The 72,089-nt window shown below is 34.7% G+C and overlaps 6 protein-coding genes across 7 annotated transcripts in view; 3 read left to right on the plus strand and 3 right to left on the minus strand.

Moving 5' to 3' along the window:
- Nucleotides 1-542: 542 nt before the first annotated feature.
- On the minus strand, nucleotides 543-2,034 carry LOC106125867 (SOX domain-containing protein dichaete). The gene has a single exon (XM_013323278.1). The coding sequence runs from the start codon at nucleotides 1,925-1,927 to the stop codon at nucleotides 1,193-1,195; it is 735 nt and encodes a 244-aa protein (XP_013178732.1). The 5' UTR covers nucleotides 1,928-2,034; the 3' UTR covers nucleotides 543-1,192.
- Nucleotides 2,035-9,684: 7,650 nt separating this feature from the next.
- Nucleotides 9,685-12,345, plus strand: LOC106125857 (uncharacterized). The gene is made up of 3 exons (XM_013323266.1): nucleotides 9,685-11,307; nucleotides 11,416-11,589; nucleotides 12,338-12,345. Exons 1-3 carry the CDS (start codon nucleotides 9,819-9,821, stop codon nucleotides 12,343-12,345), a joined length of 1,671 nt encoding a protein of 556 aa, XP_013178720.1. The 5' UTR covers nucleotides 9,685-9,818.
- Nucleotides 12,346-27,359: 15,014 nt separating this feature from the next.
- SoxB3 (sex-determining region Y protein-like) lies at nucleotides 27,360-28,383 on the minus strand. The gene has a single exon (XM_013323286.1). The coding sequence runs from the start codon at nucleotides 28,129-28,131 to the stop codon at nucleotides 27,463-27,465; it is 669 nt and encodes a 222-aa protein (XP_013178740.1). The 5' UTR covers nucleotides 28,132-28,383; the 3' UTR covers nucleotides 27,360-27,462.
- An 8,612-nt stretch (nucleotides 28,384-36,995) lies between these two features.
- On the plus strand, nucleotides 36,996-44,970 carry LOC106125872 (transcription factor Sox-14). Its single transcript, XM_013323282.1, has 3 exons — nucleotides 36,996-37,492; nucleotides 43,235-43,535; nucleotides 43,754-44,970. The coding sequence occupies exons 1-3, from the start codon at nucleotides 37,290-37,292 to the stop codon at nucleotides 43,916-43,918; spliced, it is 669 nt and encodes a 222-aa protein (XP_013178736.1). The 5' UTR covers nucleotides 36,996-37,289; the 3' UTR covers nucleotides 43,919-44,970.
- A 15,785-nt stretch (nucleotides 44,971-60,755) lies between these two features.
- On the minus strand, nucleotides 60,756-69,020 carry Pex1 (peroxisomal biogenesis factor 1). Of its 2 annotated transcripts, XM_013323294.1 has the most exons (13): nucleotides 68,715-69,020; nucleotides 68,412-68,630; nucleotides 67,073-68,177; nucleotides 66,412-66,652; nucleotides 65,969-66,122; nucleotides 65,420-65,588; nucleotides 64,966-65,114; nucleotides 64,385-64,584; nucleotides 63,856-63,915; nucleotides 63,352-63,538; nucleotides 62,668-62,826; nucleotides 62,239-62,357; nucleotides 60,756-61,547 (listed from the first exon to the last, which is right to left on the minus strand). In XM_013323294.1, the coding sequence occupies exons 1-13, from the start codon at nucleotides 68,805-68,807 to the stop codon at nucleotides 61,460-61,462; spliced, it is 2,943 nt and encodes a 980-aa protein (XP_013178748.1). In that variant the 5' UTR covers nucleotides 68,808-69,020; the 3' UTR covers nucleotides 60,756-61,459. The 2 variants fall into 2 exon arrangements, with proteins under 2 accessions (XP_013178748.1, XP_013178749.1); XM_013323295.1 differs by lacking the exons at nucleotides 60,756-61,547; nucleotides 62,239-62,357; nucleotides 62,668-62,826 and having other exon boundaries at nucleotides 63,451-63,538; nucleotides 63,842-63,915; nucleotides 68,715-69,019.
- A 302-nt stretch (nucleotides 69,021-69,322) lies between these two features.
- CycB3 (cyclin B3) overlaps nucleotides 69,323-72,089 on the plus strand; it is a 5,081-nt gene continuing 2,314 nt past the window's right edge. The window contains exons 1-4 of the mRNA XM_013323296.1: nucleotides 69,323-69,494; nucleotides 69,689-69,989; nucleotides 70,843-71,123; nucleotides 71,959-72,089. The exon at nucleotides 71,959-72,089 is cut by the window's right edge and continues 89 nt beyond it. Of these exons, the coding sequence (XP_013178750.1) occupies nucleotides 69,696-69,989; nucleotides 70,843-71,123; nucleotides 71,959-72,089 (706 nt within the window). The 5' untranslated portion in view covers nucleotides 69,323-69,494; nucleotides 69,689-69,695. The remainder of the gene's footprint in view (nucleotides 69,495-69,688; nucleotides 69,990-70,842; nucleotides 71,124-71,958) is intronic.

Below are 72,089 nucleotides of genomic sequence, written 5' to 3' on the forward strand. Positions count from 1 at the left end.
GCGGGCAACTTTGTTAAGTAAATTGTAAGAAAAGAAATAAAATCAAATAAATTGTATAGTTTTTTTATATAAAGTCGATTTTTCATGAAAAAATGTATTTACTTATGTACTTACTGTAACAAAGTAAATTTTAGAAATTCGAACTATGAATAAACTCTCAAAATAACATAATAATTATTAATATGATAATAGAGTTAGCTCATTCTATTTAATTTAATAATTCAAAAACTTTCTAACAGTTTAAATTATTATTGCTCATAAAAATCGTTTACAAATTAAACTTGATTTGATTATTATGCGTTGTTCCCATTTTAAAGTTGATGTTAAAGTTTCAATATCAAAGTATTCTGTAAAAAAAAATTAAATGTGCCTTCAACTTTTTTATAAATCAAGGAATCCATGTGATAAGTAAAATTAAAATTGTTGATAAAAATCATAAAGAACTATGAAATGTAGATAATTACAAACGCTGACTTACCTGTTGAAAGGAAATTGCCGTTAAAGAAAACAAAGTCGTAAAATAAAAACAATTTAGTGTTTATTTGTATGGCGTTAACAAAGTATTATTTTAATCTCAAATTCTATAATACATCGTTGGTAATGACATCGATTCCGAATTAAAAACTAATATTTACAATTGTGACGAGCTAGAGAACTTACAAGTAACAGATAATTTACATTTGAACTGCGCGTCGACACCAATAAATAAAGTTGGGCAGAGTGATCGCAAGAGAGACTCGGCTCCGGCGAACTAACAATCAAACTTAACAAAACATACGATACATAGGACGCGAACAAAACAATCAGAAATACACATCGACACGACTTAACTACTCGGCTAAATATACTGACAACTAGCGGAACATAATCTCTTTTTGGTAGCAATCTCACTTCACATAGCTGATCGAACGGACCTACGACTAACACTAATTCAAGAAACGCATCGAATATTCGAAGGAAAATCACAGTTTGCAAACGAATCGATTCACCCACCTAGCGGGCCTATCAATACCTAGTCTATACCGATATATTTACAAGCCGCTCGCCTCGCGGCCGCACTCTGTACCATTCTCGATTAACGATAAATCTAAAAATCAATAAATAAGGTTCGCAAAACGTTCATCACCGTCCATGAGCACTTAGTCTTTGCCGCACCTCAAGGCGGGGTACCTCAAGGCAGGCAGGTTGGCCTTCAATATATGACGGAGACAGGCCGCCGCAGCTGATCGTCGTGCGGGCTGTGCTGAGCGCCGGCGGGCGACACGGGCGACGCGGGCGCCGCGCCGTACTGGTGGAACAGCGGCGACGGGAAGGGCTTGGGCGGTGCCGCCGGCGACGTGTACAGCGAGGAGTAGAAGGACGACACCACGGCCGCCGCGGACGATGCCGTCGGCAACTTTTCCGCCGTCGGAGACATCAGCTTGGAGAACTGCAGGTGGTCTAACTGGTGCGGGAAGTAGGGCGGCACGGCGGGATAGGACAGCGCGTCTAGATGACCCACGCCTGGCGCCGGGCCCGCGAAGTACGGCAGCGGAAAGCTCGGGAAGGCGCCGGCGCCCGGAGCGCCGCCCGCCGTCGGCGGCTTGGGCTTGCGTCGTGGCCGGTACTTGTAGTCAGGGTGCTCCTTCATGTGCAGCGCGCGCAGCCGCTTGGCCTCATCTATGAAGGGCCGCTTTTGCATCTCCGTGAGCAGCTTCCACTCGGCGCCAAGTCGCTTCGATATCTCCGAGTTGTGCATCTTGGGGTTGTCTTTGGCGATTTGACGGCGCTGCAGGCGCGACCACACCATGAACGCGTTCATGGGCCGCTTGATGTGACCCTCGGCTTGCGGGCTGGAGGCGGGCAGCGGCTGCGGCGCGCTCGGGTACTCCGGCAACATGCCCGGGTGCATCGAGAACGCGTACGGGTGATGACTCAGGGTCGACATATTTATCGTATGGAACAGAATTGTGAAGTTTCGCTAGGGCATTAGCTAAGTAAGGCAGTGAATGAGCGCGGGGGGAGCGATCGTGTCGCTGCGAGGTCGGTCGGTGGACTGACGGGTGTCGGTAGCGCGAACGTGGACCTCGGGCGGCCGGGGCACAGCGGGGCGCGGCCGGGGCGGCGAGGCGCGGGCCAATAGGGGGCGCGTCAGTGAAGCCTTCGCCCCTCCTCGCGGCAGCGACCGTCCTTTTCGCTCACGGGCGGTGTCCCGCTCGCTCGCCGGCCAGCTGTCGGGCCTCGCCGCGAACTCGGAGCCTGACAACGAGCTATATTTCTTGTAATATTTTGCTTAACTTGATAAATTGTGTTTAGATTTCTCACTGTTATTGTTCCTTATATTAGAATATACAATATTTATTCAGTCGCACAAAACTTTTGAACAACATATATTTTTATTGAAATTCTACCAAAATATATTACCTACAAGAAATATCTAATTCCAAGTAAAATAAACTGGATATAATTGCTTGAAAGATCAAAATTATTTGTTGCGTGAATGGATATTATATTTTAGTGAACATCTTATTAATACGTGAGACGCAATCTCAGCGTATCTTTTACAACTAATAAGATTGTTATAAGTTGGTTACGGTTAACAAAATACACTAAAATTCAGTCAGACTAGATTTTTTTTTGTTTGTAGAAAATAAAAATACGCAGAATGCGTTGATAAAATATAAATCTAATAAAAATATAATATGAAAGATTACTAAAAAGTAGCTCTCCTATTTAGAATACTTAGTCCGGACTTGTGTCTTTTACAACTATCTATTCAAACTGACTAGTGGCGCCATCTACAATCAAATATTGACAACCTACAATACAGTTGCTTACAATTTTTTTTTTTTTTAAATTTAGAAAAATGATCCCTTTGATTACAAAGTTATGACGAATATCTTAAAAAAAAAAACAAAACCTTTTTGTTATTATTACCATAAAGTTTTTTTTTTATATTTTTCTTATAATTCGACACGCGTCATAGTCCAGTATTCTAACAGAACAAACGGGGCGTCATAAACATAACTACAATACTGGTTATAAGAGATTAATTAACAAACAATGCTTTTACAAAGCTTTTACAGCGGTCATTGACACCATTGTGTTTATTTTACGAAATAGTTTGCGGCCAGTCACAATGCGCTTTGCTAACGGGATGACCGCCATAAAAATATTAGAAACAATCATAAAGTGACTTATTCCATTATGCTATTACTTACCAACCTTCAAATGTCTTAGGAAATATATATCTATTTGCGAAATACAACTCTATAAACTAAATAATAAAGTTTAAATTTGTTTAGTGACAATAATCCGCAGCGTCCCGTCTCTTTGTCCTATTGTCTCCGAGAACATCGTTTCTCAGAAACGAAACAGCATTTAAACAGTATAATAAAATAATTATTCCTCTTTCCAGAGTGCTATATTTCTCGTTAATGTTTTATTGCGAGTTTGTTTGCTGTTATGGACGCTATTGTTTATGGATTTTATTGCACTTTGATAGTTTAAAAATAATTTCATTTGCGCGCGTTCTATTGTCATGTCCGCACGCCTATTCAACATTTAAAAATGGAACGTGTCAGCAAACAATGCTTGTAAAAAGTGCTAAAAATATCGTTATTCTTAAAAACTAAAGTTTCTTATTTGTATAAAAAATATTCTACCAAAAGTAATGAGATCCATAACGTTGATACTAAAATAAAAAGTTGATCTTGTTATCGAAGGATAAGAGACTCTGTACAACCAGGTAAGTACAGGTCAAAGCATTGGATCAATAATAAATAGTCCACTGCATCACAGCAGACAAGGAAACGATTTTTACTTCGCTTCTTCAACCGCAACGAATTTGTGTTTAAATATGAAAAGTTCGGTCCTAATCAACTTGTGATCTAAAAATTTATATCATAACGACATCTAACGCCATCTATTAACGCGTAACTATAACTAAAGATTAAAATTTTAGTGAATAACAATTTTTTTTCAAAAAAAATTGTCGAAACTGTTTTAAAAATCACAATTTTTATTTTCGTATAAAATGTCCGTTTACTAATCCCTACAACGACATCGTGGCTGATATACCTATTTACTTTTCAAACGGTAAAGTGAACCGGCTTCTATTGTTTAAAAATAATAATAATACGCTTATTAATTTTAGGAACATTTACAATGTTCTTAGAATCAACATCAGTTTTTGTTAAATGCTGATAAAATTTTTTCAAATATTTTTTTTTTTTATTTTATTTAATTTTTTTCACCGTCCAATACAATCTTTAATATAATTGTAATAACTATTAATTAAAATAAAAATATGTATAAAAATTTATAGTTAATTTTTGTTATTTTCTTATCAAAATAAAAAAATACGCTAATTAAAAAGATATCTAAAAAGAAATTAAAAAAAAAACTCTCATAGAAAAATAGAAATGCACACGAAAGGTCTGCCATCATTTTGTTTTCTTCGCATCGAGACAAAAGAAATAATAACTATGAGGCCTAACTAGTATATAAAATGCAGTATTTTTAAATGCTATGAAAAGAAAGTCGCACCTAATTACTTACTTCGCGACCCCAACAATGCAGGCAGGGTCTCTCGCCGCAACAATATGACCCGCCACTAATGTGCAACCGTCCCGCTCACTCCGCGTACCGTGAGAGCGGGATAGAATAATGAAAAGCTAGTTAGTTTTTCATCCAGCTCGCAATGAGTACAATACCGCGCGCAGCCTTATTCGCCCTATCTTCCTATTTTAATTTACTCAAATTTCCCTTGACACCTCACCCGACATACCATTAAGGAATTCTGTGTGGCCAGTTACAAAAATTATAAAAACTTAACGTTCGTTAAAAATGCAAGTAATTGCATTGACTTTTTAATTTTAAATAAGGCAAAAGTTTTGGTATCATTCTGCCAGATTTTATATCATTTGCTTTCATAATCGTAAGTAAATCAGTATAAATCCAATGAATTTATACTTACATAATTTGTTTTCTGGTTAAAGGTTTGACGAGAAATTAATTAAAAATGAATAGAAGAGAAAATAGTTTTGTAAATATTGGTGTTAGAAAAAGTATGTATATTTATTTGAAAAACTACGTTTTCTTATATCGTAGTTTACCAATTTTAAACTAATAATAATTATATTATACACTTAACCTTTAGTTTAATCTATGATTAAGCGTGTGTTCTGCGTGGTGCGGCCGGGCCCGCCGTCGCGCGAGTCGGGCGTTTCCATTATTTTTCATGAGAATGCACCACGTTAATGGTCTCCAATGATAATTCGCATTGTGCCGGGAGCAGTCGGGTAGGGCAATCTCCATAATGTACACATTGTGCCCGACCAGATTCATACTTATGGATTTTTTTAATTATATTATCCAATTAATTCAATTACAGCACGTCGCCCACGTATCGTATATTTTTCGCGTATTTTTTTTACAATTTTCCACATCGATGTGTTTACAAAATGATCGGAAATTTTGCTTATTTACATATTCATGTAATTAAAATTTATCTCAATGTAGCACTCGACGATATCTTGATATACATACATATATCTATACTGTATTAGTCTGATTTCCACTTAGTTGTTAGGTTCGCTTTTTTCCATATTTTATTCATTTTGGAATGATCTTATCATATCACTTAGAATAGATTTCTGTGAATGGGGCTGAGAATCTTTTCGTATTTGTCATTCTTTTGATATTACGCTGTATATATTGGTTAATACTCTACAATGCCATACTATGATAAGCAACGCTGTTTGAAGATAAACTAAATTAGTAATGTAGACCAATAGTTTGAAGCGTCAATACCCGAATGTTTAAGGGTATGGATTTCCAATTACGTGGTCAGTGGTTTCGTAATCAACCATTCGACTATTGTCGTAAACCATATCCTAGCAAGCGTAAAGCTTAGTTAGAAAAGTACAAAATAATTAGTGAATTAAAAAAAATATACTAACTTTAAAAAAAAAATTGTCTGCGACAAAAAAGTCTGTGTATATATATGGAATATTTTAGTTATTTCTAACTTCAAATACAGAATAACAGTAAGATTAAAACAACGTAAAAACGCGTGGCAAATTCATAAACCATTGCAATGAAACAGTGGTTGTAAACTACCTCATCTTTTACACGAAATGTCTCCTTCATCGACACATTGTAGCATCTCTATTGTAAAACAAAAGAGAACAAATAGAACAATACATTGAACAGAATTATCTTTGTCTGTGTGCATCGGTAAACAAAAACAAAAAAAACTAAAAATAAAAGACGCTCGAAACCGCAATAAATATATTAAACACAAAGCAAACGGTCCGTCTGTTAAGTGTTACCGTTCACAAAACTGACAAAAACAATGATAGTGCTTTGTTTTTTTATAACCGCCTTAGATCATTGAATTGTGTACTAAAGACCGTTATTTTCTTAGAAGATTGTAATAATTATAATTAATATTTAAATTTCAAAATATTTATCATCACAATTCAGTTACATTTTGTGACGGTATTTCAATATTAATCATGTTTTAATTGAAGCAATTTCAATGTGCAATTTTAAATACATGGATCCAACTTCCATCTCCATTAAACTAAGAGTACTTCAAAGCATTTACTGTCTAGAAATCTGGAGAAAACGGTCATAAAGAAATTATAAATTCACTTAAATTTTGTATAATGCATATCTTAATAATATTATAAACGCGAATGTTTGTATGGATAGATGTTTGTTAGAAGGTATCACCAGTATAACTCAATCGATCTCGATGGAATTAGGAAATGTGTAGAACATAGTCTGGAATAACACATAGGGTACTAATTAAGTTTTTAACTCCGCTCAGATGGAGTCCCAGGCGATAGCTAGTTAATTAAAAATGTTGTAGATGCACGCAATGATTCTGCAAACAATGTCATTAATCTGCAGTATTGGGTAAAATAGAGAGAGAAGAAAGTATAACGTTTTTCTAATATACAATCTTATATAAAACTATTCATGATTTATTTTGTTGAATTCCACACATGATTATAAAGTTGTTTCTCTTTAAATTAACTTCTGTGCGATATTTGCGCGACCGAACTTTCTAATTAACCCGAGAAACAAAGGCGAGTGTGCGCCGCAGACAACACCGAGGGCGACAACAACCTACTATTGCTTCCTATTTAACTTACATTATTTAAAACTCAACAATCAAAATTCAACTTAAAATCAAATAAAATAAAACTTAAATTCAAACTACTAGTTTACCGAAAGGGTGTGTTAATGCAACATCTAATCATTTCAAAATTAAATTCTAAAATTTATTTCATAAAGTCAATTTTGCAAACGAGGCTCGTCTCAAAGTTCCGTAGGGTTGTCACAAACAAGTTCATTATGCACTTAGACAATTAGTGTACGCCCGCGGCCGGCTGCGTCATTGTCAGCCCTGGGCCCTTCCGCTGTCGCGCCTTCCTCTTTCCCGGTAGCTATTTGATTATGCTCATTAGGGGTTGAGACTTCGCCGTATGAATGACTGTTTTTCTCGGGCGTTGAAAAGATTTTCACACTACTACTCATTATTTTATTCAGCTAGTTTGAAATATGTGCGTTGATATGCCTTTTTAAATACGACGCTCGTCGTTGGCTTATATTTCTAATTAAATCATACATATTGCGCCCCAGATGACACCAACTTGCCGCCTATCATGACACTTTTCACACTTATTTTCTTTCATGTTACATAAATATTAAAACTCGAATAGTTTTTACTGAAACAATATTATTTTTTTAATAAGTTTTTAACAGTTATCCCTTGGAGATTATGCTATTAACTTTAAACTAATAGGATCATAGAAGCCTTTTTCCAAACTCTCAGTAAACATCCAACGGTTGTTTATTGGATGTCAGTTAGTCATCCAATAAACAAGTCAAGTAAAAGGAAATATTCAACGCTATCCAGAAACCAAATACACGGTGGCTGCACATCCGTACAGCGCCTCGCTCACTCGCTGTAAAATCCGGATTCGACCGGCTCGCATTCCGGCCGCAACCGGTGAAAACCGGACAAATCCGGTTCACGGATTAGAACCGCGGAGCCAATAAGCGTGGCACGACAGTGAGCTGTCTCGTCAATCATTTCATACTCTGATATATACATTGGAAGTCTATTAATTTAAATAACATATACATACTATTTTTTATTATTATGTTAATTAAGCTTTGTTAGGTGACATCATAAGTATTAGAAACGTACTAGATAGGTGGAAATAAGAAAACTAGTCAAATAAGTAAATCCAGCGGAAATCACTTACTGATGTTTATGAATATTACATTATTTAGTCACACGAAAGCTTTAAAAGGTTTTGCTACCTGATAATAAAAAAATAAAAATAAAACCACTTCATCATAATCATTTACAAATCAAAGTAACATTGACCACAAACATTGCGATTAAAATAAACCTGAATAACTATTCACCACACCCAATTGTATTCGTAACTTTTTCAAGCAAGTAATTGGACACTTAATAGTTACGATTAGCAAAACAAACAATCGCACTCGTGTTTCCCAAACCGCCCACAACCGGTACGAACCGCCCTGAATCCGCTAATCTAGCTCGTAATTGACGTCGACAAATCAAACGCCACGCCGCGGCACAAAGCTAGCGAAATTACCAGTTTTCACACGACTCCCGGTTAATCATTACGTGTTAGTTACAACGCGTGCTGAAGCGCATTCGCATTGTAGTACGTCAAGAGATTTATAACAACGTAGTTTACATAACAAAGTTTTAACTGCATTTTTTTTAGTTAATCTATATGTCAATTTAGTTTTGGAACCGTTACGATATTTTAGAAATGTCGAGTAAAAATCAAGTGTTAAGTTCAACTATTTTATTAAACCTCAGGTTTCTCTCATGGGCTTGTTGTTGAATAAAAAAACTGTAATTATTTTTAATACTAAAGTTGATCCACTTCAATACATGTTTTCAAGAATTTGGTATTCGCACACAGGGTAAAAACCACACGTGTCACCTTGCTTAAATTGCTTCTTTCTAGTTTCTTTCCAGTTTCACATCATTACCATAACGTGACGGACGTAATCAATGGGCACGCGCGCCGCGGGCGGGCGTTAAAGCAAATTGCCAGTCGTTGCAGACTCAAGCGCCAAGTGTCGGCGACGAATTAGCCGCTTTGTCAACACACCTCTGTTAGTGCTGTACAGGCTAATATAAATCAGACGCTAATTGCACAGACTAATTAAAAAAATAAATTCACTTTATAAAAATTACCGCTACAAAGGCTATATATTTAAGCTACTCTTTCACTGGCTGAGTAAACCGAGTCCATTATAATTAAAGGTATAAAGTCCATATGAGACGTCGAAGTCTGGATTACCGTATGAAAATGTCATAACATAAATCATTTTAACTTGTACGTAAATTTAAATTTCGTTAAAATACATGTAAATAACTAAGGCACTCCTACAGATAGGTACCTTAAGTGCGTTCGTAGACGTAGGTAATTTTTGTGTACATTTGGCAAGTTTGATTCTATCTACCTGTTACGGATTTAAAAAAAAAACACAATGTCTATGATTATTATAACTCTCTCTCATTACATTTGTCACATTAGATTGAGCGGGTAATTTTATAACCTAAAAAATTATATTTAAAGATTTCTAATTAATCTTTTATTTTAACCCAAAATTAGTAACAAAACTTTCTGGTCCAAACGATACGGATTACACTGGTGTTACAGTGATTAATTATTTTACAAAATAAACGGCATCGGAGTACAGCGGCACCACGCCCGCAACGCCTGCCGCGCAACAGCGCATCTACAGCTCTTCAGCAAAACTTAAATATGTCAACAGACACTTTAGAAAGGTTAATAAACCGCAGAAGTAATTATAAAGGCCGTCTAAAAAGAATTTACAACTTTGTCGACGAGCAAAAGAACCATGAGAAAATATTCGAGCTTCAGACCAGACAAACAGAAATGGCGGGATTATATGAAAAGTACAATACCACACAAGAAGACATCGAAATGATAGATGATCAAGCAACAAAATCGCACGAACAAGAGCGAGCTTCCACTGAAGAAAAGTATTTCTCGTATGCAGCTAAGATCGCAGAAATCCTGAAAGAACACGAACTCAACCGCTCTGCATCTTCGTGTCAATCGGTGCTTCAACCCAACTTAAAGCCATCTGTTACTAAAATCCCGAATTTACAGATTCCAAGCTTCGATGGAAACCTAACAGAATGGTCCAGCTTTAAATCCCTATTCGATGGAGTTATCGACTCGCATGAGCAACTGACACACCTCCAGAAGTTTCAATACCTGAAGTCGTTACTACGCGGGGAAGCTGCCGGTCTCATCGACTCCCTCACAGTTACTGAAGAAAATTATCAACATGCGTTAAGTATACTTACTAAAAGGTACGACAACAAACTAATTACTGTTAACTTTCATTTAAAAAACATATTATCAGTTACATCTATTAGTAAGATTAATCTTAAAAACTTCCTTACAAGATTACAACAAAGCCTAGATTCACTCAAAGCTTTAAATGTACCAGTAGATACCTGGGATTTAATACTTATTTACATTATTATTCAAAAGTTAGATCAGAGTCTCAGATCTGCCTGGGAACTTGATTATAAATGTGAAGAACTACCAAAGCTCTCACAATTATTAGACTTTCTAAATCATCGTGCAAGAGCATTTGAACTTATGTATGATCAGAATCAAAATGTCATGAAACCTAATACTCAGATATATAATAAGCCTAAACTGACTCGAGTATCCACCCATGTAGGAACGGTTACTTCTAGCTGCAGTCTATGTAACATGTCTCATGAACTTTACAAGTGTCCATCATTCCTTGAAATGAGTGCAGTCAAACGCAATGATTATGTAAAATCTAATAAGTTATGCTTTAACTGTTTAAAACCTTACAGATTTCAACATACATGTTCAAAGAACAGCTGCTCTATCTGTTCTAAAAAGCATCATACAGCTATTCATATTGACAATTACTCTTTGTCTACAAGGTCTGGTAATACTGCTGCAATTGTAGGCAATACACAAAACAAATTAACTAAAGAAAAGGTACCTGATTCCCAATCAAAGGTAAGTACCAATAATTTTAGTGACAACAAACAAGCTTCAGTTATGCATTTACACTCAGACCAAGTTCAAGTTTACCTATCTACAGCTGTTATTAAAGTTCAGCAAGATAATGGTGAATGGACTACATGTCTTGCCTTACTGGATAGCGGAAGCCAAGTATGTCTAATCACAAAACAGCTAGCTAACAAGCTCAGCTTACCACTTTCTAACAAGAAAGGTTACATTATACATGGTGTAGGTAGCGATCCCACACACTCATCTCAATCTACAATAGTTAATATTGCATCTTGTAACAGCAATTATGCCACAACATTAACCTGTGTAGTTACTGAACAAATTTCAACAAAGCTACCACAGAATTATATACCACTCGCTAACTTCAAGTTACCTAAAGAATATGAATTAGCAGACCCCACATTTAATGTCCCAAAGGCCATTGACCTGCTCATTGGTGGACATTTATTCTACTCGCTTCTTCTACAGGGCAGTATACAATTAGGTAAAAACCGTCCCACACTCATTAATACAGTCTTTGGATGGGTAGTGACAGGAGAAATTGAATTAACAATGCAATCTTTATATCATAATACAGTCCACACATTGAATAATTTCCACACATTAACTCATACAGACACCCACTTTAACAAAAACTCAGTTATATCAGCTCATATAACTTGTGAACAATCTTGTGATGAATTATTAAAACGGTTTTGGGAGCAAGAGGAACTAAAATCTTCCCCAATACTTACACCAGAACACATATTTTGCGAAGAACTTTACAAAAGCACAACTACTAGAGACCCAACAGGTCGCTTTACAGTAAAACTTCCAATTATACAAGACAAGCTAGATCAGCTAGGTGACTCCTACAGCATCGCTCAAAAGTGCTTTATGTCATTAGAGAAAAGATTCACTAACAATCCAGAACTTCATAAACAATATTCTGAATTCATTGATGAATACATAAACTTAGGTCATGCATCTTACATACCTACTTCTTCATCTCCATCAGACACACAAAAGGAAATAAAAAGATTCTTTCTGCCTCATCATGCAGTTATAAAACCAAGTAGTGTTTCAACTAAATTACGTGTAGTTTTTAATGGAAGTAGTCAGTCATCAACATCAGTGTCTCTCAATGAAGTCTTACATGAGGGTCCTAACATTTACACAGATCTAATAGACATTATATTAAGGTATAGAACCTATAAATATGTACTGTCATGTGATTTAATTAAAATGTTCAGAAATATAAACATAGATCCTTCACATTGCAACCTGCAATGTATACTATGGAGAGCATCTCCTAACGATGATCTTAAAGTTATTAGACTGAATACAGTCACATATGGGACTAGAAGTGCTCCTTATCTAGCATTTAGGACATTATTAGAGCTTGCCCATCAGGACGGTCACATCTATCCATTAGCTGCAAAATGCATTTTATATCAAACATTTATGGATGATGTCCATTGTGGAACAAACTCACTCTCTGAAGCTAGAGATCTTTGCAATCAATTAATTTCTCTATTTAAAAGAGGTGGTTTCCAATTACATAAATGGTCATCTAACAATCCTCAGATATTACAAGATGTTGAAAGTAACAAAAGTGAACATTCGCCAACCAGCCTTATTATTGGTAATGAAACTAGTACATTAGGTCTCAAGTATGAACCTGCAACAGATACATTTAAAGTTAACATTCCCTCTCAGCAATGTAATTTACATTTTACTAAAAGAATTGTTCTCTCAATAATTGCCAAGATTTATGACCCACTCGGTTACCTTTCACCTGTTACAATCACTGCAAAACTTTTCATGCAACAGCTATGGAAAGAATCCAGTATCATACAATGGGATACACCATTACCTAAACATTTACTACAACAATGGCTGTCCTTCTATGATAATATTCAAATATTAAAAGATATTACTATTCCTAGATATTGTTTCTCAGATATACCAAATGAAATTTATTTAGTAGGATATTGTGATGCCTCACTAGTTGCTTATGGCGCATGTATCTACCTTGTAGCACATTATCCTAATCATAAACCAACTTCTAATTTAGTTATTAGCAAAAGCAAAGTTGCCCCTGTACGCACAGTCAGCTTACCAAAATTAGAACTTTCTAGCGCTACGCTACTCTCAAAATTAATGAAAAAGGTGAAACTTGCCTTAGAAGTAGCTATTAAAATACATTCTGTATACTATTTTACAGATTCAAGTATAGTTTTAAATTGGATAAACTCACCCTACAAGAAATGGGAAGTTTATGTATCAAATAGAGTATCACAAATATTACAAAATTCAGATTCTAATTTGTGGATTCATACTAGAACTCATGACAATGCTGCAGACTTACTTACTCATGGCGTACATGCTAAAGATTTAAATAGTTTATCACTATGGTGGCACGGTCCTACATACTTGCTCTCACCACCTAGTGACTGGCCCTACAGCATTGCTCAAACAGTTACAGATGTAGAAAACTATCTTATTAAAGTAGTAAGTCCTCATACAAATCAAACTGTCTCAGAATACTATAATGATGATGACTTAGAATACTTTATGACCATATTTGAAAGATTCTCAAGTTTTCAAAGATTATTAAACACAATTGCTCAGTGCCACAGATTTTGTCATAATCTCAAACACAAACATAAAATCACAGGTCCTCTCACACCTGAAGAATTAAAAGTTAGCCATAACTTTATAATAAAAGTTGTACAAGCATCTCACTTTAAAAGAGAAATATTAGAATTGAAGTCAGGTAAAACTAATTATACCTATTCAAACAGTCCACTCAAAAGACTATCCCCATTTATTGACAGTGAAGACTCCCTATTAAGAGTAGGCGGTAGAATTAAACATGCAAACATCCAATACAATCAGAAGTATCCTATAATATTACCCAAGTGCCATGTCACATCTCTCATCATACAAAAATATCACATACAACTCTTTCACTCAGGCATTCAGAACACACTCTCAAACCTAAGACTTACTTACTGGCCTATCCATGCTAGAGTTGAAGTTAAGAAAATTGTCTACAAGTGCACAGTATGTACCAGATATCGCGGTCAGACCTGTAGACAAAAGATGGCTAACCTACCATCTCATAGAGTTAATTTAGAACGACCATTCCTACACATAGCAGTAGACTATGGAGGTCCAATATACATTAAAAGTTCAAACTTACGCAATGCTAAATTTATAAAGAGCTATATCTTAATACTAGTGTGTCTATCAACTAGATGCATACATATTGAATTATCAACTGATCTTACAACACCATCATTTATTTCATGCCTAAAAAGATTTATTGCTCGTAGAGGTATCTGCAGCAGCATTTTATCAGACAATGCTTTATATTTCAAAGGTGCAGCTCATGAACTACATGACCTGTATAATATGTTCAAAAATGAGACATCTTACAGTCAGATTATGGACTATACTAACAATCTAAATATAAAGTGGACTTTCACCACACCTCTCGCTAGTCATATGGGAGGAATCTATGAGTCATGCATTAAACAAACTAAATATTTACTTAAAAGAAAATTAGGTAACTGTAGAATGACCTATGAACAATTGTCTACCATACTTTGTCAAATTGAAGCAATATTAAATTCAAGACCATTATTTGCAACTACTGATAACATAGATTCAATTAATTATATAAGCCCAAGTCATTTTCTTATTGGCACAACAATGTTAGATGTACCAGAGCCCAGTCTAGCTCAAAGTTCAGCCAATAGATTTAATATTTGGCAAAGGATTACATCAATTAAACAGCAATTCTGGAAGGAATTTTACAAAACATATTTGTCTGAACTTCAAACTAAGCAAAAGTGGTTTACAGATTCTCCTAATTTACAAGTAGGAAATATAGTTCTTATCAAAGATGAAAATACTCCGCCAATGTGTTGGCCAATAGGGAGAATTATCGAGATTTATATTTCAAAAGATGACCACCTAACCCGGTCAGTCTTAGTTAAAACTGCCAAGGGACAGTACAAGCGCCCTATACATAAACTTGTCTTATTACCATCTCAGTAATTCTGCTTATATTTTCTTTAATTTCAAAATGTTAATGTTATTCAAAATGCTAATGTAATTTAAAATTTTACTTAGAATTAAACTATGTAATTTAGCTCCTAGATATAATATTCTTTACCCTAGACTTATACCTAAGATAGATCTAAGATTGTAATAGAAATAATACTACAATTGATTGTAATTTAACTTTAATTTCAATTTACAAACAGAGAATTACTTAATATAATTACTGCACTACACTTAAACTTGTAAATTCACATCACTGTAAAGTTATTTTTGTTTGAATTATTACTTAATTTAACATTAATTTAGCTATTGTAATTAACTCATTATTTTATTTTGTTCAATTTATTATCTTAACAGTTGTCAATCATTCATGTCACTTAATTGTTATTTGTAATGTCAAATCTTTATACTTGTCAAGATCAAATTAACTTTAATTTTATACTTCACCTCACATTAGCTTTATATTCAGACTTCGTCAGCAAGGGGGTGAATGTTACGGATTTAAAAAAAAAACACAATGTCTATGATTATTATAACTCTCTCTCATTACATTTGTCACATTAGATTGAGCGGGTAATTTTATAACCTAAAAAATTATATTTAAAGATTTCTAATTAATCTTTTATTTTAACCCAAAATTAGTAACACTACCCAAAAAGTTTGCTTAGAATCATAGTTATTGTACATCGCATTATGTTTACGTATATAAGGTTGTTATATGTTGTTTACAATAAAATATAACAGTGGTTTATCAAGTACTCAACCGCCATCTTTGTTAAGCAAGTTTTTAATTTAATAAATCAATACACTCAATTAAAAACAGTTAACAATCGCAATCAACTAATACAAAATAGCACACATATTTAAATACGTCAAAGCAACAAAAACTCGTTCGAAAACAAAACCTTTTAAAACTAATACGAACCGTATCAGCCGTCGGAATCTTAAAAATTAATACAAAGTTTACAAACCTGGCAACCCAGTCGTACTCGCGTTATCAAGATCGCTCCTTATAAATAAGAATTATACACAAAAGGCGGGAAAACAAAGCGCAAGTCGAGTACAGCTCGGTTCTCATGTGGGGCAGCAATCGAATGCCCACTCGATACAAGTGGCCCAGCGCTCGTATTCCTGTAATCGATATTTTTTGTTAACATATCGATTTTAATCGATTAATTCAAATTTTATTAAATTCCATCACGCAAGTTAGAAGATTTGAGTTAATGACCACTTTTCCAGAAATAATGTAGAAAGCTAAAGTTATAGAATATTTTTTTTTTGTAATGGAAATATATATTTACTAATTGCTGCCGGCGACTCTACGCGCGGTATTAAAAAACCTAATTAGTTTTATATGTGTTGTTTTACATGTGCTTCTTATGTATTGTTGACAATAGTTCAATAATTAGACTTAGTTTAGAACAAGACACAAAGTTACACAAGTGAAGGTCTTTGTTTGATTAAAATAAATTAGGAAATACAAATTGCATGGACGACTAATTTTCAATGCTTTTTCTCAAGACGTCGCCGTCGTTTTCCCGCGCACAGGGCAGGGCTCAAAAGGCGGACTCGGGCGCGGGCGCAGTGGCCGCAGCAAATCGAATCAGCCGCCTAATTGAGCGCTAATTCGCGCCAACACCCGTGGGAGCCGATCGCCGCGGGCTACCGGACATATTACTAGGGTGTCCATGATATTTTATAATTTCACCGGGAATTATTTGCAGTTATTAGAATATTCTAGTTTGGTTTAGATTTGTCATCAGAAAAAATCTTTTTATTTTTTTTTCAGAATGAGCTTTTGTTTGCATGTTTCATATTTAAATTTAAATTATCCATTATCCACCAATAAAATAATAATCAATTACAGTTTTGACCCCCTTATTAACCTTCTTGATTTTTTATATAAAATCAGGTCAAAATTTTACATTACATTTAGACAAAATTAAAATTTTTGGGACTGTCTCAGTAAATTTATAATCCTGTTGACCGCAGCTTCGCTGGCTCCCTCTAGCGTCGCTGCCAAAACATCACCCCATGAGAAACCGCGCCACTCTACACTCGAAGATATAATCGCGCTGTTTTTGTTATTTGCTCTTTGAATTCGGAACGCCGATTGTTTTCTCTATGGCCAGTAATGTTTTTGTAAAAAAAGTTTTTTTTCGAATGCATCTGAAGTGTTTCGCGAGTGGCCAGGATATTGAGAACCACTCGGTATTTAATATTAGTTCTGTAGGGCGTTAATAAAAGATTGTGAGAGCGGTACATTTTTTGACTTTTACAGATTTTTTTTCTTTGATTCGAGTATGAAATAATGTTAAATAATAGAAGTTAATCAGAGTAAATTATAAAACGAGATTTTTTTATTATTAAAATCAAATGTTTCGTCTTAGTGTTTAAATTCGGTTAATTAAAATAAATACAAACTAAAATTAAGCTACACAACATATACACTAAGTTTATCTTAAATAAGGTGAAACGGAAACGAAAACGAGAATCGAAATAACATGAACGGAGATTTAATTTCAACACAGAGTGATACCGAGTCTCGATAAGTTATTTGAGTTTACACAAAATCACTCTATGAAACATAATATAGATAAAGTTCATAATATTTATGCTATCACCATAGCAAAATGATTTCATATTTAACACGTTGACGGACAGTAGGAACAAGCGAAGTTCGAAAATTGACACTATATGTTTTTGTGATTTTTAGAATGTTAGAAGTATAGTTTTACTCTTTCTGCTTAAATAAACTTAATTTTGATTAATTTAGTACCTTTAATTAGGTTGCGGCTATAACCGTCATGGCGCCAGCGGACTCTATACACTAAGTGATAGGACGATATATAACAGGTGAAATATGAACTTCAACCTAAAAAGGTGTTTTCAAAACACGACACTATGCTTCTACGTATACGCCAGTAAGTGCACATTTGTGCTGCTATAGCCGTAGTGTCTAAAAACGACCGTTTCGTTTTGGACGGCTATAGCAGTCATGCCACATTGTGAACTTCGCTTTGACGGCTATAGCCGCAATTGTCCGTCAACGTGTTAAAATAGATCTTTTATCGAAACTATAAAAACAGCGCCTATTATTATTTAATAGCAAATCATCAAGATTGAAAAATTCGATGTAATTACAATAGATTTCAAAACTATGTATGTTGATATATAGAAATTAATATCTTTTTTGACCAGAATCCATCATAACACTTGTTATAATTAAAAATCTTACGTCAAAGGATTCCTTTTGAATGTAGAAAGAGCGAACGACCCCGCAGTACATTGTTGAGAGATATCACAAAGAAAATTCGCTTGCACAATCTACAAGACGCGGACTGAAAACTTCGTAAAATGGAGGGAAACTACAAGACTGGCTGCATCTCAAGAGAGAGAAATGCATTATCTAATCGCCTTTGAGAACTGTCTTGCATTCCCATTTGCCTTTGTTTTGGTTTTCTTAAGACAGGCTACGCTGTTTAAAATGAAACCAACGCTAAAAGATTTTACATAAATATAAACCATTTTTGCGACTCTTATACATAAAAATAAAACATCATAATTAATCTTAACATTTAAATCTTTGATTAATTAACTGACTAAGTGTAAAAATCTTCGTGCTATAATCACTTATACAAAAATTGCTAAGAATAGACTACGTTTGAATGTTTTATTATTTAAAGCATTTTGTCTTTTCAAAATAATTTTTAAAAACATTTATTTAAAAAATTAAAGATAAATCCGAGATTTATATAAAAAGATTAAAGAACTAAAACTTTACGTATTCACTGTAAAGCTAAATTCAAAATTTTAACCCTAAAATGATTGTGCTAAGAAAAATCGTATGTTCATTTAATATGTTTGTGTTGACAATGGCCGCTTTCAGCGGGCGGATGCAGGTTTTTTGACAAATGGCCGGCCACGATTTGTCTCGCGTAGGGCGACTTTGTCATAGACTACATACAAAGGATGTTAGAAAGAAAAATGTAATTAAAATTACTATTGAACTCAGAAAATTTTGGTTTACGTTCTGCAGATCAGTAAAAGGTGATATTTCTTTCTTGGTCAGAGTCTAGAACATTCTATAATATTATATTAATCCAAAACATGAAACTTATTGTTATAATTTTATTAATAAAATACGTGCGTCATGTAGACAATTCACATTATCAGAAAAAAAAAACAATTAAGTACCTATATTAAAATAAAGATGCTGTCTCATATCTGTTCGATACATAATCTTTGTCAGGGCATAGTAATGGTCATGAAAAGGATGTTATGATATTACGTCATTTTTCCCGCGCACAATACGTCCCTGTGCTTCCCGCCATTTCCTTCGCCTAATGCCGTCGTCCGCGACATAATGCCATAATACCGCACCGCTATAATGGACCAAGACTATTCACTTTGTAGCTTTTCCTATATTTAGGAGAATGAATTGAAAAACGTTCGAAATGGAAGTTAAAATTGAGGCAACTGGTGATAAAGAAATGGCGCGAAAACTATGACTCGTATCTGTCAGATAAAATGTTTAATTTTTCGTGTCGAAACTCCCGTAATTTGTATAACCATGGTTTCAATCTTTATCTTATATATACTTATCTTATTAATTTTATAAAGGCTAATGTTTGGATGGATGGATGGATGGATTGGATGTTTGTTAGCAGGTATCTCCAGAACAGCTGCATGGACATCACTGAAATTTGTCATAGATGTAGAACATAGACTGAAAGAAATTAGGTTTTGTTATAATACCAGCTGGCGGAGTCACGGGCGACAGCTAGTATGTCTAATAAATGTAAAAACTAACATTTACTTAGATACTAAGTTACATTTGTATTTTATTAAGGTTGTAAAAACTTCATCAAGACACAATCAACTTGAAAGCCAATCTCATTCACTCTATCACTTAGACCGAATGGATCGAGACAATGTTGTTCATTCAATCCCTTTTATTGATCACAATCACATCACTTTCTTGTTATAATGCGAACGACAAGTATTGGCCAGTGTAGAAATTAAATATTGAACAGTAATACAGTTGCCAAATCGTATTTTAATTTAATTACTATATTAATATAATAAATGCGAATGTTTAGATGTATATATAACATCAATACAGTTTGTGTTATAATAGTTTTCAAATATCTTGGCGGCTCTTAACTTCGCGCAATTCGTTGCGAACACAATGCTAGGTATAGTGGTGCGAGTGCTAGACACTAAGCAGCGCGTCGATGACCTTGGACCATTATTATTTGAAAATAAAATAATAAAAGTTTTTTCATGACTTTAGTCTAATAAAATAACATCTAACCTAAGCCATTAGTCTGATAGTTATAACTTTCTATAAGTAATAACCTCAAAATATGATATCTCTAGTTTTACCAACTACTTTGACATGATACAACTTTAGCGTTAAATGAGGATTTATTAAATCATATAATACCAGCACTCTACACCCTACCCTACCCCCCCCCCTCATGACAAAAAGCCATGAAAAAAACATAATCACATCGATTAGCATAAAATAAATATAAACGGCAATTTGTCTCAACCGCCCGCCTTATGAAGTTAACAGATAAACATTGTGGATATGTCACTGTGATATTGTTAACTTAGACAGTTTTATATCGTACCAGGCGAGTTATAAACGGTCAGTTGAATTGACAACGGAATAAATTCGACGAAATCAAATTATTTTTATTAAATATTTTTTTTATATTATGCAAGTGACAAATCTAACCTATAATAATTTTTTGTCCATTCACAGTTAAAGTTTAGTACCGTTAACTCATCAATAATTATGTTAAAAAACTCAAGGTAAGTAATATGTAATTTCATGTGAACTTTTTAAAACTGTTTAATAACGATATCTCAAGTCATAAATCATTTGTGCAGATAAATGTACATGTGTAGTCATTTCCTAACTGACGAACTTCACAATGTGTCAGTAACATATAAATATCCCTTCATAATGTCCCTAAATGCGTCGCACAATGGCTGCGCTCGCGAAACGGACAAAATGAATTGTGTACGGAAACATATTAGTGAGGTGAAATGATACGGAACTTATGTCTCTGAGTGGGTGCATTCGTTTTGTTTATGTGTTTACCCCGGTCTGTCCAGTCCCCCGCACTCACTCTGTGGGGTGGTTTAACGCGCATTAATGGGGGACTCACTAGCGGAACGACTTACACTTATCTTAGTTAAGTTAGTATTAGTTATGTTGGAAAAAACAACAACACTAGTTGGCGAGTTCATTTTCTTATCATTTAGACTTTGGTTCAACCTATAATATCATTCGTCTTTCCATTTAATGCATACAAAAGGTTGAATTCTTTGGACATTCTTATATCTGGATATTGGAAATAGATATTTGAGGTTAAAAACTATAAACGTTTAACCTTGCTTTGTATAATCATTGCAACGAATGATAATAACAAAAAGATTTTGAAATTTCAGCTTCAAAATACTTATCATACGATGTCACATGTTTATGGAGTTAGGACTTTTTTTTCCAGAGAGGAATGCTTTATGCATACTCCGCACCCCGGGGGGGACGCGGTAGTGATGTGGGATTCTCCTCCATATCGGAGGCATACCCACTAAACCACTCTGTTCCTCCAACGCATCGGGACAGGGCCACGGGCACGCTTTCGTCCATTCTCGTCCGTTCTCTCGTCCGCGGTCCATGGAGTTAGGACTAGACTTTACAGTAACACTGGTATCTTTTCCTAGCATTTTTTCGAATACAATACGATTTTGTAATGTAAGTAAACCCCGTTATTCTTATAAATCTTCAGTAATTAATAACAAGAAAATCAATCCGGTGAACGAACCCCCACAACTCATTATCGAACCAACAAACAATTTAAACACGCCCCTACCCCTTACAGCAGATGTTCAAACAGACAAAATCAACACTAATTCTATCAATCACAAAACCATTAAGGAATATATTTCAATTAGCCCATCAAATTATTTTATTATCACAACAAAACGCGTTTGTCGTAAATTCTGATATCACAATGTTGGTGTCAATTGGATATTGCATTTTTACAAATCATTGCGCATTTACGAGTCATTGGGTTTATATGATCATAACATTAAATGTAACATTTGTTAAATTGTTTGGTTTACACATTACATTTATCTTATATATAAAATTCTCGCGTCACAATTTTCGTTTCCATACTCCTTCGAAACGGCTAGACCCATTCTCATTAAATTTTGTTAGCATATTGAGTAGGTCTGAAAATCGGCCAACATCTATTTTTAATACCGCACGGACGGAGTTGCGGGCGACAGCTAGTAAATTATAAGTATTTTAAAGTAAATAGGTACTCTTAAAATAATTTCGTCTAAGCGCCTCTTTGTCCATACCCAGGTACAGTTTACCTCTTTAAAGCAAATAATTCCTGTCACCGACTTTTAAAAGTAATGGTGACCAGCACGCTGGACACAAGGCACTGGTCTGCAAATTACACAGTCTTACGTAAACGTTACCTCCCTCCGACTTGGTTAAAAAAAACGGGTCGCCCTAGAAATTACACCCAGGGCGATGCTAGTGCTAAATCCGACATTACTTGTTCTTTTTCCTTAGTCCATTTTATGTATCGTTTTCATGTTAGTTCGTAGCCGTGATGTTTTTGCTTTTAAATTCCACGTCCTTCAAAAGTATTTAAACTTTAAAACACACATGAAAAATTAAAAGATAAAATGGCGCGTGTAGAATACACATCCGCGTATTGTGATCAAAAATGGCTTTGCAAATAAATCCACCATACGTTTGGCACGTCCTTTCAGACGTCGGAAAGCGAGGAGGGAAGTTGTTAGGCGCTCGACAAACGCGCAAAAATACCCTGTAACGGGCAAAGTTGGATTTACTTGTACGTCCAAATGTCATAGTGACGTAACGAGGGACAATGATGTACGAGATTGATGGTCCTACTAGAAGTGAAAAACCAAATATTCTACGAGTATGTCATTAAAAAACCAAAATTTAATTCAGAATAAGTTAAATAATTCCGAGGATAAATATAGCCTCTTTATAATCTAAATATGAATTATTTATTTTTACGTTAACTTGGTTATTTAGCCGTCGTCTCGAATATCGTGTGTTAATGTTTGCGAAAAAGGACGATTACATTCAATTAAGTAGCACTTAATCCAATTCAGGAGAAAATTGTAACGAATATGAACAATTCTACATCTATGTCCGTCCTATTTTCCGCATACAACTTTTGGCCCATTTGCGATTCGTTTGAATGTACAATGATATCGACCCGACAAACTTAATGATATCGCTACCTTGTTTTACTGACGACTTTAAACTCTAGACAATAAAGCGTAGTTTAGCGCACATTTACTTTTCACATAAGTTTATAATATTGGGTCAAGCTGTACACGGAAAAAGCTGGGATACTGAGCGCGATTCATCCATCATTCATTCAACGTGTGCGGTGTGAAAGACGCCTATGATGATTATGACGCTCGCTGCTGTGTGACAACAGCTACGTTTTCCAATGCCGTGTCTTCTATAACATTGTCATAGGGGCTTTTTTTCTTTGTACAAACTCGGTGCTTGCTTTGCAGGACCTTAGACACTTCTATACCAAATACCAGTTTCGTAACGTCCTAAAAAAATCCACTTTCACAGAAATTTCTCCTTTATTGCTATGCTGATATGTTTCAATTTATTTTGCATAAATCAAACTAGTTGCAACACTGGAATTATGAAGAATGTGTAAACGTTGATAGTACTTGCTGGTTATTTGACTGGATTGCATCTGAATGTATACGTTGATAAATCCGTCTCTATTGACTCGCGTTAAGGTTTCTTTTCGTTTGTTGCTGTGTATTTGGGCATTGGGAGCGCGTTAGACAGTTTTCTAGGCATTGTTTGCAGCTTGCAGAGATGGTGGGCTGAAAGGCGCGATCGTCGACTATACGTGAACGCGTCAAGGACCACAAGTGACACGCTTTGTTTGTGAGAGCTTTATCTCCAAATACATTTAGAAATGTAGAAATGTAGGGAAACTGAAGCAATACAAAAAGCCGGCATTGATATAAAAGTTGATGTTTAAATGAGTTGCTGTAAAGAGGACGCTCGCTAAAATATCACGGTGGAAAAAGTTGTAGAAATGTGTCATAGTTTGCAGATTATTGACATACTGAAAAAAAGTGAAGTGTACATCTAAAACCTAAGAATATGTGTGCTTAAGGGATACATACCACTTACTCGGTCGCTTCATCTGCATCGTATCTTACAGACAAAGTGATAGTGATACGCTGGCTCGACCAGTGAAATACCACGACAACACAGTAGACAGGCGTTAAGTAGAAGCAATTCCAGGTGCAGTATGACAAGTGTGCGCGTCAAAGGCCTAATTTTAGTCCTCTTTCCTGCCCTTTTCTTAGAAGGAAAGGATGTAAAGGGGCAATAGATTTGACAAAGATGGATACGAATAGGAAGAGGAAATATCCTCTTTCTATGCATTTCCTTCGTCAATTAATGACCAATTAAATCTATTCTTTTTTTTATTTCAAGTCTACAATATACTCTTACGGATACTGTTAATTAGTTTGAATGCGTCTTGAATTTATTTAAAGTAGATTTAACGATAACTACATAGAATCACGAGAAACACATGAAAGTGGAATATTCCACGCCGTGTGCGGAGACATTGTATGTTTGTAGCACACAACTTGTACACTTACTTCTGCGATGTTCAAAGGTTTCTTTAATTAATAGAGAAAACTGACGTTACGGATAATACGAGAGCTGTACTTTAGACTTCAAATTAAAATTTTATAACGGACTAGCTGTCGCACGCGACTCCGTCCGCGTGGATATATAAAAAATCTTAATATATAGATAAGTTAAATAAAAAGTAGCTCTTCAAGGCATAAATTCGAAAAAAAATCACAGATTTTATTGTTAAGCAGCTCTATATTATATCCAAAATAAGGGTCTAAGAATGAAAATCAAAAACAAATGCATTCATTCTTAAGGTATTAAAGATACCTCCTAGCGCCCTAAATATAGAATTTTCTTAAATAAATTCGATTATTTCATTTTAAGAGACGTTTCATCATAGACAAAAATTCCAAAAACCTTCATAGTGGCAACACCATAAAGATCTTGTACTTTGAATAAACCAGCTGTGTTTATTTAGTAAAAATAATCTATAACAAAAATCACTTAACAACCTCAAAGCACCCAAAAGTGACAGTATCAAAGTGACAAAGAAACTTTAATTAATACCATTTTCCACTAGCTTTGATCTTTCTCAGTTAATTTGTGAGTGATTGACGAAAGCAATGTTTACACGCTTTAATAGTTATAGCTTAATTAGTTATTAGCAGATTTCAATCTTACTTTTACGCGATTGAATATTAGTTTGTTTATATTTGCAGAGTAAAATACTTTTAGACCACAACAAGGAAATTATTAGGTGAAAAAAGTATTTAAGTAATCTTAAGTGTCGAATATTTTTCAATAATATGAAAAAGAAACAACACAATTTTTTATTAATACTGGTATTAATTACATAAATAGAGGAGAAAACAAAAAGCCAACATCACGCGGTGTTCCCAGGCGGTCACCCATCCAAGTACTGACCGCGCCCGACGTTGCTTAACTTCGGTGATCGGACGAGAACCGGTGTATTCAACGTGGTATGGACGTTGGCGAAAGCAACTATTAACGTAAGAATCTTATTACTAATACGATAATATCCTTATAAAAAAAAAAGCCAACATCACGCGGTGTTCCCAGGCGGTCACCCATCCAAGTACTGACCGCGCCCGACGTTGCTTAACTTCGGTGATCGGACGAGAACCGGTGTTTTCAACGTGGTATGGACGTTGGCGAAAGCAGAACTTAACTTACAGTCTATAACTTTAGTAACACATACTAATTTATATAAATATAAATAATCAGTATTAATAAAAAAGTTCTTTACCCCAAGATCCAGTGATAAGTGCTTAAAATGTTATCAAAGTAGAATCTCGTCTAAAAACGTTGTAAATATTGTATTATTATAATTCCTACTATAAGCAAACGATGATGTATTGTTGACGACAAAAATATTATTTCAGGGGTTCAGTTCCCTTCAGACAATCAATTACAGGCTCCATCAATCTGTCGCGGACCGAGGAGTGTCACGTCATGACGCAGACATTACTTTGACGTGACGTGACGCGAACCAACGAATCATCGCCAACGCTTCAGTTCTCAGGAAATGATGCGATTGAATGCAGATTTGCAGACGTATATTATATTTAAGTAGATTTTTATAAGAGTAGTAGTCTTTTGTTTTATAAATAGCGACACTTCTTGAAATAAAGCTTTTGATTTGTAATAAATATTTAATCCTTTAAATTCCAAAACTGACATGCTGAACTAAATGTTTTTACCAAAATGCAGCATTCGTAGATAAAGTTATTTGTTATTGATATTTGTTAGATTTGAATCTGTAAATTATAAACGTTTCTAATAACGACTAAGAAATGTTTTGTATGTCCGTTTGTCCGTTGTCTCAAGTTTGTGTTCCGAGTAATAGCTGACACATTCTGTTATATTATATGCAATTTTGCGCTACTGTAGCGTATAACCGCTCGTTTTGAATGACATTGTTTGCCTAGTTATGCAAAAAACTGTAGAATGAAATTGTAAGTATTTTGATTTGACATTTAGATGTTAAGATACAATCAAGACCGTAAGAGTCATCGAAGTTGCTTCTTCTTGGTTTAATATTTGAAAAATATTCACTAAATTTGCATGTAGCTAATTAATAAACCATTTTAGTAATTATTATGCTTTTTATTGTACAAACTGACAAGTTTTATACCCGACATTTGAATTGGCACGTCAGGTACAAGAGTACTCGTGTTCCCGATGTGCCAAATCAATTGAATGGTAGCATAGTATGTCTAAAAACTAACTTTCTTACTGACTTATTTTGAATAGGTATATGACTTTTAATGTACTTATTTGTTAGTTAATTGTAATTAAAAATGAACACTGTCACAATATAACGCACTAAAGGTTTTAAAGAAACTATTGTGGTCACAAATATCGATAAGGTTTTGGATCAACTTCCTTTATACATATGTGTATTAAGTCAACCAACCCGCACTTGGCCAACGTGGTTGACTATGGCCTAATCACCCTTAACTTAGGGTAGGCTCCGAGCCCCTCGGTGGGGACGTATAGTGAGCTGATGATGATACATATATTTATTTTTTCGACTATTATAAATTGTTTAAGGCGAAAGTGAACATAACTAATTCATCATTATTGAACACCAAACGGATAATGATATGAAATTCTAGTGACGTCACCGGGCACGTAATGTAAGTCCTGATAAGCCTTCACCATCATCTGCTGATTGACGACAGCAAAGGGCCTCGGGGAAATGCTTTCTATAGAGGGTAAGGGCCTTAAATCCAAACTGGGTAGGGCATCTTCTTTCGGCCTGATTGTTGTCGGCACAAAGGACGTCTGAGAAATCGTTGGCACGGGGTAACTCATCATATTATTATACATAAACTGATGTTCGGTGTAATTGACGGGAATTTGATAATTTTGATCAGCTCTAGGCTCTATCTCTAGGAATGCATCTCTACTGTATATTGTAGGGTTAGTGTACGTAGTCTCTAATCTGTTCTTCCGACGGGGACGATATTTATAGTCCGGGTAATCGTGCATGTGCTTCAACCTTAACCTCTTCGCCTCATCTATAAACGGTCTCTTCTCCATTTCGTCTAAACTCTTCCATTCGAGGCCAAGTCTCTTTGATATCTCTGAATTGTGTAGTTTCGGATTCATCATCGATATCTTCTTTCTTTGCAGTCTCGACCACACCATGAATGCATTCATTGGTCTCTTTATATGGTAAGGATTTGAATTCCTCGACATTTTCTGCGTTGGTCGCGTCGTTTGTACGTCTATTGGGTACGCCATTAAGTTTTCTTGCTATTTCTTTTGTTTTATCTTCTTTATAACTTAAATCTCGTGAATTTATTGGGACACAATGAAGTCTTCGGAATCTTCATTCTTGTGTGTGAGGTCACATTTCAACACTACGGAACCATTTATGACATACGTTAATTTATTATATAGTCTCATTAAATGGTTTGTGACAATTGTCACTTTCAACGTAACATTTATGTCGATTGAAATAGTTCGCGTTAGCTTAACCGGGGCACCGGCAAGTTTGCACTGATCACCAGTTCGAAGCCAACTAAATCTGACCGCTGTCATTAGACCAACAAAGGCCGCACCACAATGGCAATGACAATTTTCCACGTATTATCTGTCGCTGAATAAAGAGCGGCGACAATGCAGTGATTGCTCACAAATTGTCAAATGATACTGTCGTATGTTTTGTGCGAGGCGCGCCCGCTCTCTGCTCTATTAAAAAGAAGTGGTGCGTACGGTCTACAGAGGAACTCTCAGTGTACAGACAGGACATGACGCATGAAATCATGAGAAGTTTTCAATCTGGTTCTTTCCCTACTGTGTTCAGAATATATTTAGGATGGCAGGAACAACTGAAAGAGGTTATTTTTTTCTGAAACTCTTTAATTTCTTTTTGTTATTTTGTTACCGAGAGATTTTTTCAATGTAACTGTTTCTGAATTTTGTTATTTAACGAATTGTTTACATCATATATTTCTGTTTTACGATTCATTTTTACTTCCTGTCCTACAAATGTCATGTGCCATAACATCAGTGATTAATAGTCGGCCGGCTGTTTTGGAACTCGGGTTTTTGTTCAAAACCATTTAATCAATTTTAAATACGTTTATAATTGAAATCGTTGTACAATATACAAAAGTGGCTGCTTGTGAATGAAAACCACTGCCTCAACTCTCTGGTTTGCGGCAAAGACTTGATTATTGGAGATCAGAGTCCAGAACAAGTCCGAACTCTCAGGGATATAATAAAACCTCTTTCCCCGATACCAGCAATCACATGCTGATATATATTAGATACATAACAGGCAATCCTTCAGTTCATAATTGCATTTCAAAACAACTGCCAACTGACAACGGGTCGAATAATCAGTACATTTTATTGAAGAACTCTTACTAAGTACCTGCTACGTCCGTATTCCCATTCTTGACGAGGATTGAGTGCGGACTACATTGTACTATAATTTCAAAATGTAGCATCATAATATGTCGTATGTTTAAAGTTGGAAAGATCCTTCCTTCATAGATAACTTAGCTTAAAGCTAAAACTTATTTAAAGCAGTCGACAATCGTATGTTTTATCTGTAACTATTTCTCAATTGAAATGTATTACATCGCGATGTTCCAGCATTGTGCGGTAATGGCAAGGTGTGGCTTAATCCCGTCGCAACGCATTGCCGGCAGCTGCTCGATTTGCCAACAAACAGATCAATAGATCGAGTCCACCTCGACACCGGACAATGCACAATCGAGAATATAGAATTGCGTAAAGTTATCTATTTGTGACCATTGTTAGTTTACTTGCAATGAGAATCTATACTGTAAAATTGACAGCAACTTAATCTGTATCAAGTTATATTTTTAATAAGTATCCGTATATTAATTCTTACATTAATTCCCGTTTAATCGGTGGTAGGTACCCTAGGTGTTTTAAAATTTTTAGTTATAAGATTTTTTGAACAAAATACTAGCGACATCTATCGTCAATTTTATTACTCAAAAAACAAAAATGAAAATGAAACAAGCAACTTCGTTGATCGATACACTCGTTATATTTAATAATCATTTATCTAACTGTATATACCAACATTCAAAATATTTTTATTTGAAGAGTACTCGATTGCACTAAAAGTTTTTACAGCGACATCTAGTTTCGCATGTAGATATCATAACGAAAAAACGTTTTTCAATTTCGTTAAAACTAACCAATGTAACACTAGATGGCGCTATCCATATTAAATTGATATAACCCAAGGGTTTGCCCACTAGATGTCAATACATGCAACGTGACAAATATTTCAAAGTGAAAAACTAATTCATATCGTTTTATAAATTACATAAAAGCATAAAAAGAAAACAAAAAGCCAACATCACGCGGTGTTCCCAGGCGGTCACCCATCCAAGTACTGACCGCGCCCGACGTTGCTTAACTTCGGTGATCGGACGAGAACCGGTGTGTTCAACGTGGTATGGACGTTGGCATACGGAAAGGTGAAATTAATTGTTAATAAAATTGAAAAAATCTGTCAACACATGTGGTTTTTGTATCTTTAAAAACACTAAAAAAATATTTCGATTTTATTTGAATAAGTCATGATATGAAGCTCCAAGTTTAGGACTAGGGTCTAGACAGCGCAAGCTTGAGGAAAGTAGAAATTTTAACGTTAGCGGCCATGGTCCAATTGTGGTCGTTGGTTCACTCTAGTTATTTATCATATACTAAATAATGAACCTAGGCTTAACTACTGCTGCAATGTATTTCCTCCTAAATACTTCAATAGGTTAAATATTATATGAAATATATAATTTATAATATAAGATTTAAATTCATAAATAAAATGACACTTGTGTATAAATGATAAACACCGTGAAATTTATGTCAGAAGTCGTAAAACTGGTGCAAGCCCACCTCGACAAGGGGCCACTTTGTAAATCACTGGAGACATAAAGGGGGTATTTAAGCTGCCATATTTATGAAAATAAGATCCTATAAAGCTATAATAGAAGATACAAAAAGCGACCGCTCGGCAGCGTCGCGAGGGAAGTGTCCAAGACTTTTATATGTCACGATACGATAAATCGGTTCACTTTTCTGAACCTAGTCAAGGCAATAGAAAATAGGAAACTCCTCCACTGACAAAGACAATTTCGTCCTTATGATGATAAAGCTTTGATTATTACTAGGAAAACAATGATAATTTTAGCCTAACCGATTTTTTTAAACATTTATTTTTGTAAAACTTACTAATCTTGTTTATTATAATTATCTTGCTAAATATAATCATGACGGTAACATATTTAAAAATGTATAAAAATATTTAAAGAATCGTATAGTGTAAAGGGACCTTAAGTCTTAACTTATTGTTATTGCGGATTTTAAGCTTCAGTTTTATGTTTGATATCGTCGGCCGCGGCGCTCGCCCACCTATTTATGTTTATATAGATTTATTGTCAGACACTTGCCAAGAAAATGGCGGCGAAACGTATATACAATGCTGTTACAAGAACTCAAATAAATTAAAAAACAAATAGACTTGCTTTATCATTTTAATATTAATCTTGAAGTTACGTAATTACTTAATTGAAAGTAATTACAACATTTTGGCTTCAAAAAGCTCTATTTCCTTTATTATTTCCATATACATTTATTTATCATATTTTTAATATAGTTCATTTCATATCCAAAAATATATATAAATATACAAAACATATTATATTAAAAACAGAACACCACCGGCTGCGGAGTCCCATGACTCAAACAGCCAGTGGTCAGGGCTGCAGAGACAGGAACCTTCTCACGATGCGCGCGGTTTCTAGGATAACTGCCTTTTGTATCGGGCCCTTAATACAACTGTGTAGCGAGAGCTTCTTGAGATGGTGGTCGAAGCTCTTCGCTATCATGGTATCACTCCCCCGACCCCAGAAACATCCAGTGGCGCAGTCATTGTGGGGTCGCCTTTACCGGCCACTCCGTCTACAACACTGCACGTATATACAATGTTAACTACGAGCAGTGGCCGCCCATCATCGGCTCGCTTGGAGGATGCGAGGATGAATTCCTCGCCTATGGCTCCCGCAACCAGTGGTGTAGTGCGACGCATCAGATGGCATTTGTTTAGTGAAAATGTCATGCGGGCATACTTCGGGGCGACAGAGGGTGGAATCAATCTCACGTCGTATCGGCCTAAGATGCTGTCTTTGTTACTCTACTATTATATGTTGTCTACTCTATTATTATATGTTTATTGTTATTATTACGGAATCTATTCCGGAATGTTTATAGGATGTATAAAATAAATCATTCATAAACAAGTTGCAAAAATCACAGAATTAATCTCGTAAATTCACTTGAAATAGGTCGGTTAAGTCGCAATAATACAAATGATTATACATTCAGAGCACACGACCCCGCAACAAACAAATAAACACAAATGCGAGCGAATAGAATGGAGTGAAATGTTATTCCACACCCTGTATAATAAAAATGTCTCTTGTGCTGTATAAGAATTGTACAATGCACGAAATAACTCACGATATGTCATAAAATTTACAGAACTATGCCTTAAAAACAAACTTCTTACGTCATACTAACATCATAAAGTACGTTTCACTAAAACGGCTAAACACAATTTCAATGGAATTTAGCACCGATTTAGAACAGAGTCTGGAAGAAAAAAGTTATCTTTTAAATCCGGGCCGACGAAGTCGCGGGAAAAAACTAGTTTTGTTTAATACTATTTATAATATAAATAACAAGGAATACAACTAGATGTTTTAAGATGCGGATATATTTTAATATAAATTACAATTATCCTGAGAGCTATCTCTGAGATAAAACTGTGGTGTGTATCTTGTGTTCCGCGGGTCTCCTTTATGTCGGCATTGATAGGATATTTTATTTCCTACCCGTTCAATAGCAGACGCCGTGTGGGAGGCCCTTTGTGTCTCTGCTCCATTTACATACAACATATATGAATATTCTCTTCAATAATATTAATAATAACTTATAATTTTCAGTAAATACATTAGAAAGTTGTGTTTAACTCACTTGTAATAGCATCATTACTTGAAATTTAATGGCATCTTTTATTAGTTTTAAAAATCTATAAATGAGCTGTCCGGTTTGTATGTATCCAATCATCATCAGCTCACTATACATCCCCACCGAGGGGCACGGAGCCTACCCTAAGTTGAGGGTGATTAGGCCATAGTCAACCACGCTGGCCAAGTGCTGATTGGTTGACTTTTCACATATCTTTGAATTTCTTCTCAGTTATGTGCAGCTTGCATCACGATGTTTTCCTTCACCGTAAGAACGTCGGATAAATGTACATATGTAAATCGGAAATCGAAAGACACATTGGTACATGGCGGGATTCGAACCCAGGACCTGCAGATTGCAAGTCAAGTGCTTGACCCCTGAGCCACCGACGCTCGAATGTACAGAATGAAAACATTCAAAACGTATGGAATGAAAACAAATGAACATCTCCGGCAATAAATTCCCAAAGGCAAAGCCTAATTTTAGTTCACGTTCCTTTCCCACTTTTTTCTTACAAGGAAAATGGAGCGGAGGTGAGGACGCTTTGGGAGGGGAAATATCTTCTTTCTGTTCGTCTCCCCCTCCGATGATTAAAGGTAGGCGAGGCAACACACCTGCAATCACAGATATCTATAGGCCGCGGTCACTTCACTATTTTGTTGAGTTTCGGTGGCCTCTTGCAAGTTTGTCGCCTTATAGTAGAAATAATAGAACGACATCTCTTTATGTATTTAAAATTTAGTTTAAGAGACATTTGCGAAATAAAGAATGTACGGAATTTTCTTTCCTTTTGGGAAGAAAAATTAACGGTATTAATACAATAGCAAAACTGTATGATATTGTTTGACTCTTAATAACGCTTAATTGTTAGGAAGAAATTTGTCTGCAGCATTGTAGCGTCAATGTATCGTATTCATACCAAACAATGCGTGAATGCCCCCTCTACGCTGTAGGCGCTACACCGCGCATATTGTAGCCCCGAGCTACGATACGTGACTTGCCGCTACGACCGATACTCGTATATAAAAGACGACAAAACGAACAAAGCCCAACGAATATTTGATACTGTTATTATAAGTTATTCAGATCCAGTAATTACTAAGTAATATATTAATAAAATGTTTATTTTAGTCACTTAACGCAGGATAGACAAAAAAAACTAGAATTATGACACCTAATAATGTTTAGTTCTACTTCTTCTAATCTTCCGCTCAATCTATTATTAACTACCTGTCAACCGTGACACCGTCCGTGCAGAAATAAAAAAAAAACATAATTAAGATCTGTTCAGCAGTACTGGAGATACCTTAAACATCCACCCATCCATCTAACATGCGCATGATGAATGCGCATGATGATGATGATGAAAGATGATTAATCTATATTTCACAACACTATAGCGTTTGTTTTCATTTCCATTAAATTCATAATTAGTTAATATTACAATATAATGAAGTTAAGGTAAATACAGTTACCGGTGCGGGCGTGCAGTAAAAGCGGTGTTGAGAGTGATGGCGATGGCGGCGAGATGCCGGCGGCGAGGCGGCCACCCGGCAAAATGCCGCGTAACGCGATATTGTCACGCCGCCGGATTGTTTTATGTACACATACAGACATAAATGTAAACAATTAATACATCTAAAGAGCTATTGACTATGTTATACAGCTCATAGTTATATGTTTATGTACAACTGACACATATACAATTAGCACAAAAAGGCTAGTAATTTCACATATAGAGCTCAATCAACATGATAAAATGGTATTACATTTTATTAAAATATTGAAACCAACTTTTTATATGATAAGGTGGCACATTTAAATTCGCCGAAATAGCGAAGCGACCTCTACTCCAACATCCGCAAGTGCATATGCGTTACCTACCTTTAATGGTCGGAGGGGGGGTCGCACAGAAATATCTCTCATTCCTATGCGTCCATTCCTGCATTGAACGAACCTCTCCTTCGCATCCTTTCCTTATAAGAAAAGGGTGGAAAGGGGAAAAGTACTAAAACCTCCGGCATTAACTTATTTATTCATAAAAAGTGTATACTATAGTACCTAAGTAGGAAAATTTAAAAATAAAAACATCTTTATTGTTTAAATGCAGTTTACACACACTGCGGCTTTGTCATAAATTGAAAAAGAAATTTAACATTAGACAACCGCTTGTAGTACTAACCATGTAAGCATAACACACTAACATAAGTTAATTAAAATTTTTTGAAACAATTATAACAAGATATTTATAAACTTATATAAAAAAAGGGTAAACACTCACGTATATTCGTCCGGTGGCGGCACCGACTAGTTTCGAGCCCATCGGAGGCCCTTCATCAGACTGAGTGGGATCCTATTATCCGTAAATTTGTCGGTGCCGCCACCGGACGAATATACGTGAGCGTTTAGCAGTTTTTATATAAGTTTATTATAATATCTCACGAATGTTTGAATGAGATATTTATAGTTAAGGATAATAATAAAATTTTGTCAATATTTGTGTACGCGAGTGTACCACGCACAGGGGTAACTGAATCACCGGCGAGGCTCTATTTCAATTTGACGCGCAACCGCCAGTCACCAGACAAGCGGCCGACACAACCTTCACACAAACATTTTTGTATCAACAATAACCTTTATACTAAGGTTTTGTAAATTTTAAATTAACTTTTTGGAGAATGTTACTTAGGTTCTTGAAAATAATTAAAAGATATACATCCATGTTATAAACTATACCAATTATTAAAGTATTATAGTAATTGAGAAAAGAGCCATGTGGTAACCATCAGACGTAATCTTACTAATATTATAAATACGAATGTTTGGAAGTATGGATGTTTGTTAGCAAGCATCTCCAACACGGCTCAACGGATCTCGATAAAATTTGGCATGGATTTAGATCGTAGTCTGGAAGAATTAAGTTTTTTTTAAATTCCGCGCAGACAGAGTCGCGGGCGACAGCTAGTAAAGTAAGTAAAAGAGTTGCGTAAAAAGGGAGAAAATTAAAATATAGCTGGTAATTTATAAAAGAGTAGTGACGTACAATCCCACTGTATTATGAGAAATTAAACCAAACAAAATCTGTATACAATTGTGGTATAGTGGTGTACGCAACGCATTAGCATAAAAGCTGCTCCTGTATTTGGACGACGTGCCCTATAATTACTTGCAGATGAGGTGTCCATTAGGCGGCATTCAGGCGGGCTTGTTTGACCGCGGACCGCCTCATGCAAATTCGCGGCCGCGTCGCTTGAATGCAGAGAATATGTCGTGCTAAAGAACACTTCGTTTCATTTGACAACTGTATATGCAAACAGAAGCGTGGGTTTTCATTGCTGAAAAACATATACCAAAACATAATTGTCTCTTTGTGTAAAGCGAGTTAAAGGTTAACATTTGTTTGAGTTTTGTGCCAATGTAAACCACTACAATTTTTTCATATCTATTGTATTTTTGAACCTATATATATACTTTCATTTATTCCTATAATAGTTTTGAAAATTTATAAAAAAACATCATATTTAATTACACCGTTCTCTTAGTTACATAATATAATAATTAATTTAACTGACGATTATTTATTAAGTACCCACATAATAATTCTGGCTTATATAATGTCTGAATTTTAATTTTCCTTTACATAATATATTGAAAATTTAAAATAATTTATTTGAATAGTAACTACTACCTATTTAACAACATATTCGCTTATTTCTATGCCTGCTCATTTATTTCAAAGTAAAATATTATAAGTATTCAGTTTCTAAACTAGAAAATCTTGTTGGCACACAGACAGATGTGTAACATGTATGTAGATGCATCCACACCAGTGTAGTCTCAGAGGCAGTGGCTCAATCTGCAATGCGCGTTGCCGCTCTCCAACGCCTCATACATTTCAAATTGTCGCCATCCAATTACGCGGGTCGCGTTTTTCACTAAACGAAGGTTGCGGTACAAAAAACCGAATTTAATCTCGCTAATAAACATGCTAACAAGAAGTCGGGTCACCTGTTGCTTGCCGCGAGACGATCGTCTAGCCATCCAATCATAAGCCAGCGTCCGCCCTACGCCACTTCTCATTGGCCAATTTAATTTAAGGGGGGGCAAACGCGAGGGGGGGAATAAACCGAGGCCGCGACACAAACCGTGGCACAAGCGAGAAAAGCGGCGCATTGAGCTTTCGGGAGCTTTTCACCGGCGCGGCATTTTTCAATCACGACGACTTGTGTTATTATTGTTTTTAACAATAAAATTAACATAAAAAAATATTTTACTTCTATAACTCGCTGAATACTAACTGAATTTAATCGAGAAATAATGTATGGACAAAAGTGTATCTAGAATTTAAAATTTAAAAGCAAAGTATTATATACCAGTGAACTATGTCTCTCGGCAAGCAGCCCGCTGAGCACATCAAGCGGCCCATGAACGCGTTCATGGTGTGGTCGCGCGGCCAGCGCAGGAAGATGGCGCAAGACAACCCTAAGATGCACAACTCAGAGATCTCGAAACGTCTCGGCGCCGAGTGGAAACTGCTTACGGAGATGGAGAAACGACCCTTCATTGACGAAGCAAAGAGGTTAAGGTGAGCTGATATCATTTAACCATTATATCTGTAAAGATGTTTATTTAATAAAATAACCTTATAAAATTCTCTTTATAATGATGGTTTTATCCAGTAAAAAAAATCTTTTCATTAATAAAAGAAAATAATCGTACATTTGATGTGACCACACGTCGGAAAAAACTTAAACAGTCTATGTCATTTATTATTAAAAACAAATGCGTAACAAAAAGTCATGCGTAATTAAACAAGACCAATAATTAATCTGTTAAATATACAGTAGAGTTATATATTTACATACAAAATGGTGATGAAATCTGTTGCATTTTACACATTCCGAAATAAAGAGCGTAAAATTAAATTAGTAATTATCTCTTAAATATATCTTTTCAAGTTAAACTTTCCTGTTACAAATATACGTAGAACTAATTATAATATAAAAGATAGTAAGTTATTTTTTTAAGGTTATTAATAACATCTTTTTACATCGCGATCCTTGAGATATAGTAACTCATAGACATAAAAGGAAGCGTAGAAAATTACATTATCTTATATCTTTAAATGAGCAATTCTTGTGTATATATATATATATATATATATATATTATAATTGGAATCTCAGAATCGGCTCCAACGATTTTCATAAGATTTAGTATATAGGGGGTTTCGGGGGCAATAAATCGATCTAGCTAGGAATCGTTTTTAGAAAATGTCATTTTATTCGTGTTTTATCGATAATCAACTTAAACATAAACTTAACTTTTTCTATATATTTCTTTATAGAAAAATATTATTCACATTTCATGATTTTATTAGTAATTCGTACTTAAATATAATATAATATAATTTTCAAAAAACGCAATTTAAAAAAAAAATACCGAGCAAAGCTCGGTCATCCGGGTAATAAATATATTATAAAACGAAAACTTTATATTCAGTAAGAAGTAAAGCATTTAATTTGAAGAAATTTGAAGTTACTGTGGTCCATAAAGCTATGGTCTAATGTGCGATCACAAGTTTTAAATAATAATTTTCTCTTATAATTATAAATCGAATGATTTCTATAAACCTTTTCGGAGCCTGACTTAGAATCAAACAGAAAAACTTCACCGTCATCCTCATAACATTTGTGAGCAATAGTAATCAACTTAAACATAAACTTAACTTTTTCTATATATTTCTTTATAGAAAAATATTATTCACATTTCATGATTTTATTAGTAATTCGTACTTAAATATAATATAATATAATTTTCAAAAAACGCAATTTAAAAAAAAAATACCGAGCAAAGCTCGGTCATCCGGGTAATAAATATATTATAAAACGAAAACTTTATATTCAGTAAGAAGTAAAGCATTTAATTTGAAGAAATTTGAAGTTACTGTGGTCCATAAAGCTATGGTCTAATGTGCGATCACAAGTTTTAAATAATAATTTTCTCTTATAATTATAAATCGAATGATTTCTATAAACCTTTTCGGAGCCTGACTTAGAATCAAACAGAAAAACTTCACCGTCATCCTCATAACATTTGTGAGCAATAGTAAAAGGGTTTAATTGTTTGTTTTAATAGTTTTAAATACAAAAACAAGCAAATTATTCAATCATATTAAACTAGTTAAAGTCATTCCCCACACACCTAGAGTAGATTTGATAAAATTGATAGTAAAAAGAACCATACAAAGAACAACTTAAAATAAACCCCACGGGATGATAACAAGATTAAACAATAAGTATTTGAATTAAGAAACAAACAATCCATCCAGCCAGCGACGTCTACCACAGACTAAAACAAACACGACACGAAAACAACGTATTTAATCTGTGATACACATCTTATTATCTTTTTAATTCCGTATCACATGTAAACAGAGGCTGACAAAACAGCCAACACACCTGTAAGTTATCACTGTGAGAGACAAAAAGGTTTTATTTGAGCTAGCATTGCACCAGGCGGCCATAAATGAACAGTGGTACGATTGTACCGCAAATAAATGCCCGGATGTTTGACACGTTAACAACGGTCTGATAATATTTTTTTTAATTAGTTGGATGCCGTATGTTGACTGCAAAAAATATAAACTACATAGTTCTAACATTTAAATAATTTTAAGCCACACGATGTCTGATTTACATTAACCCAGTAAAACGGGACAGCATCGTTGGCCTGGCATGGACGGTATGGGCTCACTGGCGCCAGGTAGTACTCACACTATTCCAGTTGTATGTCAGCGCTGATTTTGAGCGCTACTGCCTTACTGTACTGGTATAATGTAAATCAGGTATGATTACACTACTGAGAGGAATATAACTAGACCCAGATAATGCTTGTTTTACGGTACTTTATACTTACAAAATGTATAATATTAATAATTTTTAATATAATAGTAGATCAGTCTCGGGGAACAATTAAAAGGGATTTAGTAATTAAGAGATTTATAAGATGAAAGTGTGTGAATTATTTTATTAGATGTGATATATAATGCCACAGTTATAAAGATTAAGATTATTAATTGGTAAAAAACAAATAAATAAAGTGAAAATTACCAGAATCCGTAGGAATCTCATAAAAATGATTGATCCACGAAGTTAAAAACGTTGGTTAATAAAGGAACAGGATTAAAAATTAAATTAAATTAGATTCAAAGTGTTTTTTTTTGTTTAAAAACCGATGAAACGCATAAAAAAGACATCAGAAACAAACATAATGCATAAACCCGTCCCCTAATTCCCACTAATCACGATCCTCGGAGCAAATCGCAACTTAACAAATCAATTTAATCTGTGAGAACACCGCCGGCGCTGGAGTGGGACAATTATCTATTATTCATAGTAATATCTTGCATTGTTAGGGGCGAGCGCGTTATCGGGGTGGAGCAGGGCTATAAAAACCAGCTTATGCGTTCGGTCTAGCTCTTTGTAAAGGCTGGCCGCGTCGGGGAAGCGAATTTGTTTGTTTGCGAACTGACTCCAAGTTTGATGCTCAAATCGGTTTTTGAATGAGATTCTTAATTGGTTATTTGTTTTATACTATTAAAAGTGCATATTTTATATTCGACTTTTCGTATTTAACTTTAGTCACCACGTCGTTTTGATTTTAATAATGTTGCAACTAGTAAACTTATAAAGTGGTCTACCTTTTTCCTTTTTTTCATTTGAAGAGTATTTTTCCTTTTTATTTTTATCTTTGGATGTCGCCAGCTACAAGCTTTAGTAAAGTTAGTAACACTAGTAGTAGTAATGTAAGGCACCACGAGCGGCTCGCTATCGGTCACCACAATGCTCGGAGACGCGCCTCTATTTGTGTTCCTATTTAATTTTTATCGTCGACTATTTGATAGCTGCATACAATCGAAAACGGCTGGCCACACAACGCCATAGATAATAAAGGCTAAGATAACGAAATTATATTATTTGTCTTAAAGAAAATTATTCCGGTGTAGTTTTATTAAATTAAAACTGTAATAACCGTATTAAAAATGTTTTTTTTTAATTAGTTTTTACTGTTGTAAATTTGACCAGCCTCTTTTATGGTCGCCTGGTTTAAGTCGCGGCTCCAGCCCATTCTAAGATGTATTAACTTACGTTGACTGGAATTAAGACACCCACCCGTGTTCAAATAATTTGAACAACACTATATCGTACTAAGTTATCAACACTTTAATACCTACTTCATCGCTTAATGCACTTAAAAATGGATCTTGATAGACGTACGTTTTTTCCTTTCGAGGTACGGAACCCTAAACATATAAAACAAGGAACGGAATAAGGCAATAAATCATATAAATCCAACACAGTCATAATATTGACCATCAAAAGGAACAATTTCAATATTATAAACGAAATAAAGCGTCGCCTCATATCGATATCGATGTTTGTCCAACTCGATTAACTCGGACGAAGATACGCCAAAAAGTGTCCGATAAAAAATAGATAGGATTTTTCTTGGGCGAGATATTTTGTTATTTTCCTTGCGCTTATCGTGTTTATTTGGCTCGCAAACACAGTAATGAAGGAATTGATAGTGCGCCGGTCGACGACCCCTGACTTTTTTTCAGAAGACGTTCGTAGAATCGATACGTGTTTGCATTCGATATTGTATCGAATGAATGGAGCAAAAAATTGATATTAGATAAAGTGGAATAAGACATGTTTGATATTGGATTTATATTGTACAGAATATAAATTCATGTTAAACATTTTTAAAGTTTCTAACAAGTCATGTATGATTTTTTAACCTCACTTTAATTTAGATTAAATTTTTGGCATTATGCATAATGCTTTTGTATAATATTTTTCATGAGATTTTACATTTTTTTTTCTTTTTTTATTGAGTAGAGAAACTGATATAAAAAAACAAATGCCGGCCAATAACATCCTCCACAAACTGTAAGTAGTTATATAGGAATATTAAATGTACTCTGATGTGAATGAAGTCAGATCTGCAACTAATACTCAAATAAAAAATCAGACAATTTTAATATTTTTTTATATAATTAAGTATTAAAATAATTCTTATTTCAAATAAGATTTCTATATTGTTTTATAATTTGTGTTAATTTGTACATAATTAATACAAATGGTTTAATTTCAAACATTTTTATTTAACTACGGAAATCCCAACGGTTTTATAATGAAAAAAAAAAACAAACAAACAAAAGACTATCACATATAACAGTACAAGCATCCATTCATTTAGTGTTATGTTAAGAAATATGATTTTTTTTTTCGTTTTATAAGCTAGCGCTTGACCACGATCCCACCTGGTGAAGTGGAGATTTGGTCAAAAGATGGTACGCGCTAGCTTAGTAAGTGCCTATTCACTCTACTTTTGAAGGTCCCAATATCATATTTGGACGGAAAAACAGAAGCTGGCAACTTGTTCCAATCCTTTGCGGTGCGCACAAGGAAGGAAGGAAATTAGTCATTGTATATGTATTATGAAAACAGTAAAATTAATAACATTGTTATTTCAATCGCTAAGTTAAAATCAATTAACTCTATTAGCATTATAATGATATAAAATCAAACTGTTCGCTTTATTATCAGCCAGTCTAATCACACGGAAAATACAATGCAAATAAATACATTGTACAAACAGTGCTCGTAACCTCAGCATTCGGCACTCGAACTATCGTCCGCCCTCCGTCCACTCGAATAATTACAATCGACTCGCTGACAATCGCGCGATTCTATCACAAAGCTCGCATAATCGTGCGCTGTGTCGCCGCGCTGCACAACACTATAGATCTCATGTAAAGATACCGCCGGCCGAATTTAAACCTTATGTCAGATGAATATAGTTCATTATATATTGTGATTGAATCGTACATAGTGAAGGGTATAGAATAACAGTCGATTGTGATTCGGACAATGCAATAATCCGTGCATTGTTGAAACGACATTGTTGTTTTAAGGGCGGCGCGCGCTCGCGACAATTGTGCGCTTTATTGCATAAATAATAATGTTACTATGGTCGGTGGCCGGTGGCATTTCATTGTCAGTTATTTTGACTTATCTTTGGTTTATGACACTAAAATCCTTCTATAAAACATATCATATAAAAAGAGGGGTTAAAGATAAGTTTCATACAGTGACTTTGTTTTCAGAAATCAACGGTTATAGCATTTGCGGACACTAATTATGCGATTGGAAACCGTCAAACAGTAAAACTAATGCCTTTTGACAGATAATCTACTAAAAACCGCATTTGCACGTCTTCTAATTAGCTAGAACTGTTAGTAATTTTATTTATTCCCGCAGAGCACTACATATGAAAGAGCATCCTGACTACAAATACCGGCCACGGAGGAAACCCAAGGCGCTGGTGAAGAAGGAACCGAAGTTCGGCTTCGGCATCAGCGGTCTTATGGCGCCGGTGCCGCGGCTCTTGCCTCCCTCCCTGCCGCACCCTGTGCCGCAACTTCCCGTACCCCACCACCTGCTGCCCGACAAACCCGACCTCGGCAGGGCGCTGTTTCCGCCACTACCCTATCCTTTCTATCCCTTTGCGAAGTTACCCTCGGATGATGGGAAGTTGGCTGCTGAGCTGGCGCATTTACAGGTACACTATATAAAAACCTAAAAACTAAAAAAAAATAGAGGATCATATGATAGGTATATAACTATCCAACCAAGACTAAGTGTAACATGGTTTGTGACTGTGTGGGACTGGTCTTTGGCCAAGTTGCGTAAATAAGCTCGTGCCCTATTATTAACTTTTGACTAATGTTAATTTAAAGGCATTCTTAACACCATATTCAAACAGTCTTTTATCCGCAGGCACTATACGGTGGCGCGCTGTACAGTAGCGCTTTCTACAGCAACGCCCTCTCCCCCTGCGGCTGTCCCCCGAGGAGGTCGCCCTCCCCTCCCCCGGACGTCAAGCGCCCCGTCGCCTACGTACTCATGAAGAGCGACGAGGAACCGCCCCAGCATGTTATATGAAGGCCAGTGCCGCTCCCGGCCCGGCCCCTGCCGCACTGGGAGCGTCCCTCCACTTCCATGCAGGAGAGAGACAGCCCTGACAGTGTATAAGGTGAGAAAATTGAGACATCGATTTTCCTCAGGACATTAGTGGTGTACTCAAGGGAAGAGACAACCCTAATCGTATGAGAAAACCAAGCAATTCTCGTGAGATTGACAGCCCTGGTAGTGTAAAACTGTTGAAGACATTAGTGGTGAAAAACTTTAGTTCTTACATGGGGGGATTAAAAAGGCCCGACAGTGTGGGATAGGACTGAACTGTTTGTGTTGTTGACAAGTCCGACTAACATTTTTTGTGAAATGGTCCTTAATTGTGGTTGTCGCTGTTGAATCTATTGACAATATCATTGGTATTTGACAGTGGAAGTATCAAGTGTTAATTACTTTAGTGTAAAGTTTTATGACGTAGCCGATCCGAAGTGTTCTTCCAATGGGATATGTGTAATCATAGCTAAGCATTTAAGTTTTTATTAAACTCGTATAGAATATCGATGTTATATTTTGAATTAGTAAGTGGAAATAAACTATAGATTGATTTTAAATGGCTAAAACTATAGTAGTGCCAATTTATTAAGATCTTATTTGACATCCATCCTTTAGCTTTTAGCCATAATTTAGTTTCATATTGAAGAGACCTGCTTAAAACATTGATTAAAGCAAATCAATTCGATTTCAAACACATATGATTTGAATTCAGTTTTTTGTAACATCCCCAGTGTTTTAAAATTAAAAGGGTTCTATGACGCAACATTGTAACGGCGTTCAATACTTCTTATGTATAATACAATAAAATATGTAATTTGAAAAAGGTGATTGTACAGTTCTAAATTCAAAAAATAAATAATATTTTATCCCGCCGTTACAAGGTTAGGTTATTGAATTATGATGTAGCGTCAAATAAAATCTATTAAATTGGCCCCGCAATAGTGTGTTTATTGCGCTTCAAAATACTCTGTAAAAGTTTGTCATATTTCGTTGTTTTAGTATAATAATAATCGTGTTTATTATTTCATCTGACATTTTATTTCATATTAATAATAATATAAAATATGGCAACTAAAAATATCCTCGTTATGAATTACGTTCTTTTTGTTTATTACTTTTTGTTACTTTTATATTTTTTTTATGATGATTTAAGATTTTAATTTGTTTTTTATCTCTCACGATATAGTTTGATTAAGAATTTAACATATCATATAGTTATAATTAACTTAATATTGAATCTATCAAACTTAAGCAATCAATTCAAAGTAATTTTATGACACAGTGCTTAATACTTGGCACCTTTTACAATATTTTACAGGCCTCGATCGATTAAGCTCTATACACACCTCCCACTGAGGGTGTGTAGGATTTTTACTGTAAGTAAAACTGTACAGTTCTCAATTTTGCCTACACACGTAAGTTATAACTGAACAATTGAACTGTACAGTAAGTTAAAACTGTTCGGTTTAGTTAACACTGTGCAGTTAACACTGAAGATGTATCGGGCTTTATTCTTCCAAGAAAATTTTAAATGTAATATGAAACAAAAAACAGTTTATGATAGTTTTTTTTAACATTCCAGTTGCTCAACCGAATAGTTAAATAATATATTAATCTCTCATCAACCATTATTAAACCTCGATTATCCAAATAATTGTATAACCGTGAGTTTTCACTGCAAATATTCTGTTAAAAAAAAGATAACTATATGTTATCTGTATGTTTCACAGTGGAAACTCATGATAACATGCTGCAGATTATAGCGTATTGTAAATAATTATTAGGCAAAACATTTTGTAAAAAATATTATTAATATTGTTAATGTAAGGAAAACAAACTCTGTTTTAATATGTTCGATTGATTTTGTTGTCTTTAGAAAAGAATCTAGTTTGTAAAAATTATAAAGTTGTTTTAAATGGGGCATTTTTTTATTTCTGTTTAATTTAATTTGTGTAAATATTATTTTCTGTTCATCATCATCATGATCAGCTCGCTATACGTCCCCACCGAGGGGCTCGGAGCCTACCCTAAGTTAAGGGTGATTAGGCAATAGTCAACCACGCTGCCCAAGTGCGGGTTGGTTGACTTCACAAACATCTTTGAATTTCTTCTCAGATATGTGCAGGTTGCATCACGATGTTTTCCTTCACCGTAAGAACGTCGGATAAATGTACATATGTAAATCGGAAATGGAAAAACACATTGGTACATGGCGGGATTCGAACCCAGGACCTGCAGATTGCAAGTCAAGTGCTTGACCACTGAGCCACCGACGCTCTATTTCCTGTTCACAAAATGTTAATAATAAAATAAAAGTGCAACGGTATTTTTTATTTCATTAATTCGATAAATATCAGTTAATCAAAGAGAAAAATATTCTTTTGTTATGATTAATTTTGAAAAACATTTATGTTATAAAATAATTACGTATTAGTTATTGTTTTGTTCAAATTGCATATAATTATTTACTATGTGCTCCCACCGACTGTATGATAGGGCTGTAATGAAAAATGTTTAAATAGCAATTGTTAGATCCTAGTTTGTTTGTTGTTATAATTTTATATCAATTTGTTTTACATCAATTTAAATAATAATAAGGAAATGTATAATAAATTTAATAAATTTAAGTTTTTGTATCAGGGTTTTTTGAGTTGGAAATAAAAAGACTACGCTACAAGTAAATTTTAAAGAAAATTTCTTTGTGTTTTATTAATTACCAATTGAATTAATTTTACTAAATGCTAAGCGCAGGGAAAAAACTACGTAATGTAGTTGTAGAAGTTTCTTACCGTTGGTTTCTAACACCAAATTCTCTGTATAAAACATACCGGCCATTTTGATCTTAAAAACCCACGGTAAATATTATTCTGTCAAGACTAAACTTACTGAGAGTCTATACAAAAGATGATCAATATTAAAAATAAAGTCAAAATAAGTAATAATAGTGTAAAAACAGCAAAGATAATCGAAATAGACATGTGTTCGTTGTTCGTCAGTGGAGTGGCACTCGAGGCGCCGGCCGCGCGGCAACATCTTTAAAAACAACGAGGGAGAGAAATTAATCCGGAACGCACTCGATTATCGACGAATAAACACTCGCACCAATGAACAATGAAGAGACACGCACATGTTCAAATATAAACCAACGAAGCGACTGCCATCAAGATTAACTTTTTTTAATAAAATCATAAGATTCTATCAACATCTTTCTTACTAATATTATAAATGCGAATATTTAGATGGACAGATGGATGTTTGTTTGAAGGTATCTCCAAAACGTGTGCACAGTTCTTGCTGAAATTTAGTATAGATGTAGAACATAGTCTGGAAGAACACATAGGCTACTTTTTTTTAAATTACAAACGAAATGAGTCGCGAGTGACAGCTAGCAATGTATACTTTACATTGAAGAACTAATCTTAAATGATTACATCGTAGTATCTTCCTTCTTCTTTGTGCTTTGTTGAGTTAACAAAATATCTCTGACTACTCAGCTCAGTTTTGTATCAACTTCAACCATGTTCAAAGTCAAAGACAACCAATGTAGAAAACATAAACATATCTGTCATAATTTAGGTTAGAAAAAGGCGAACTACGGGATGTTGCAAAGTTAAAAATACCTCTATCCCCTCTATTTTGAATCCGTAGCTCTTCCCTACTAAAGATAAATAAATACCCCTTCCTTAAAAATAATCGTGTATTTACGACGTGGTTAATAAAATTAGTTACAGCTTTGCCGATCATTTTTTATTTGGGCTCTATAAAAAAACAATAACACAGAGTTAGGTCCGCAATCGCCCGCGTTTACAGATTAGATGAGCCACTGCGATGACGTAGGGGGCCGATACTGGGGTTTTTACCATCTAATAGGGTAACAATAATGTCTGGACATTTATAGACCCAATCTGACTTAAGCGATAGATACTTTTTCATTTATTAAGAGTAATTAGAAGTGATTAAAAACACACGTATACCATAAACTAAACACACAATGGACCATTGTTTATAATAATTTTTAATATGTTAATAATATAATTAAAATAAATAAGAAAAATGTCGCTCAACGTAGATGCCGTGTCGTGTAAGCTTTTCACTTACTGAGACTTTTATCCTCAAATGATGGTCACCGCAGTCTAACCCCATAAATAAACACCCTTTAGCAACTAATTGTTGAGGCGGTGAGCGATCGCGTTTCAGTGAGACATTCCGCAAATTTTGCAGCGATCCTCTGTTATCTTTATCTCTCAATAGAAGACCATAACTTTATATTATTAAAGACGTAGAAAAATACAGTGATATTTTAAGGAAATGTAAGCCGTAACTTTTCTACTATTAAAGTCTTGATTACCAACTACGTAAACGTATTTTGAATAACTTGGGTAAAGTTAAAGTTAACTTTAATTAATAATTATATAATTCTCATTGCAACTTAAGAAAGGAAACATGATATCTTCAAATCCTTAACATGTCATAGGTCTAATCCAGTAATCACAAATTAAAAATAGTCAAACATTGGTAAAATAAAAAAGTATGTCCGCCGCCAAATCCGGTTACAGCCGCCCGTCATAATTGCAATTCGCTCGCGGTCACAGACGGACAGATTGAAATTTACGCTGGAAAGTGATTAAATGGAACCCCCATTCGTTACAGACTATTTTCAGTTCCGTAATGAAAAATGTACACAAACGTCGTCAACGATATAAATAAAATAGAAAGATATTGAATATAATTTTTATTCAATTTAGTTTTTAATAAATATTAACATTTTCATTTTAAACTTTATTTAAATAAATTCATATTTTACGTGAAGTATCAAGCGTATTGAAATCTTTGAAATTTTCGTGAAAATCAAAGGCTTCGATTCGATGTAAATGTATGGAGACATACGCACAATGACCGTCATTTGGTGGTCGATGGTGGCAATTTGCGACGCTTATCCCAAAGCTCTGCGGACGGACAGTACGGATCTTGATCAATTGTACCGTTTACTTCACAGTGCAGTATCATTGCGTTGTATGTATGGGTTACAGTTAGAATGCATACGAATTCCACGTATCATCGTACATCAATTATTCTCTAATCTGAATAATTCTTAGGCTTTACCGGGAAATCCACACTATCTTTATATATATAATTCTTCTGTGCGTGTGTATGTCACTGAACTTCTCTCAAACGACTGGACCGATTTTTATGAAATTTTTTGTGTGTGTTCAAGGGGATCTGGGAATGGTTTAGATTCACAATTTTGTCCGCTGGACAATGTTTTTTTAGTTAATTTTTAATTTATTAGTAGTTGTTGATTTTGGAATGTTTTACATTGGATCTGACAGACGGCGCTACCATCGCAGTGTCAAATTTTAAATAATATTCGAATTAAAGACGTGTAGACAGGACAACGTCTGTCGGGTCCGCTAGTTATAGTATAATATACTAGCTGTCGCATGAGGGGAATAAAATAAATCTTAATTAGTAGCCTATGTATTCTTCCAGGCTATGTTCTACATCATTGATCCATGTATCGTGTAGTCAGGAGATACCTTCTAGCATACATCCAAACATTCGTATTTATAATATTTAAGCCAGATATTTGTAATGCACACATCGGAAAGAAATTATATGCACGTTGGACGGTTCCCGAGGCCGCCTCGACGCTCACGTCACGAGAATCCGCCCATGGGAATCGCGGAAAGAGATAAAATAGTAAGTAAACTATACAGAACAAATATCTTGAAATGAAATCAATAATTAAACTTCAATGTCGTTAAAAAATAGTCTTGTTCTTTTCCCGTTTTTAAATTAGATTTCCTATAAAAATCTAGTTACGATCTTACTATGTAAACTAAGCGTAATTTTAGTATCCACATAACTTAATAAAAATACTAAGCAAATACAAAAATAGTGAATAAGTATTAGAATAGTCAGAGTGTCAAAGGGTTAGATGTAGACACGGTGAGAGCGGGCGGTTCATTCATTTACAAACAAACGCCCGTCGCCCGCCCGGACTCTGAAATCACTGTGATTGAAGCTTCTATTACGTATCGTGATGGACATCTGTCGCTATCTGCGTTGTTTCTTTTTTTAAATATAACGCCTTTTTTGTGCTACGAGAAGATAATTGATGTTTTTGGTAAGCCTTTTTGTTAAAAAATAATAAGCAGCATTGTACTTGTGCAAATTATTTCATCCGATATGGACATCCGCAACGATGGTAGAACTGCAGATGCGTTGCCGGCCTTTAAGGTAGGTGTACTAGGTAAGTACACTCTCTTGTAGTATATGTAGTACACGCCATTGAAGCCGATACTTTCTCTGCATTTTGTTAATCTATGACTAGCAGTCAATACCAAAATAACCGTCTCAAGATGACGTACATTTTAGCATACGTAGGATTTGACTATAGCAAAAAGTTTCAGCATCACAACATCTAGATGAAGTCCAGTCTACAATAACGAGAGTTGGATAGTAACAGTTCGGGTACAATAAGCGGTATCGTATGCGCGTCACGCGCGCGCCACAAAGGCGTCAAATTTGCACGCCGCGGACCGTTTACGCGACATCTCGCATTCACTGCATTCACGCCTCTGTATACGAAAAATTGCCATTACGGCGTCGCCCCCGGCCCGCCATGACACCCGGCACCCGACGCCCGCCTTTTTACAATGCTCAATATTCAGCGCGGACAATGTTTGATTTTTACGTTTTGTTCTCTTTATAGAAATAATAATTTGATAAATTATAAATAGAATCAATATTTATCAAAATAACTATTTGACTATAAACGTTAAACCAAATAAAATTTTAGTAAAGAACTAAAATAAAGGTTACTCTTTATATCGGCGCATTTCAACAATCAACTGAATTTCACTAAATAAAACAGGAATACGGAAAACTATAAAAAATATTGTTTTAAAACTTTATAAGCAAGGAACACAATACAACAAATACAAAAACTCGTGAAGGAGGCCGTGGCGATAAGTTTTATTTGCTCTTACGTCTACAATAATCTTTAGAAAGGAAGCGGTTGACGATCCGATACGATAGTGTCACAAAGAAGCTTATTTCCGCTCCGACTCTGGCCATAAAGGACCACATTACATTTTCCTACACTAAATAATGCGTCAAGCGATTTTCAACCTTATTACCTTGCTGTTAATTTAATTTTTAATGTTTATAACTGCACTGTTACATTTGTATAGGTGTATCACAGTGAAAATAAAAACTGAACAAATATCGCGATAAGGTTTTGTAAGGGCGCGAGGTCGATGCTCAATGATGAATGGGAAGAAGTATTTAAATATGGATAAACTAATTATGTTTGATGCCTAGCACACTACATCTTCTGAGAGACAATCGTGCAAAATTATCAGAAATCATTCCCCTTTTTTCACCTATAAAAGAAATGTAATACAGCAGCAATTATTCTATTAGTTTATATTAAAATAATTACTGGACTAAAGAACTTGTTCGTCACCTTCTATAAAAAGATATGTGCCTACTAAGTACTATAATAATATTATTGTTATAGAGAAACTTATATCGTTTAATTACATGTTAATCTATAAAACGATGCAATAAACAATCGTTCTTTTTCTCAAGCTCTATGGTCTATCAGGGCTTATGCAAAACAACTGCAACTAATGTATCGTCAGTATTTTGTATCTAACACGCTGTCTGCGTTGTAAATCATTGTAAAACGGAAGAGTGCCGGCAAAAAGTGAGGCGGGGCGATAACAGCAGACAATGGCAGCTAGTGTAGTTAACAATGCTTCGTTTGTGACAATTCTTCGCATAATGGCGGGGTGCGAATCGCGCGGTAATTCGATAGAGGCTCTTTTATTATGAATTGTGGGCGTGTAATTGAGTTGCCTTCGAGATGTTTTGTATCGTCTCCGCTCACCGCCATGGTCGCGGTTTACTTCTCTTTGTTGGCTTAATTACACACTTGTTTGTGTTTTGTTTTTCCTAAAACATCTAAGAATTTATGGTTTTCATTAAAACAGGCCGCTTACAAATGATAATATCTGGTAAACTTTTTTATATACCTATTCATTTGTTTTTTGTTATAAAGTCGAATTGAATTCGAAACAACAAAACTTCTTTCTCTTCCTTGTCTCTTTGTTCCAATATTTTCCCAGTTTGAAATTGTTCTAAAACAAGTATATTATGCAAAAAAAATATAATTTCATAAATCGTTTACAGCTTTGTAATACCATATCAATAGCTGACGAGCTCGCACAAAGAAGTAGGTGGAGCTTTCGCTTTGAGCATTCTTAGGCTTTCTACACGGCCGCGCTAAGCTTCTCGATTAACTGACAACAAAACCGCCACAAAGAGCTTTTAAGCATATACGAGAACTTAATCCGATGAATGTATAAAAGTCTGACGTCCGCGCTGCCGATGTGTTCGAGGACTCAACAAACAATGATAACACAATACTAGATGTGACTATAGATACTGTAGCGTACTTTGCTTGTTTGTTATCTTTTTACTTATTTTATTTTATTTTATTCGTTCATAACAAACTGTGAAGTTGATACACCATGCCTTTGTTATACTTCAATGCATTTAACAATGAAGTGCTAATTGTTGAAGGGAGACGCCGCATTTTTACAAAAAGGTTAAACTTATTCTGTCATATCAGTGAGAGTAAAACGAAGTTGATAAGTTCAAGATAAATAAAGTATTGCATAATGAAACAATCAATGTTTTCTTATTTAGTTATGGGGTTTAATTTTTTTTATTAATAATGAAAAGCCACTTCTAGTTCAATGTCCCCCGTCGCCACGCTCGGTGGAGTTTCACAAAGTGACCGGCACGCCTTCCTGAACGCGAAAAGAAGCTAAATCTGAATAAAAACGTATCAAGCCTCGTGTACAGACTTCACTTGCCTTTTGAAGATTTACTGCATTCAATGTGGCCCTTTCAGACAATATTGTTATTTTATAATATAAACATGTTTCATAATAATATTATAGTGCCCTATTTGTTTATGTACTCTTTTAATTTAAGAATTAAGAAAATTAAAAAAAAAATCTAAATCGCCAAATATTTCTAAAGCACTATAATTCTGACCAGTATTCTCAAAGAATAGGATACACCATAAATAAATAATAGCAGTAAATAAAAATAAAATATTGAGAAGTGTCAAGCGGGCAGAAAGGCGCGCGAAACTGAATATCCTTTGGTTTCCGGTCGCGCGCGTTTCAAATGGCGGGACGGATATTCGTGTTCGGCACGCGAGCGATCGCTGCGCTTTCAAATAAAGAACACGTCGGAACATAGACAATGCATTTGGAAGAAATAACTTTTTTAAGAATGATATAAAGACACACAAACCACACATCAGTTATAATTTTTAAATAAATAAAGTACTTTCAGCATGTCAGATGAGAATCAAAAAGGATTTATTATAGAAGAAAAATAAGGAAGATTTAAGAGAAAAAGTTACAACTTTATTCCAAATTCCTCTACAAGTTTATGAAGTGGACCGTCTGTTTCAACCATATTGATTTCGATTTTTTCTTTTTCTGTCCGCTGCTAGACGGCTTTTATTCGTCCTTTATTCAAAGGCACGAGATCTATCCAAATGGAATTTACCTAAAACTTAAAAAAGGTGTTACTTCATTGTTTAAGATATCGTCTTGATGATTTCATGCAGTTGCGTAAATTTACATTTTGCATTGAAAATCGCCAACATTAATAAAAAAGCAATAAAAAAAATTATAAAAGTGTGATCCTTTAAGGATTTATTGAATTATTGAAATATATTTTTTAATGATTCAAAGCAAAACTAACAAAATTATTAGACACAAAATCATTTTCATCCAAAGTCATTCACGCTTAAAAACAAAACGCCATTATCTATGCCCCGTTCGTACTGGCCGGAATTGTGGGGGAGCGCGCGAGATTTGAAATTGGAAGCAAATAGGCGTTAAATGGCAGCGTGCGCTGTCATAACGTCATTTGGCGTTCATCAGCGGGCGAAACAGCATCTCCGTTTGGTGCACGTTTTATTAGCGTAAGGAATAGCGGGGCACAGTGAGACGGAAATTGAGATTTGCATCGAGGATGTAGCGGGCGGTGATTGCATTTTCTTTGCAACTACAGCATCATTTAATTTCGCTTCAAGGCTGAGACTGGGCGTTTGGTTTAGCTAAATTGAGGACCGACTGCCTGGAATTACCTGAAGCTACGGTCATTCAGACGCCTAATTTTATTTAATAATTTGCTCGCCGTGTGCTTAATTCTACGTGCATAAATCGACATTGCTCACCTGTAACGAGGAAGTGAAACACACTTCAAATGCAAAATAAAACAGTGTTTCTATAATAATATTATAAATACGAATGTTTAGATATATGGATGGTTGGATGGATGGGTCCGCGTTAGAAGGTATCTGCAGAAATTAGGCATAGATATTGAACATAATCTGGAAAAACACATATGCTATTCAATTTTTTTTTAATACCGCGCATACGGAGTCGCTGGCCAGTTAATAATATAAACACAAAATTAATAAATACGATAATTATACCTATTTTTTTAAATATGTAAGTAGCTTATATCCGTTGTAATACGATTTACTATAGAATTTCCAATGCACTAAGATCATTATGATAAAATATTGTGAATGAATAACGTCTGTAGCAAAAGTAATAATTCAATGTGACAGAGTGACAGAGATAGACTGCTATGCCTCGTTACTTCTCACATAAAATTCTAAATGAGGTTTTCTTATAAATTTCATTCTGATTGAATTGCTTATTCACTTTCAATCCCTTTACTATCGACCTCGAGCGATCCATCCTATAAATATAATAAACGTCACATTTTTCAAGTTAACCAAAGAGTATAGGAACAATGTACCTAAACAGTGTTTAGGTGGAAATCTCCCTTAGGAATACCACGTGTAAACATGTTACGAAGTCAGTAGACTAGACTAGCTGTCGGCCGCGACTCTGTCCGAGCGGAATTAAAAAAACATCATTATTAGCTTATGTATTCTTCCAGACTATGTTCTATATGTATGCCAAATTTCATCGCGATCAGTTTAACTGTTCTGGAGATACCTTCAAACAAACATCCATCCATCTAAACATTCGCATTATAAGTAAGATTTTAATTTTAATATAATTTATACATTATCTTAAAAATGAAAATATTAAACAATAAAGCGAAACTGAAACTCTAAATCACTAGCTATCAATCTGAAGCCGTAGCAAAATAACAAACAAATTGTCGTTAATGGAATTAAAAATTTGATTATCGAGCAAATTGTCCGCAAACATCTTATTACTAATAGCACTCGACAATGTCAACAGGCAGTCAGATGAAACAAAATTAAGGCCGATGTCTGAGATGCTGTACGTCACACTTTGAACAGATTCTCACTTGGAAACCATCCAGAGATACTTTGAAAGACTTTGTACTTTTTTTATAGATTAAAAAAATATTAAAAGGGTTTATGTCATGTATTCTTGAAGATTTATAGGTTAGATATATAGAACAGATGGCCATTAAACATTCTTGTTATAGACAAATGCAAGTGAACATAAAAATAACTCTTAAAGGAAAACTTTATCTTTCAGAGAACTTCTTAAAAACTTATGTTCGTTTAATTTTAACGACTGAAAGATAGCAAAAAAAATATAATTCTCTACTGAATATAATGAGATCTTTATAATAATAATTAAAAAAAAATGAAAAATAAATTCACTCCAGTCTGTCGTCAACTTAACACCCGCCCTAACAAAGCGTATAATTTTCCTTCTGTCTGTTTGTCTAACCGCGACGATCTCAGATTAAACGAACGATAAATAAATACTTAACTTCTTAATCCATTTGCTGGAGACGATCTTATTCTCGGATAGAAAAGCTGCGAAGAAAAGAGGCACAATACACGCCTTATCTAAAGTGCAGCGACTTAATATACTTGATACTTGTACTTCAATAAATAATAATTTATAGAACACTTTAAAATATTTTCATGCGGATATTGTAAATATTGCGAGCTCAGTACATATATAGAAATAATTAAAATTTGATTTTAGTACGTAATAAAAAGTTGGATGTCAGCTACGCTTGTTTGTAATATCGTAAAAAAGTATCAAAACTTGTCATGTTCAACAATAGTAAACATGAACGAAAATAAAATTATTTCTTGGCATACCTAAAATGTTTAGTGAATACGATAGAAATAAAAATCATTTTAGTATAAAGGAGCGCTTTCGACGTTCACAAAGTCGTTATAAAGTGAGGAGTGGGGAGCGCACTTTCAAGAATAAGAGGTAATAAGCAGTTTTCTTTCGCGCCAAAATTGTCTTCCATAATAGCGAACGACGGCGCGAAGATACCGTCGCGCCATAAAAAGAGATAAACGACCGTTCTCTCTATTATTTTTACTCTTTAACAAAAGCAATGTGTGGACTTCTCTTTGTCTCATTCTAGCACGTGGAATACCTGACTTGCTGTCTCAAGCGCGAGAGAAAAACAAAAATTTGTCGCGCGCCCCACCCGGCCGCTAATGTGGGGGGCGCGATGGAGGTCGCCCTCCTTTGTAATTTACTTCAAAATTCTAATACGTGTCAATTAACATCTTATTAAAAGATCAAATCGAGCGCACTCGGCTGTGTGTGCTCTGATTTTATTAATATTTCAACTCGCACACTCGCTTATTAATAAATTGTTTTATTCAAGTGCTTTAATATCTTGGCACGAACCACAGCTTAAAAATAGATTTATAAAAAACCATAGGTGTAAATATTACGGCTACAATTTTGATAATAACAGTTTTTAATTTTACTTTCCAATTTAAAAAAAGAACGTTTTTCATTAAGTCATTTGGAAGTCATTTGGAAAGTAGAAAAATTGTGTCATACATTGATTTACATAAATATATTGTTGTCTTGTTTTTCGTGTGGTGTGAATATAGCTTTAAGAAATCTATCTTCTCAACCATTGTATAGTCTACAAAAAAATTACATCGCTTTAGTGAGAAAGCAGATCGCATTGTGGTGGCGAAGTGTCTTTGTGTTGCCATTCTGTGGCACAATGCGCTGTTGGCGGGAGAAAAAGGCGGGAGCGGTATCGTGGCCGCCATTACGTCGGCTTATCAGCGACGCTTCCGAGACTTCGCCCCTTTTTCTTTTACGGCTCACGTCTGGGCGGCTGAAAAGATAGCGGGCTACGTGTTTTGTTTGACAATTTTCTTATTTTCTCTTCATCAATTTTAAGAATTAATTTTATTCATTTGAAAGGTCACAAGAAAACTTAATTACAATTAGGAACAAAATAACTTTTTCGTGCTTATTAATTTATGCTCATTAATTTAAATGTATTAAAATTATTGCTTCTTCAAATTAATTATTTACTTTGTTAAATACACGTATATACATCCCGCACATACTATCATCGTTAAGATAGATGTTTTTATAAACACGGAACGGAACAAACCGAAATTTATAAATAAAATTATTTATTGTATTTACCCTATAAAATCGCATTAATACGAGTTCAAAGTTCGAAAGAAAAGTCAAAAGAAAATATAATAAAAGTGTTTTCAATAAACAAGATAATTTAGGGTGAGAGCAAGATGTGGGAGGGTGCTGAATGAACTAATTACGGCACCAAACGAAAGAATACGCAAAGAAAAGCCGAGAAAACTCAAGGAAAACAAGAAAACTCCGGTTCACGGCGAGGGTTGGACTTGGTTACATTAAAAATGTATTATATTTAATTTAATAAAATATATTGTATAGTATGATAAAAACAAATTCAAAACATAATTGATATTTTAGAATAAAAGGAAAATTCTATATGTAAAGTTTTGTCGTAAGGCGGATCTTGAGCAAATTTTTTTATTATTCGATATATCACTAAATTATTTTGTAATTATATTTAATTATTTAATAGGTCAGTGGTTAATATCTCCCATTTGTTGTATTGCTATGATTCTTTCCTTTTTCTTTATCTAGTCTATCTTTCCTTCTTGTTTTTTTAATCGTTGATTGTGTATTAAATTTTTAAAGAAATAAAAAACATTTGAGTCCGTCCCTGGGCGCAGGAGAGCGTCCGCGCCCCGGCTGAATGGTCCGCTAACAAACTCTTTCAGAAAAATACAATAATTACTTTAAGCGGAATAAAAACCGCTTTCTTCGCGAACACAGAAGGGTCCTAATTTTCACCTTCAAACTTTTATATTTTTTGAGCGATCTTTTCTTGGAATTTGATTAACGTAACGATTTCTTTGTCTAACAATTTTTACCTTAACAAAATTACAATCTTACTCTCCTTACTAATATAAATGAGAATGTTTAGATGGATAGATGTTTGTTAGAAGGTATCTCCAAATCGGATCTTAATGAAACTTGGAATAGATGTAGAACATAATCAGGAAGAACATATAGACTGCTATTTTTTTTAATTCAACGCAGATGTAGTCACTGGCAACTGTTACTAAAAATATACAAATGTCAGTGTTTTGGTTATACGTATATAAAAAGTATGGCAGTGTATGTATGATAGACCATAGTCATCAATTCCTTGGTAATCTCATATTCTGGTATACATAATAATACATAAGAATTTGAAGTTAAACAAATTATATTATATTATATATAAAATTCACTGAAATAATTAATCAATGTTCTCTTGAGTTTAACTAACTTGAGATTAACTGCTAATGTGATATCAGTGGTTTATAATGAGTAGCGCCTCCCGCGGCCGCGTTCACGTTTAATTTATTACCCAGCTTGTTGCGATCGCGACTTAAGCCATTAAACTGTGCTCAAACTTCACACGATGCGGTTACATTGACTACACGATCCCACTGGATGTGGCTCTGCTAAATTAACAGTTGAAATCTACTGCAGGGAAATTTGCATACATTCTGTTTTTATCAAAGCCAATGAAAAGTACAATAATACTTTTTAATATAAATTTTCTATTAAAGTTTTAATTTTTTTTTGCTCAAAAATCAGGTATTATATCTTAAGTCCAGTTTAATTAGTGGATATAGTTAAAAACGGCTACACCCACGTAAGTTCGGTGTCGGCAATGACTCAGAAGCGACGGGATACTTTTTGAGATCTCTATTTTGAAAATGCTCACAAATTCACTGATTTTTCAGGTACGTCAAGTCAATTCTCTGCGATTGGAGATATTTTTCTATATAGACTAAACTATTATATTTTATAATTACAAAACACTTCTAGTAATACTAAAAAATAATTCGTGTATCTGTGAGCAGCGTGAAATTTCGCGGCAAATAAGATGTCGGTGTCGGCGCGCTCAGAATCATCGTTCAATCTAAATTATTGTGCAAGTTGTGAACTAATCCCAGCCGCGGCGGCGCGCGTAAGTTTTTCAATAAAACATGATTATCTGCTGCGCTCCACGTAATTATATTTGTTTTAATTATATCAAGAAATGAGATATTATTTAAATATTTAAATCGTTCGCTTTTTTTTTGTAAATCTACATACATACTTACCATGGTTTTTATAATAATTTAATTCCATTTAAGATTGACACACGTCATAAGAATTCATAGAGTGATCTTAAACATTTTGGTATTAATCTAGAAAATAACTCCCGCAAAAAGACAATGTTCATTCCCCTTCCTACCCTTTTCTTATAAGCAAAGGAATGGAGGAGCACATGTATTTGGCAGTGGAAGAGATACAGAGGACCCTTTCTTTATAATCTTTTTGTGCGTCTTCTTCCTCTGTCGATTAAAGGTAAGCTACGCATCTGTAAATGCAAATTTGCTCATGCTCATTTGCCACCATTTGATATATAAAAACACGACTATTATAAATGCCATGTTTAGATGGCCGGAACGGTTTAAAAAAATCTCGCTGAAATGTGGCACAGATGTAGAACATAGCCCGGAATTAAATATAATTTTAATACCGCGCGTACGGAGTCGCGGGCGACAGCTATATCAAAATAAACACAATGTTTTCATCTTGATTTGAAACAGCGTATACGGAATCTATCATCGTAGACTATTAAAACATCAGAGCACTAATGAGACTTGTATATTGATGGGTTAACGTTTTATCAGTAGGTACTGGCGGCGGCGCGGAGTGGAGATGAGACGCGGCGTAATTAGCTTGCGAGATATCGACTAATTGATCAGACAAACTTTGTATCGGATCTTCGATGTCTTAAATCAAACAAATTTGATTACTTTATCCGAATACTTCGTTAATTAATTGATATTTTACAATTATTTATTTAAAGGAATCTAAGTCTTACCATTGGTTTAATTACCGTTTCTTTTTGTATAATCTACGTTTAAAAACATATTGTTATCTCTGTTTTGTGTAAAGGTAATGACAGGGAGAACAATATAGTTTATATAGATCTAAGTCTCAGAAACCCATGTTTAGATCAACGTAGATTTGCTCGAATTATTATTAAATTATTAAATAAAACCAAATATAATAAAATATAGTAATTTATTTATCAAAATAACCTTCACGTAAATAACAAAATATACAAATAAATTCAACCATATAAATTATTTTTTATAATTATAAATAAATTTGTTCCTTCATTTCTAGCATGTTAAAATCGTCCGTGGCTCAGTGGTCAAGCACTTGACTTGCAATCTGCAGGTCCTGGGTACGAATCCCGCCATGTACCAATGTGTTTTTCCATTTCCGATTTACATATGTACATTTATCCGACGTTCTTACGGTGAAGGAAAACATCGTGATGCAACCTGCACATATCTGAGAAGAAATTTAAAGATATGTATATTAAGTTAACCAACCCGCACTTGGGCAGCGTGGTTGACTATGGCCTGATCACCCTTAACTTAGGGTAGACTCCGAGCCCCTCGGTGAGGACTTATAGTGAGCTGATGATCTGTCTCTGATCTCTTTAGCATATTATAAGTATTGTAAAAATATTAAAAAAATTATAATGCATTGTCTTCAAATAGTGCGCGACAGTGCCCTCGCCATAATATACAAACCCATCCCTCGTTAAATACAAATATTTTCTATTAACTTTCACTTTAGTATCTTAAATTCACTTAAATAACTTTAAAATATACTAATACCCTTTAATAATTATACAAAAAAAAAGTAAAAGATGTATTTATTTTGTTAAACATTAACAAATATGGTCTTTGGTGATTTTAAGCTGTCATATATTAATAACCTTCCTTAAAATATTCACAGTAAGCAAAATTATCAAAAATTAAACAGAGAAAAAATACAATTTTAGTGTTTTTTCCTCATTTTATTATAAGGAATGGTAATGAAGGGGAAGTGGAATTGATTGGTATGCGTAGAAAATTATCTTTCTGTCCGTCACCATCGATTATTCGCTATTTCGGCGAATTCAAGTAACATCTTGCTAGTTTTCCAACAAATGGTAAAAAAATGTGTCAAATAACCTCGAAAAAATCTTTACACAGTTAAAAATGTATCAAATAGTGATATTTGTTAATTTTGAAATTAGAATGAAGTGTATCAGAGTGAGGTCTAGTCTAGTTTGTATAGACTAGGCTAATGTGACTCTCTGTTTGTGCATCAGCTGCGAGAGCTGACGCTGCTCAGTGGACAGCGTCTCTCCACGGAACCTGCGGTAACTGTGGGGGGGGGGAGAACACAACAGATTAAAAACAAAACATTTAAGTAAATGCTTAGTATCTATTAGCCATGCATTAAAAAAATATTTAGATTTTGTATTGCTTTTTTTATGACAGTGAAAATTAGATGCAATTTCCACTTTGCAGATAACCGCACTACTGTTCAGAATTGGTAAAAGTGGTAGAGCGAGCTTTAACATCTCCGCACGAATTGTCCCGGCTCGCCCGGTGAAATACCACGACCATACAGAAGACACGCGTCAAGTGGAAGCTATTCCGCGTGCAGTCTGATGAGTGTGAGTCTTTTTCCCTTCCCATCCTTTTTCTTATAAGGAAATGATGGGAGGTGGAAGTGGACTTTCCGGATGAGAGGATGCATGGAAAGGGAAGATATTTTCTTTCTGTGCATCCTCTCCTCCGTCGATTAAAGGTAGGCAAAGCATATGCAATTGCGTATATCTATGGACAACGGTCACTTCGCTATTTCAGCGATTTCAGGTGGCCGCTTGCTCGTTTGCCACCTTCTGATATAAAATAAAAAATGACTGCACGGTGTCAGAGTCGCGCGGCTAATTTGGTTAGTGAAAATAGCTACTAAACTGTTATCTGCATAATCTTACTTACGGCTGTATGAATCTCGCTGAAATCTCTCAATAAATAGTAGGACAATTTTATATATATTAGTACTAACATGGTGTCGTAGAACAGCCTCTGCTCCCTGGAGAGCGAGGGCTTGGTCTCCTGCAGCGCGGAGTCCACGTCCTCCTGCAGCACTACCACCGTCTCCATACTGCCGCCGTCTTCATTTACCTGCGCACAAAAATAACATAAAATAGAGATAAAAATATATTTTTGAATGTTTTAGTAGACGAAACTTCTAATTCAGGAAACTGTTTCAAGAATCGTTTAATATAAAAGGACTCACCGCGGGGTTTCTGAAAACAAAATCAGTATAAAAATATGTTTTGAACGGGTATTTTGGTCTCAGAAACCCACGGTAAGTTTTAACTTATTGTTATAACAGATTTTAAAGTTTAATTTTAATTTATATAGTTACCCATAGTCACAAGTTCAATAAATAATTATCACATGAAATTATGATCATGTGGATAAAACCTACAAGATGTTTCTCCAGCCTGGTGAGCTGCGCGGTGATGAGCAAGGACTTGAGGTCCGCAGCGGAGTAGTCCTCCGTGCGCGCAGCCAGCGACGCCAGGTCTACCTCCTCATGTAGGACCACGTCCTTGGCCAACGTCAACAGGATCTCGTGACGATCTGGCTGTTAGTGCATAATATAAAATATTGTATGTCATTTCACTTGACACATCGGAAATAAGACTAATGTTCTGCTTGTCGTGACAAGACAACAGTATTTTGTTCTATAAATTATTTTAATCCATCGAGTATAAATGTAACTAAAATCATGTATAAACAAAGAAGCTATAGAATATTAATTATTTTCTGAATGCAATCAAAAAATTAAAAAAATCAACCGTGGGAGAAGTGAAGTCCCTCCCTTTCCTTCTTTTTCCTCCCTGCTGGTTTTATTTAAATACATTCATCACATAAGACTTTATTTTGTTTTTAAGCGAGAAAATCTGACAGCACTCTAAGTCTTTGTTAAAGCATTTTCCTGTATTTATATTAATGTAAATATAGATGGCGCTACCGGTCTATTACATCGCGCTTGTGTTTTGTTGATGTCGTCACTTATTACGGTTGATAAAACATCGAATCAAATTTCTCGTTCTTTCAGTTTTAACGCAAAGATGTGTGGGGGGTGGGAGGTGTGTGGGTGGTGTACCAGTGTGGGCAGGGGGCAGTAGAGATGTATGTGCAGTCGGCCGGGACGCAGCAGCGCGGGGTCGAGCAGGTCGGGGCGGGAGGTGGCGGCCAGCACGGGCCCGCGCGCGCCCCCCTCCGCCCCGTCCATGCGGGACAGCAGCTGGTTCACCACGCGGTCCGTTACACCCGTGGAGTCGTGACCGCGTCTGTCTCACACCGCACAACAAACACCTCAATTATCTCTCTTTCGACACATATCAAGGGGAAATACTCTCTTTTTGTGCACCTTCTCCTTCAAATAAAGGTAGGAGATGCATCTGCAAATTACAGTTTTTTACAGGTCGTGGTCGCTTCGCTATTTCGGTCAAGTTCAGATGTCTTGATTGCCACCTTACGATATAAAAGGCAGCTGATATATACACTAGATATTAAAGAAACTCCCTTAGTGATTATAGAAGGACTCTGAGTGTAACAAGGATGTAAGTAGCAACGTACAAAGATGTACTTACAATATGCGACTTACTTGGGCGCGAGGCTGTCGAATTCATCGAAGAACAGGATGCACGGCCGCTTCATGTCGGCTCTGAGAAATTCATTAATAAAAAATCATTTTACCAAGTATTAATCGTAGGTTTCTGAAACCAAAATTCCCCATACAAAACTTATCTGCGTTTTTTCAAAGATTGTGTCAGAGATGACGATGCTTTATACAGAGACTAGCTGTCACCCGCGACTCCGTCCAGAATTAAAAAAACTATTGGTCGCAGCATAATATTAAATATCTTAAAGATTTTCTCTATAAATGGACTATCCAACAAAAAAAGAATTTTTCAAATAGGACCAGTAGTTCCTGAGATAAGCGCGTTTAAACAAACAAACTCTTTATAATATTAATATATTATAGATTTTATCTCAGAAACCATCAGTCAGACATTTATAAAAGACTTTATAAAAAAATCTTCCTATTATCTAGAAATAAGTTGTTAAAAATGCAAAATACAAATGTTCCTGTGGTAATAGCCAAAGTTGTAATGTAAAGTGTCAGAACTCACTTATCAAAGACATCTCTGACCGCTTTCTCGCTCTGTCCTATATATTTGGAGAGCAGCTCGGGACCCTTCACAGTGAGCAGCGTGACGTGAGCGAGACGCGCCAGACACGAGCCCACGTGCGACTTGCCCGCGCCCGGCGGCCCGTACAGCAGCACGCCGCACGACGCGGACGTGGACGTAGACGCGAACAGTGCGGGGTACTGCACGATACTCAGACGAGAGAGAGATAGTGAATGTAATCATGGTTGGAGAGAGAGAGATAGAGAGATAATTTCACTTTTGCATACATATTCCAGAGTATTTTTACATATTTACTAACTTTATCATACTAATCCTTACTAATATTATAAATGCGAATGTTTGGATGGATGGATGGATGATTGATAGAAGGTATCTCCACAACAGCTGAATGTATCTCTCTGAATTTTGGCATACATGTAGAAAATAGTCGGGAAGAACACATAGACTACTATTTTTTTTACATGCAGACAAATTCAGGGGCAATAGTTAGTACTAAATGAATATAAAAGTAAAAAAAAAACTTTAGGTCATGTCATCAAATGTAAGTGATTATAACTCACCATCATTGGCCAGAATATGCATTCAGTGAGCGCTTGCTTCACCTCGGCCATTCCCCCCACTGGACCCCAGATATCAAACTCTTTCGCTTTCTCCTCGTCCTTTGTGATGTCTTCTACCAACCTCGGCTTTGTATCCTCAGATTGAGCATCTGTAATATAAACATTTTCATCAAAAACATGCAAGAGAAAGAACATTGTTTTAATCTGTTACTATCAGTCGCTCGTGACTTCGTCAGCGCAGAATTAAAAAAAAGTAATCCATAATATGCTTTAAAGTTTTTGTTTTTTTGCCTAAAAAATAAAAGGAAATCTGAGTCTGATTTTTTTTCTGTTTATTAAAATAAATCGATGTTCATATTTTTAAAATAAATCGATGTTCATATTTTTAAAATAAATCGATGTTCATATTTTTAGGTATACGAAATAATTTGTATGCAATCTCTTTTAAACTAACTTTTTTTCTTAACAGCCTTGAATATTTTTTTGTTGAGATAGTCTGTGAGATCTCTGAGAGTGCAGCCGGCGGTCTCCATCGCCATCTTGATCACGTCATCCTCCTCCACTTCGAATGACGAACGTATTTTATCATTTATCAAATGCTTGAATACTTCTATCCTATCCTCCTGTTAACACATTGAATTCATAAAAAAACGGTTACACCGACATAGAAGGGAGTTGTAATACTTAATAATAGCTATGATATAAACAGTTGTCCTTGAATTCGTCCGCGGAACCTATGTTATCCAGGGATTATGTAACTTCTCAGCTGATAGCGAAGCTACCGATACCCATGGACATCTACAATTCCAGATGCATTACCTCCTTTTTAACAATGGAGGAGGGGATGCACAGAAAATAAAATGATCCCCTTCCCCATCCCCTCCTCTATCAAATCCACATCTTCCCAACATTTCCTTATAAGAAAAGAGTAGGAAAGGAACTAAATTGTGTAAACTAAGATTGTTTAAATAGGTTTTAAAACCTTATAGATTCACTGGATTACCTGTTCTAATTCAGGTATATCAAAGTGTGCAGTGAACAATGGCTTGCCGTTGAACTGACGCAATATGGGATGGAGGGAGTTCATGGTGAGTGACGTCATCAGCACGCACACGCCCGAGCACGTCTGCAGCACGTGCTTCAGTACCACTGCTAGTCTGATAATTGTTACAATATTATAAGTAATAAATTTAAGCAAATTTCAATGTTTTCATTATATTCTATGATTTTTATTTCAAAAAAAAATATATATATATATGTAAATCAGACAACAGACAAAAATCGAAACTTAACATACATTAAAAAAAAAAATACCTGTGTTCTAAATTACTGTAAAATTTCCATGAAGTTTATATTAGACATATAAATTTTTTAATGAACCAAAAAAATCATGACAATATATTTTTAAACAAATTAGCACTAAAAAATTGAAAATAAATAATTTACCTTTGATAATATGCTATATCTTGGGGTGAAGCACCTTCTACATTAGCTGGTACTAATGCATCCAGATCATCACACACAAGTACCGCAGGACTGTGCTCCTGACACATCAGGATAGCTTTGCCCAGCACCTCCGGGATATCCTTCCGACCTTTCAGTGATCGACAGTGCAGTATATTTGACCACACGGTCAACTCCTTCTGAACTATGTGACATAGACTTGATTTACCTGTACCACTTAGACCTGAAAAATATTACAATGAATTAGTCATACTAATCTTACTAATATGATAAATGCGAATGGATGGATGAATGGATGGATGTTTAAAGGTATCTTCAGAAGGGCTAAAGAAATACAGTCTTCAAGTACACAGAGGCTACTAATTATTTTCTTATTTCATTCCGCGGTGACGGAGTCGCGGGCTACAGTCAGTATATATATATATAATTAAAAAATAGTATTTATATTAACCGAGAGTTTCTGATACCAAAATCCCTATGTAAAACAAATTTTATCCCTATTTTGTCAAAGATGACATTATGTTAAATACAGAGATTTTGGTCTCGGAAACCATGGATTGAAAAACGGTATAGATTATCACTTATTATTATCCTTTATATAATATTGATGGATTTTTTCAATAAAAATAGTAAAAAAACTCACCAGTCACAAGCACATTACTCTTTATCTCCGACACACCTTTGAAATTAGCTTCTCGATGAATTTCAAATTGTAAATGCAGCACTACCTTCTCAACTAGACTTTGTACAGATTTTATACTTCTACAGTAATTTTTGTAATCATATTCTAGATTAGAAATAACAGGTTTTGGAAGAGAAAGTTCACAATCTGTAAGACATTTAGCCGCTACAGTGCAATGTCTAAACGACTCAGAATTAAGCATTGTATATTTTATACTATCCGGTTTAAGTTTAAATTGTATATAACCAGAACTAACTTGAGTGTTCTCTTTCACCATATTATGGTTTATAAGAAACTTTTTACCCGAATGCGTATTTTCTACTACACATTTCTTAAACTTTTCAATCACATCAATTTCTGTTTCGATTTTATCTGAATACGTCACAATATCTACATGTACAGGATGATCCACTTTATCACCTATTACGTTAAATATAATTTTAGTACCATTCTCTATATTTATAATAGCATTTAAAGCTTTTGGTAAAAGTACTGTTGGTATATTTATATTATAATATTCGTGACAAAGACTTCTAAAGATGACATTATCAATAGGCACTATTTCCACACAGATACCATCTATTTTGCTATAATTATCACTGTCTTCGTCAGTATTATCTTTCAATATAGACGGAATATGTTCCATTGTAGCTAATATAACCGTTAAAGTCTTATATTTAACATCAATTAAATCTTCATGTACAAATACTGTATATGGATGTATAAGGTTCTTTTTACCATCACTATCTATAGGCAAAGCTCTTAAAACTAGCCGTTTTGCTACATTTAAATAAGGCTCTAAAAGTGCATTATTAATAATGCCTATATTATTAAATTTTGTATCAGTATCTTTAGGTAGAATTGCAGGATATGTGACAGTTTTATGAAAACAATTAAATGCATCTATTTTGACAACAACTCGACTGTGATTCACAATGATACCAGTTTGTTTCGGTGTAAAAATAATAGGCATTGATGTTGATATCCATACTATTGCCTTTTGATTTGCTACAACAAGTCTAAGTTGATCAAGTATTCTCAGTTGTAATATTTCTACATTGTGCTCCTGAAAATTAAATCATTATTATTGCATGTTGGTTAATTTTAAAAAATATTAAAGTTACTGTTATTACTAAAAATATTGGGAGAAATTTATTTATTACAGCTTGAAGATAATATTAACTAAAGATAAAAGATTTATGTGGTATACACCATTGCAAAAATGCTAACACCAAGTTAAAAGAACAATAAGGTTACATTACACAATATGTTGTTTTTTTTACAAAGTAATTTGTCTTACTAGTATCTCTTGATCATCTGGGCTTTCGGTATCAATAAATAACTCATCCAAAATCTTAATATTCATGTATGGTGAGACAAAAACCTCACTGCCTTCATCCAGACCTACAAGCTTGCAATATATAGGATTACAGGCGATGTAACCCTCAGGGATGTTACTACTGAATACCACCCATAAGAATATCTGCTTCTCCTTTATAAGAACTTGTACACATTGTGACTGAAATTGAAAGAAAAGGAGGGTTAAAAACAATAATTATTTGATGGGTCAAAACTTTTAAAAGGATCTCGTCTTATTGCGTACCTGTTCATTATTTGTACTGTACTTTGGACTGATATAAGCAAAACAAGATCTCTCGTAGGTATACGACACTCTAAGCCTTAGACCGCCTAACATATTGAACACAAAGACGTGTAACAGTTTTGTTTCGCTTTATATTTACACAGTATTAGGCTTACACGAACTAACGCAAAAAGTTTTTACAATATAACTTTTATTGTAAATAATCTCGATAACTCAAAAGGGAAATTAATGACAATGATCTGACATTGACAGCTTGAGAGCAAACCTGCAAAAATGACAAAAAATCGTAGTGTTAAAAGACGAAAATGCTTATTGCAAAAGGTTTTATTAAATTATTAATTGTTGTCTCTTATTGTAGAAGGTAAAAGAAAGCTAAAAGAAATTTCATCGATTATGTCACCTTATGTTGGGTATTAAGAGCAAATATTTTCATTTAATTAAAAGGTTTATGCTAAAAAAAATTTAACATTGTTTTTAAATAAACAGTTTTTTGAAAATCTTTGCAATAGCTATTTTTTTTTTTGTGTTTGGTTAACTTTAGTCTCAACGAACGTTTTGCGTGAAACTGATCGTTTTCAGCTGCTTCTTCGGCATTGGCCAATCATATGCCAATAGAATTTTGAAGCAACGGTTTTTGTAGAATGTTCATTTCAGTTGAGTTGAAATAACGTTTGGAAAATATATTTAGAATATTTTACATTGACAAATAGTGATAGGGCTATTTAAATTTTAAAATTAGCTAACACTTTACAACAAAACGGCCGCCGCCGTCTAGAAATTGTGAGTATCAATTATGTATTTAATTTCTAATGATGTGTGATAAACATGTACATCTTCAATTGTTTTGCCACCATTTTTGATCGTTAACTTATCAGTTACAAATATTATGTTTTGTATAACGACAATAGCACGCTAATTATTTAGCGATTGTGTGATATTCGTTTTGTAATGTTAGAAAGGTTGTGTACTCGTAGGTACGCAATGGCGCCAACAAGGTTGGCATCGAAGTCGACCGGCGTCAATGAGAATATTAACAGCATCATGAATCAAGGCATCACGACGAGGAGTAAGCAGATGGCTACTCTGAAAACATATAAAGACAATTTGAAAGTTACAAACAAGAGAAAAGCAGATAGTCCCCTGAAAAATATGACTGCAAAGAGGGCAGCCTTTGGGGACATTACGAATGCCTTCAACAAGTCTACAGCAACCAACGACAAAGTTACGGCGCTGAAAAAAGTAACGGTGGAAAGCAAATTGCTCCCAACAGTCAAGGTTAGTAATGGCCCATACAAATTTTTTATCACATATTTTTGTGGGTACTTGATTATTTACATTTACATACATCTGATCTATTTATCGACATCAAATTAAGGGTCAAATCACATTACTGCACGGCTAATTTATGTGAAAAATATAACGTCTACAGGTTAATGACCTTTCCCTCCAAAAATTGACAGCATGCAATTTTTTGCATTTAGCATTTGCCAAAGGAGATAAACCGAATTAACACAATACACCATTCAAAAGCGCCATGTGCTAGATGTTAATTTGCTTGCTAAATGATTATAAACCGTTTTATCATGTTTATGCATGAATTTTAAGCAATTTGAGTGGATGAGCACACTATTAAGTCAGCCTTACAACCCTGTTATGCTTATTTTGCTAATTATCAATTGAAGAAAAACTTGCTCAGCCTCAGATATTAATTACTACAATATAAGGTTAAAGATTATCTAGGGTTTAGTGACTAATCTGATCTTAAATTGAAATTTACCAATTTTCTAATGTATTTTACCTAAGATTTTATGAAATCCTAACCAATCACCACATTTCCATTTATCAGTTTCTTTTCTAAGATATCTCATAATTTTCAATTTTACTAAATTGTAAGGCACATGTGCAATGTGTTCTATATAAACATATCTACATGGTCTTGTGAAAATAATGTAAATACCTATGTAAATATATTGCATTTCTATTCCAAGCAAACAATCTTTGTAGTAAAATTAAGAATCAAAATTGTAAAATTATTGTTCTTTTACAAAATATTTAGAACTTATAAAACATGCTGCAAATAATAATGACATTATAAAATGTATGCAATTGAATTAAATTAATGTTTTAGAGCATCAAGCCCCAGCCAACTATTGTCAACAACAAAACAACAAAAAGTAAACAAATTCAAAAGGCAGCCACAAATGCCTTGGAATCAATTCAGAAACATTTTGCCAAGGATCCACCAAAGCCAGTTGCAACACGGGCAAAAAATGGAATACTGAAGAATATTGAAAGGAAATCTATCAGCAATGAAAACAAAGAACAGAATCAAAGTCAAAACTCAACAAAATCTGGCAGAAGTGATGTGTCTGGAGAGCCTTCCCTATATGTTACTGCTTTGGAAAATATGTTAGTGTTTTCAGATTTTAACTTAATTATTTAAGAAAAAAATACATTACAAAATACAAATATACATTGACAAATATTTACTACTTTATCAATGAATAAAAAAAATTACTAACTAATCTCAGTTGATTAAATTATAAATAAAGTTAAATACAAAACTTTATATTTTGCAAGCAAAAGTAACATTCACTTTCAAGTAACACACACTCAACATTGACTTATGTTACATTCATATTGTGACTCATCCATTTTGACATTTCCATACAATCAACTAATAACCTACATGACTTGTTATTGTTTATCAACAAAAGTGGTCATTGCAACAACATTTTATCTGTCAAGTTTACCTCACAATATTTAAATTATATTTTTATCTGTTTATGTAATTTTAATGATTTGGACTTTTAAACATTAACTAAATTCAAAGTTTACTTTTAATTTTTGAGCTACAATCTCCCATAACCTACTTACCAAAGTAGACATTGGCAAAATTTATTATATGCAGCACCAATGTAAGTGGTGACCTAGTTAATTAGCACATCATCAAGGGCTAGTAGTACTTTTTTAAACCCAAAGAGAATAATCACCATCTGGTCGATTTTTTTTAATGATAAATTGACAAGCCATTTTTTAGTTATCTTATTTTTTATTGTAGTATTTATGCCTGGTATTTCAAAGTAGGTCAAAAATTTATTTTATATTATTTAATTATCTAAACCCTCTGTTCTTTCTTTCCAAATCTATGCACAGCATTAGATAGATTATAAAGAAAATATTACTTGTAAACAGGTCTTTTATACTTTTATGCATATCTCAAAAATTTAAAAATAACTTACAGAACTCCGTCCGATATAACAAAGGAGGAATACAAGGCGATTAGTGAGAAGCTGAACAAGGTGAATCTCGACGACTCACTGAACAGGTCCCTGGATGAGGAGCGCGAGGAGCCGCATCGCGTGCCCGATGGCG

Source organism: Papilio xuthus, unplaced genomic scaffold, assembly GCF_000836235.2.
Source record: "Papilio xuthus unplaced genomic scaffold, Pxut_1.1 DF825752.1, whole genome shotgun sequence".
Lineage (NCBI taxonomy): Eukaryota > Metazoa > Arthropoda > Insecta > Lepidoptera > Papilionidae > Papilio > Papilio xuthus.

Bases quoted from the DNA above. Each gene is read 5' to 3' on its own strand.
- LOC106125867 (XM_013323278.1), bottom strand. From the start codon at position 1,927: ATGTCGACCCTGAGTCATCACCCGTACGCGTTCTCGATGCACCCGGGC.
- LOC106125857 (XM_013323266.1), top strand. From the start codon at position 9,819: ATGTCAACAGACACTTTAGAAAGGTTAATAAACCGCAGAAGTAATTAT. The intron at 11,308-11,415 runs GTTACATTATAC...TAACCTGTGTAG, and splicing joins ACCACTTTCTAACAAGAAAG to TTACTGAACAAATTTCAACA.
- SoxB3 (XM_013323286.1), bottom strand. From the start codon at position 28,131: ATGGCGTACCCAATAGACGTACAAACGACGCGACCAACGCAGAAAATG.
- LOC106125872 (XM_013323282.1), top strand. From the start codon at position 37,290: ATGTCTCTCGGCAAGCAGCCCGCTGAGCACATCAAGCGGCCCATGAAC. The intron at 37,493-43,234 runs GTGAGCTGATAT...TTATTCCCGCAG, and splicing joins GACGAAGCAAAGAGGTTAAG to AGCACTACATATGAAAGAGC. The intron at 43,536-43,753 runs GTACACTATATA...TTTTATCCGCAG, and splicing joins CTGAGCTGGCGCATTTACAG to GCACTATACGGTGGCGCGCT.
- Pex1 (XM_013323294.1), bottom strand. From the start codon at position 68,807: ATGTTAGGCGGTCTAAGGCTTAGAGTGTCGTATACCTACGAGAGATCT. The intron at 64,585-64,965 runs GTGAGTTATAAT...AGTATCGTGCAG, and splicing joins GCATATTCTGGCCAATGATG to TACCCCGCACTGTTCGCGTC. The intron at 62,827-63,351 runs GTACACCACCCA...ATGCACTAACAG, and splicing joins ACTGCCCCCTGCCCACACTG to CCAGATCGTCACGAGATCCT.